The 72,089-nt window shown below is 42.8% G+C and overlaps 2 protein-coding genes across 3 annotated transcripts; one reads left to right on the forward strand and one right to left on the reverse strand.

The window, feature by feature from the left end:
- The first annotated feature begins 16,630 nt into the window (after nucleotides 1-16,630).
- PLAC8 (placenta associated 8) lies at nucleotides 16,631-33,429 on the forward strand. Its single transcript, XM_080924750.1, has 5 exons — nucleotides 16,631-16,681; nucleotides 26,119-26,260; nucleotides 28,605-28,729; nucleotides 29,669-29,784; nucleotides 33,179-33,429. Exons 2-4 carry the CDS (start codon nucleotides 26,152-26,154, stop codon nucleotides 29,771-29,773), a joined length of 339 nt encoding a protein of 112 aa, XP_080780876.1. The 5' UTR covers nucleotides 16,631-16,681; nucleotides 26,119-26,151; the 3' UTR covers nucleotides 29,774-29,784; nucleotides 33,179-33,429.
- Nucleotides 33,430-39,376: 5,947 nt separating this feature from the next.
- COPS4 (COP9 signalosome subunit 4) lies at nucleotides 39,377-71,918 on the reverse strand. 2 transcript variants are annotated; one of them, XM_080925060.1, is made up of 10 exons: nucleotides 71,807-71,918; nucleotides 58,458-58,537; nucleotides 57,839-57,990; nucleotides 56,283-56,386; nucleotides 53,438-53,591; nucleotides 53,181-53,331; nucleotides 49,214-49,384; nucleotides 45,862-45,977; nucleotides 41,946-42,030; nucleotides 39,377-39,855 (listed from the first exon to the last, which is right to left on the reverse strand). In XM_080925060.1, exons 1-10 carry the CDS (start codon nucleotides 71,878-71,880, stop codon nucleotides 39,722-39,724), a joined length of 1,221 nt encoding a protein of 406 aa, XP_080781186.1. In that variant the 5' UTR covers nucleotides 71,881-71,918; the 3' UTR covers nucleotides 39,377-39,721. The 2 variants fall into 2 exon arrangements, with proteins under 2 accessions (XP_080781186.1, XP_080781187.1); XM_080925061.1 differs by lacking the exon at nucleotides 41,946-42,030.
- Nucleotides 71,919-72,089: the final 171 nt, after the last annotated feature.

The raw sequence follows: 72,089 nt of genomic DNA on the forward strand, positions 1-72,089 counted from the left end.
TTCTCTTCTGCTTTCCTAGATGTGTGATTACCAAATTTAGGCCGTTGGTATATTTAGAAATGTGTGTTATAAAGGCCAATCTTGAATCCTCCAGCAAAAACAGAGTTTGATAAACAGTGCAAACAAAGCTGAATTTGGTAAACAATAAACAAGAGGCACATGTGTATTAGCCGCGTGTCTCTTTGCTACCACAGAACACCCAACCAAAACAGCTTCAGAAGGCTATTACAGCTCTCTTCAGCATGAAAGGGAAGGTGTGAGGGAGGGCTGGGGGCTGTCCACGTGGGTCCACAGGAATCAGAGGGGATGGAAACTTATGCTCAGCTGGCTTTCTCCTTCCTATTTAGTCACATGACCTGGATTGGCTTTGGAGGCATTGGCATGAAGTAGACAGGTAGATAAATGTGTATCTATGCCTACACACATGTTTATACATACCTAACCATGTATCCTATCTATACTAAAGGGGCCTAAAAGCTAATCCCACAGTAATAAGCACCCCTAGGAACCTTAGCTTGGATTCTAAATAACCTTCCAGTGAAAGAGCATGCTGGTACCCCAGAGAGGAGGTCATTCTGGAGTGAAATGGGAAAACACAAGATGAATCTGGGATATTTTGTGATGCCAGAAAACAATTTTTTTTTTTTTTTTTTTTTTTTTTTTTTTTTGGTGAGTGACTGGGGAGGAATTGTCAGCCTGAAAGATCTGGCCTCCCTAACACCAAAGCTGAACAAACTGGGACAAGAAAATAAACGATTGTACAAGATTATGATTTATAGAGTAAAATAATAGTCTCTATCAAGATAAATCATTTAATGATAGGTTATTGGGGAATGAGAGAACTTTAATTAATGAATGAGCAAAGAAGAAGAAGAAAAAGAAAAAGGAGGAGGAGGATACCACCACTGGAGGTGAGATCTACCAACAGCTAGTAAGGTAGTTGGTAAAGGGTGCCAAGGGGTCAAGTTCAACATTAGCATCAGTAGACACACTGACATCCCCTAACTTCGATATGATCACTGAGAGGTCAGAGGAAAACAAGTCAAAAGATATCCACGAAGTAACAGGCCAACCTTCTTCAAACAGCAAGAAGAAATTGAAAAACACACATCCCTCAGTCAGTGGAAAGAGTTGGGAGGGGCAGGGATGGCAGTACATTTGGGTGCAATCCAGGCTGGGCTACAGAAACACAGAAAAGACAAATTGGAGAGTCAACTAATGTTTGTAGTCTACTTTATGTTATTAACCAAGATCCATTTCTGAGGTTCTTAGAATTGAACTCAGGACCTCCGGAAGAGCAGTCAGTGCTCTTAACCACTGAGCTATCTCTCCAGCCCTTCTGAGATTCTTTTATTGAAAACTCAGGAAATTTGTCTAAGCGGGCGGGGGGGGGGGGAGGAGAAGTAAAGATAAACAAACAAACAAAAAAAAAAACCCCACAAAGAACATGTATTGATTGAATTCTGTTTTCACCCCATTTCCTGAGTCACAAAAACTTAAGTATCAAAACTTTACTCTGTATTGAGCTGTCACAATAGTAATTATTAATGGATAATTATTCAAACTGCCTGTCTTCACGGCCGCTAATAATCATTGAACGCAAACTATGTCTTTCTTTGTCCATCTGCTATGTGTGTTTCTAGTAGACCAGTGAGGGGAAAAAAAAAAAAAAAAGGAAGAAAGGTTGGGCAGGGAGCCATGAGACACCAACAGTTAAAACCTAGCTGTTGGGCCAGAGAGAGGGCTTAGTGGCTAACAATGCCAGATGAGATTCCCAGCACCCATGTGACAGCCACAAATGCTGCCTAGAATGTCACAACTGTCTATACCTCTACCTCCAAGAGATCCAATGTCCGTTCCCGTTGGGTACGAGGCACTCAAAGGGTACATGCAGGCAAAAACACCCATACACATAAAATAAAAATAAACACATTTTAAAACAACAACCTCAAAAAAAAAAAAAAAAAAAAAAAAAAAGTCAGCTGCTAACTATAGCCCTCCCAGATGCCCCGGCTGCTCCACCTTGAGGAGAGCACACGTGACTGAAGCTTAGCCAGCAGCCTCCCCCTCTGAAGCCTGAGCATAGGACCTAAATCAAGCCAATGCAAATGATTTCTGAAAATTATGGAGGTTGAGAGGAAAAATCCCTCTTCTGTTCTGTTCTGTTTTGCCTAGAGCGAGAGCCTGATATGGCTGGTGTCCTCTGCCCAGGAGTCTGGAATGAAGTCTTTCTTACAGTTGGTCTGCAGCACACAGGCAGGCATCGAGCAAGAGGAGAGGAGGTGAGGATGGTGAGATTCCACCCCTTACCCCAAGACCCTGGCTCTCCTCAGTTAACTCTCCTGGCGGTTGAGTTCCCAAAGCAACCTGCACATCTCCATAGCTGATTAAGCCGACACTTACTCATCCGGAAGACCTCCCCCCTTGTTTGAAGAAGCTTGAATTCAATGTAATTCCTGTCTTCTGACAGTTCAAAGGCATGAACATCCCTGCACTTACAGTGTGACTGAAGAACATTCCAGAAAGCTCAAAGCTTTAAAGTGGCTATCTAACAAAACCTTGTTTGCACTGAGCAAGAACTTTACCACCAGGTTACACCTCTGGCCCCTTAAATATTTCTTTCCTTATTTATTTTTTTTTAAGATTTAATTTTTTTATGTCTATGACTATTTTGCTCACACGTGTGTCTGTGTACCGTGTGTGTGCCTGGTGCCTTCAGTAGGATAAAGACTCCATCCAGAACTAGAAACTAACATCCTGAGTGAGGTAACGAGTCACAAAAGAACACACAAGGTATGCACTCACTGATAAGCAGATACTAGCCCCCCCAAAGCTCAGAATACCCAAAAACAACTCACAGAAGCTCAAAAAGAAAGAAGACCAGAATGTGGATGCCTCAGTCTTTCTTAGAAGGGAGACTAAAACACTCATGGGAGGAAATACAAGGTCAAATACAGGAGCAGGGATTGAAGGAAAGATCATTCAGAGACTGCCTCACCTGGGGATCTACCCCATATGTAGCCACCAAACCCAAGCATTATTGCTGATGCCAAGAAGTACTTACTGTCAGGAGCCAGATATGGATGCCTCTTCAGAGGCTCTGCCAAAGTCACACAGATACAATTGAGGATGCTTACAGCTAACCATTAGACTGTACACAGGGACCCCAATGAAAGAGCTAGAGAAAGGACTGAAGGAGCTGAAAGGGTTTGCAACCTCATGGGAAGAACATTATCAACCAACCAAACCCTCCACAACTCCCAGGGACTATAACACCAACCAAAGAGCACACATGGAGAGACCCATGGCTCCAGTTGTATATGTAGCATTGTCTGACATCAATAGGAAGAGATCCCTTTGGCCCAGTGAAGGCTCATTTTCCCAGTGTAGGGGAATGCTAAGGCGCTGAGGTGGGAGAGGGTGGCTGGGAGAGGGATCACCTTCATGGAGGCAAGGGGAGGGGGAGGGAGGATGGGAGTAGGGGGAAAGGGGATAACATTTGAAATGTAAATACAGAGAATATCCAATAAAATAATTAAAAAAAAAAAGAGTCCATCCAGGAAGTGGAGTTATAAATAGCCATGAACCACCATATGGATGCTGGGAATTGAACCTAGGCCTTTGCAAGAACAAGAGCTCTTAACTCCTGAGCCATCTCTCTGAACCCCTCACTTCCTGAATTATTCCTTAAGCTTAAACAGCTGTAGACATAATAGAGAAGTTGTAACAGTGGATAAAGTTTCTGGGTATCCTTCAACAAGTTTCCCCTGAGGTCAACCTGACATGTGACCATAGCAATGATTATAAACAGAAGTACGATGCATTAAAAGCTGGTGATGAATAAAATTATTACCTGTAGAACAACAAAAAAATGGGAGTTTGTGTTAAAGGAGGTATCCTGTGTCAATTGGAAAAAATAAACTTTTCCATAAGTGGTATTGTTGCAACTGGATGGCCTTAGGATGAAGATGAAGTGTCTCTCTTCTTCCCACTGCACAGAAGAATAAATTACAAATAAAATTTAAATACGAACCCACTGCAGTAAGGAGAGCTGGATGACAGGCTCAGATGGAGTCGCAAGAACACGAAGCAACAGAAATTTCCTGGGACTCAGATTTTTGATGAATAAGAGGGACTATTAATGTAATTGCTACCAAGTACTTGAATTTATGGATACATACTGGGGTACTTTGGATCTTAAGTGTCTCCCAAAGGCCCATCTGAGGCTGCCTTGGTTCTCAACTCAGTATCATTGAGATAGCAAACCCTTAGTGATGGAGGCTAGTGGGAAGTCCTGTGTGGAGAATATGCCCTGGAAGGGACTGAGCGACTCTAGTCTCTCTTTTTTTTCCCAAGCCTTGGGTTGAACCATGATGGTGTGCTGTTTCACACTGGGCTCTCGAGCATCAGGGTTAATCCCTCCTGGGCTGATATTTAGCTGCTGAGAGCTTTTGATGCCACTTTTAGGAATTTGGCATTTGTCTCTTGTTTTAGACAAGGAAGTAGACTCAGATAAGGAAGCAGGCTCAGATAAGGAAGTAGGCTCAGATAAGGAAGTAGGCTCAGATAAGAATATTAGAAACAGGGACGAACGGGCTTTGTTTACTAATTTGTTAAATTATTACCTTATGTGATCTCTTAGCTTTCTACTTGAATTATCTTATGTGATCTTCTACTACTTCTCTTGATTACCTGTCTTTGATGTAGGTTAATGGTAAGGTGATATATGATTGGACAGTGGAGAGGTAGGCAAAGAAAAGACAGGTAGGGGGAAAGAGGCGAGGAGAAGAGATTCCAGAGGCAACATGGAAGCTGACATGTATGTTTCTCTTGGTGCATCTCTAGCTTGATGAGGTTGTTATTAGTTCTAAGGGTTTTGATGGGTTTAATTTATCTTTTCTGGATGGGAAGTTTATATCTTTGTCTGCTGGTTGTAAGCTTATTATGAAGAGGGTTTGTGGATTGAGAATTGAACATATAAACCTGTTTGATAAGTTAATGAATGTGAGTCATGTTTGTACCAGGCAGTAGAGGAAAGGAAAAGGTCGGGGCGGTTGTATTCACCCGAGATAGAAACAGCAGGGTGATGGAGTTTTTAGAGGCAGCATAGAGTGACAAGTTAGAGATTCCCTGTAGTGCCAGATGGCCCCGCGGGAGCCAACAAAGCTCTGGATAAAAAGTTAAGCCACCATTTAAAATTTATCGCTACTTTGATCTAGGAACTGACCATGTGTTTTGGATGTACCCAGAATGATATAAAAGCAGGCTGGAGAGAAATAAAGCAGCCTCAGCCTTAGCTGGAATCTTGTCATAATTTTGTCTGTTTTTCTTTTTCAATCCTCATTCCCTCGCTTGAGACTCTGTTGATGGACTGAGCTGGCCTGCTCATTTAGCCAGAATAAACTTTATTCGTTTGTTTATTTTATTTATTTACTATTTCACTTCCTTTGTTTTTTTGGCAAGATTCCCTGTAGCCCAGCCTGCCCTCAAGCTTCCTGCAGCAGAAGATGGCCTAAACTCCTGGTCCTTCCTTCTGATTCAGAGAGAGAGCGGGCATTTCTGCCTGCACTGACCACAGCTTCTCTTTTATGTTGGCTGCCTTGGGTGCCATACAGGTGCCGGGATACCACAGAGTTTTAAATAGTTGAGCGAGGCATCACTTTGAAACAATTTTTGACATCATCTCTACACACTCAAGCTGGCCTTCCTCTTGCCCCAGCCTCCTGGATTCTGGCCTAATAGCTGTGCAGCAACATACCCAGCTGAATTTTACCTTTAAAATACTTACAGATTTACTTACTCTGACTGCTTGGAAAGCCCTGTGGCAGTGAATACTTTTGGTACCCAACAGTGGTTTCTAAATTATGCCAAAAATAACAGAAACCAGGAGTTCTTAAGGAAATGGCTAATTTCAGAAAATACTGAAATACGTAAAATGTCTGGGGGTGAGAGGGCTCAGCAGGTAAAGGTAGTTGCATGGGCACCGACCTTCACACATGCCATTGCATGCACATATGTGCATCACACACACACAAATGCACAAATGAACGAGTGTAAAAAATGTAGGAGCACAAGAAACACACACACAATTGTAACACCAACGAGGATAAGAAAGATGGGAAATCTTTCCTTCTAGTTTCTTGAGGACACCTTCTAAACAGACTTGAAACAAACAATAAACATCCCTTTGAGGTTAAGTGATCTCCCAAACCCACCCAAGTGATGTGATCTCGTCTAAGTGGGGATCTGCTTCCAGTTGGCGGTGAGAGCTCTGCAGGAACTGAACCGTAAACTTGAGGTAAGAACACGGTGGAAAGGCAGGGTTGGCCTCAGCAACAAAATGCCTGCATCTGTGTAGCAGGACCATGGAAAGCAGCTAGAGCGGCTTCTCCAGGAAATAACAATTTGATTTGCATTTTAAAATGATGGTCCAGGCTGCTGTGAAGAAAGAAGAGCTTAAAAACATGGAGGCAAATGAGGTGTTTGTAGCAGTTCCCAGAATGGCAGTGGAGGTGAAAGAAAGCTGGGTGGGGCAAACAGACACCTCTGAGACAAAGCCGGAATGCAACCCTTGCCCATGGCTGACCAGTAAGGGATGACCTAGGCTCCTGTCTAAAGCTATGAGTAGATTGGGTGGAGGGTTATTTGCCAACATGCAGAAAGCAAGGCGGTATCCTTACCAGAGGAAGCAAATCAAAGGTTGAAACAGGCACTCAGCCTGCTCAGTGAGCTGATTTAAATATTTACATATTGAAAGATATGCAAAGTAGCAAGGTTTCAACTATCTCAAGCCAAGGCTTTGAGGATCATCGCTGAAGTTGCCTTGGGTGCTACTAATGTTTCTCCACTGTCTCTATTCCCAGCTCAGCACCCGTACCAGTCAAATCCTGGTTTCTAAGGGTTAACCCTCAGGCAGGAAAATTCACCTCCCTACCCAACCATCTGTGACCAACAATGGCCATTCCCACTGCTGCCTCTCCAGTCTTCATTTTCCAGCAGTTGCTCCTGACCCCTTGCTGTTCTCAGGGGCTCCTGGTACCTCTTGAGAGGATGGACTGGGCACTTTGTGCCCCGCTCTGGGTAGCATGATACTGTACATGAGTTAACTCAACACAGCCTGGCCTCTCCCCTCATGGACTCGGTCATTCAGGGTCAGGACCAAATAGAGGCAAAGATACAGGCATAGCATGTACCAATTACAATGAAATCGATGGGCCAAAGAATAAGCATATTTTTATGGCCAACAATGCCTTCCTTTTTTTTTTTTTAAAGATTTGTCGTGTTTTATGTATATGAGTACACTGTAGCTATCTTCAGACACACCAGAAGAGGGCATCAGATTTCATTACAGATGGTTGTGAGCCACCATGTGGTTGCTGGGAATTGAACTCAGGACCTTTGGAAGGTCAGTCAGTTCCATTAACCACTGAGCCATCTCTCCAACCCCCACACTGCCTTCTTAAAAGACAGTACCAACTTATAATGCTTCCACAAATCAGTCTATAAAATTGAGTATATACTCTGTGTGTATGTGTGTGTGTGATTGTGTAATCATTTTTTCAGGTTATAGATAAAATTTAAGGCATTCTTTAATGATACTGTCTTACACATTTAGTAGTAAATAGCCAAGCACAGTCAGCATCAATGGACATGGGACCTATAGGACATGCCAAAAACCAAGTTAGGTCAGACAGACCTTTAATCCCAACATCCAGAGGCAAAGGCAGGTAGATCCCTGTGAGTTTGAGGCCAAGCTGGTCTACACAGTGAGGTCCAGGACAGGCAAGGTTCTAGTCTAGTCTCTCAAGGTTATGTAGGGAGACTTTGTTTCAAAAGCAACAAAAACAGCAACCAAAAACTACCAACTTGGGGCTTACCTTGTGAAATAAAAACTCAACCCCACCCACCCAACCTCTTCTCTTTCTCTCTTCTTCTTCTTCCTCTTCTTCCCCTTCCTCTTTCTCTTCCTCTTCTTCTTCCTCTTCTCTTTCTCTCTTCTTCTTCCTCTTCCTCCTCCTCCTCCTCCTCCTCCTCCTCCTCCTCCTCCTCCTCCTCTTCTTCTTCTTCTTCTTCTTCTTCTTCTTCTTCTTCTTCTTCTTCTTCTTCTCCTTCTTCTTCTTCTTCTTCTCCTTCTTCTTCTTCTCCTTCTCCACCTCCTTCTCCTCCTCCTCCTCCTCCTCCTCTTCTTCTCCTTCTTCTTCTCCTTCTCCACATCCTCCTCCTCCTCCTCCTCCTTCTTTTTCTTCCCAATACATATTCTCACAGTCTGGCCCCTGCTGGTCTCAAACCCATGATGTTCCTGGCTTAACCATTGCTGGGATCACTCAGTCAGGACCAAGATCGGCTGAGAAAACAAGGAATCCGGTGGCTGGCAGTGTGAGCTAATTGGTAATGATGCCCTTACCATTGGCAAACTGTGGGAAAAGGCAGTTTACACATCTTGTTTTCATCCCAGAGTAATCACTGAAAGCCATAAAGCCACAAGAGGAAGTTCCTTCAAATAAGGGAACAAACGTAAGTACTCAGAGAACAGCACAGGAACGGACAGGTGTGGCCAGAGCACCTCTGCTAACCAAGGTTCCCGTTGAACTTGCTGGTTTCCTAACAAAGGCAGTAGTGGATTCCATGGGGGGCTGGGGGGGGGGGGAAGAAGAATTAAGTAGTGACTACCTCATGGCTGTGATTAAATTCTGAGGCCAGTTTGAGCTTAATCATCTTGTCTGGGCCTGTGGAGTACAGCGCTCCAATATGAGGAGAAGGGCAGAAAACACATAACCTGTAGGTAGCAGGTCATTAGCATGTGAGAAACAGACACACATTCTGGATTTTTGTATTTTCTTTTCTGAAGACACATTCCATATTTTATTTACATTTTAAGACTAACTTTCATCTCAAAATCACATATCCATACACCTATTTCCTTTTTGTTGACTTCACTTAAAAGTTCTAAGCATGTTTTATTAAAGACTGTAAGCAAATTGTCATGTCTGTTACATGTAACAAACGGGAACAGCTTTTAACAGAAATTTAAAACCCTAAACATCTTTTTATTATAAATACAGGTATCAAAACAATCCTGAACCTATTTCTGATACTAATAGTAATCAGCACCCACATCGCTTCAAGAATTAACACAATTGGGCTGGAGAGATTGCTCAGTGGTTAAGAGCACTGACTGCTCTTCCAGAGGTCCTGAGTTCAGTTCCCAGCAGCCCCATGGTGACTCACAACCATCTGTAATGGGATCTGATACCATCTTCTGGAGTGTCTGAGTGTCTGAAGACAGCTGCAGTGTACTTAGATGTAATTAATAAATATTATATAAAAAAGAATTAACAGAATTGGTGACTCTTCTTTACATCTGCTACTTGAAACAACTCCAGCTACAGCTCAGTGTATGATGGAAAAGTAGGTCAGTTCTGCTCCTCCTTCCTGAGACTTTACTTCTCAGGAAAACAAAGGTTTCCATGGCCACCTGACACTCTTGCCATGCTTCTGTCTGAGAAACCTGAATTCCATTTTGAATACTTCAGGTTCATGTTTAAATGACAGAGCTTTAAGAAGAGAAAAAAAAACCGTGCTGCACTTTTCTTGTTACCTGAAAACATAATAGGTGTGCATATATTAAATATATTCTTACGACTGTCCAGGTCATGTTTACCGGCTGCAATTCTTTTACCTAATGTGTGGGTATTTTGCATGGTGATATTTAATCAAGATGTAAACATGAGTGGAAGGTTGCTGATTTAAGTCAAGTTTGAGATCTACTAAAATTAGTTCCTGTACGTCTGTTCTTCTGGTGGCTGTGGAAGCTTCCTATTTCCTTTGGACGTCATAGGACATCTTAGCTGTTGAAGGACAACTTTACTGCTATAGGAATTTTGCCAGTTTGCTAACACGAGTCTGCTCCATGCATCCACCCTTCCACTGGGATCGCTGATTTTATACATATTAATTTTTGTTACAAATGTAACTGATGGAGGGGCTCCTGGATATTTAGGTCCACAGTCTACATTCAGGCTATACAATACAATCAAATACAATCAAAGAAGCAAGTCTACTAGGGTGGGGTGGGGGGATGGCAAATTCCTTTAATGCAGCACCAGGAGGCAGAGGCAGGCAGATCTGTGAAGCAGAGGTCAGCCTGGTTTACAGAGCAAGTTCCTCGACTACACAGTAAGACCTGTAATAAATTGGAAGAAAATAAAACCTATCAAAAGGATGGAACACTTTTCTTTAAGCCTTCTCAAACTGAAAAGTATTTATATTTGTGTATGGTGTACTAGTGTGTGTACATGTGTGTGGTGTATGTGTGTGTGCACATGTGGGAGGGTGTCTGTGTACAACATGAAGGACAGATGTTAATGTCAGATGCCTTACCCAGCCACTCTGCCTTATTTTCTGACACAGGGTGTTTTACTGACTCTTAAGCTCATTGATTGGTTGGACTGGCTGGCCATCAAGTCCCTGGGAAACCCCTGGCTCTGTCTCGGCACTGAGACACAGGTATGCATCACCACACAAACTTTGTATGTGAATTCAGGAGATGTGAACTTAGGTCCTCATATCTGCACAGTAAGCATTACCCAACCCCAATCCAAGCCCTAAAGTCTTTTAAACAGGTAAGTCTTGGTTGTTTAGGACATACAAATTTTTTCTATAAGTATATACTGAAAGAAGTGTTTGTCTTTATTGAGGAATGTATTCTCTCTTTCTCCTCATCCCTCCCTTTCTCTCTCCCTCCCTCCCTCTCTCTGACTTTTACTCTCATATTACTAGTTAAGACTCCACAAACACACATTCACTCACAAGGAAGATGCAATAGGAGATGGTTTGGTCAAGAAGGCTACTGATGTCAGCTCCATGACTCTTAGGTATTACAATAGAAGTGGTCCAGGCAGAACCCCTGATGGAGTATAAGCCAGTACTAAAGGGGGGATCCAAAATGGGGGGCCCACAGATTTGCTGAAACATACTTATCATTTCCAGAACTCTTGTTTTGACCATCAGGAGCAACTGGTTAAATTTTAAGCAGAAGGGACAAAAGGCATCTGCTGCCAAATGTGATAGATAGCCTGCGTTAGATTCCTGATACCTCATGGTAGAAGGAAAGTCAGCTCACAAATTGTCCTCTGACTTCCAGATGTATGTATCCCCCATATACACACACATAAACACACACACACACACACACATATACACACAGACACACAGACATACATACATATACATACACATGCACACACATACATACACACACAGAAACACATGCACACGCACACACACACACACACACACACAAAACACGCACACACAAACAAGCAAATAAAAACATAATAAAATTCAAGCATAACTACTTACTTATAAGTGTGCACTTGAGGCCAGTGATCTAATGGTAATGTTATGGAGTGGGTAGGGAGTATTTCCCTCTAAAATGCTGCATGTTGAAGCCTTGACCCCACTGGTGGCAGTGGGCATCAGTGGAGAACGCACAGTGGGCTCACAGCTGAAGAGAGAGTTGAGAGGCATGGACCAGGTGGAGGAAATGTGTTACTAGTAGTGTGTCCTTAAAGGAATAATTTGTCCCTGCACCCGTTCTGCACCTATTTCTGCTCCCAGCCAACCATTTGTCTCCCCATACCTCCCCAGCCAAGAGGTTTCAGCTTTGTCTAAGGCAATAGGGCCAGTGACCTGAAGGCCTGAACCATGGGCGAGCCAAGCCTCTCCCAATTTATGATAATTTTTCTTAGGTCTTTAGTCACAATGATCAAATGAATGACCAGACAGACTACTCTAACATTTTTTTTCTCCTACTTTTGTTGACTGTGAACATAATACTATTAAGGAAAGAGACAACTTCACTCCTGTACAGTGACTGCCACCAACATCTCCTGGCCAAGCAGACCATATGAGCTAGAAGGTCATTCATACAGTGTGAGCTGAGGTGTGTACTATGTTGCAGAACTCCTGAGGCATCTACAGATCAGGCCTGAGGCTGTTCGAATAGAATTTTTGTTGTACTTCAGATACTTTTTCAAAGCAATGTTTTTCCCCCACACAAATGAAAATTAAAGGATCAAGCATACCTTTAAAAATTCTGAAATTATCACCATTGATGGTACACACATGAAGCATGCTTGCTTCATCCATAGAGAAGGGCATTTGCCTCTAACTCTGCTGACTTACAGTTAGATGGTGCATGTTAACTACCTCATCAAATATTCTGTGAACGAGCTTCAGATGTATAATGGTTTCCTCTTAGCAACGTGTTTGAAATTATCCAGCAGTTTCCTGTTTGCAAACTTTTAACAAGAATAAATAATTCAAGTTTCAGAAGGAATCATTCCCAAGTGAAATTGCTGGAACAACTGAATTTGAGAAGCTTCTGAAAACTTTTCACAAAAGTGCTTCCTCAGAAAGTGGCTCACACCTTTAATCCCACCCATCACTGGGGAGGGGGAGGCAGGTGAATCTCTGATTTTGAAGTCAGCCTGGTCTACAGAGCAAGTTTCAGGACAGCCAGGACTACACCTAGAAACCCTGTCTCAAAAAACAAAATAAAACAAAAAAGTGAAACTGCAGAAAGTGTAAACTGAGGCAGAGAGTAAACTGAGGCAGAGAGTGTAAGCTGAGACAGAGGTGAGCGATGGTTGAAAATGAGCAAGGATCAGGAAATCGGCAGTTTCCACTCTTTAAGTCTCAACTTTCTGTGTATGTGAAACATTCATTCACTCCAGCCTTTTTGGATCACTTTTTCTCATCTAAATTACCGGTCTCTGCTATGTGTTCCTAAGAAATTGCTTTTCCAGGCTGGAGAGATGGCTCAGCTGTTAAGAGCACTGGCTGCTCTTCCAGAGGTCCTTGAGTTCAATTCCCACCAACCACATGGCGGCTCACAACCATATGTAATGAGATCTGATACCCTCTTTTGGTGTGTCTGAAGACAGCTGCAGTGTGCTTATATATAATAAATAAATAAATCTTTAAAAAGAAATTGCTTTTTTATGTGGGTGGATCCATGGAATAGAAGTGATAAAGTAGACCCCCACTTTAGCTCCATGACTTGCCTACACAAAGACACATGCACACACAGAGACACATATAGGCACACAGACACATACATGCACACACACACACACACACACACACACACTCACGCACACAGAGACACATAGAGGAGGTGCACACACACACACACCTCAAGCACAACAAACAAACAGATAAATAAATAAATAATAAAAAAAATTTTAAAGTAAATTAGTCATTTCAAAATTACTTTCACAGTAGGGTTGTGCTGTGTATTAGTCAATTTCCCATCAATGCCCAGTTTTAAAAAAACAAAAACGTTCTTCAGGAACTTATGAAATGGAGGATTTTGCCTGCCAGAAAAACCACTTCCCTTTATACCTATGGTTATGTCAAAGCCCACGCTTGCCTCCACACTCCTTGGGTCGTGATTCACGTGTACCTGTTATGTATTTAAAGCCCATGCCGTGCCAGCATCCTGGTCCTTGTGATCTCCTCTACTCTGAACATCCAGGCTGCTTCTGTTCACGTTCACAGTCCTTCCCTGGCCATGGCCAGTCTGCTGCTGCTGCTGCTGCTTCTTCTTCTTTCTTCTTCTTCTTTCTTCTTCTTCTTCTTCTTCTTCTTCTTCTTCTTCTTCTTCTTCTTCTTCTTCTTCTTCTTCTTCTTCTTCTTCTTTTCTTCTTCATCTTCTTCTTCCTTCTTTTCTTCTTCATCTTCTTCTTCTTCTTCCTTCTTCTTCTTCCTTCTTCTTCTTCTTCTTCTTCTTCTTCTTCTTCTTCTTCTTCTTCTTCTTCTTCTTCTTCCTTCTTCTTCTTCTTCCTCCTCCTCCTCCTCCTCCTCCTCCTCCTCCTCCTCCTTCTTCTTCTTCTTCTTCTTCTCTCTCTCCCCCTCCTTCTCTCTCTCTCTCTCTCTCTCTCTCTCCGACCCCCCATCTCTAATTTTACATGGTTGGCATTTATCCTGCCTATATGTCTGTGTGAGGACGCTGAATCCCTTAAAATTGTATTTACGGGCAGGTGTGAGCTGCCATGTGGGTGCTGGGAATTGAACCTGGACCCTTCGGAAGAGCAGCCAGTGCTCTTAACTCAGAGCCACCTCTCCAGCCTGGTACTCTCTCTTACCTACAATAAAAACTTTCTCCCCGTGGATGGAGCAGCCATTTCCATTTCCTTTATTTTCTGGCCCTCACAGTGACAGCTTCCTGAGGAAACCAGAGAAGGAAGAAGGATTTCCTTCCCAGTTGTTTCTGAAGTCTGAGTCTGTGGTTGGCCGACTTTGTTGTCCTTGTCTTTGTGATGCAGAACATTTTGGTTGTGGAAGTCTAGTGGATAAAACTGATGACCTTTGATAACTCAGAAGCAAAAGAATGTGACGTCTTGGGGCTGAATAGCCTTCCAAGGAGAGCCTCTATGACATACTTTCTTTAAATAGGTCTCACCGCCTAGTTTCCACCACCTCTCAATAATCAAATTAGGAACCTGTCAATGGGTTAACTCATTAAGTCAGAGTCTCAGGAACCAATCACTCTCAGACATCCCAACTTTTCCTTGTGTTGATCAAGCCTTCAAACAGCACAGAAGCACCAATGTGTGGGGTAGACAGCCCTTCATAGCTAAATTACAGGAAGGATTTTCCTAATGCTGTTCTTTAGGTTGACTAGAATCTCCCCTGTTGGGAAAACCGAGCTCCTTCAAAGTTTGCTTTAGTTATGTGGCATTTAGCATGGATGTATGAATTCTGGTCTGGTCTTCTGGGGAGTTTTGTTGTATAGAAGACTAGTCTTCAAAAAAAAAAAAGCCTCCTATAAATTTTACTGCTTAATAAAACCTGCTGAGAAATGAAACGTTCCCTGGGCTGGAGAGATGGCTCAGCAGTTAAGAGCACTGACTGCTCTTCCAGAGGTCCTGAGTTCAACTCACAACCATCTGTAATGGGATCTGATGCCCTCTTCTGGTGTATATGAAGACAGTGACTGTGTACTCACAAATAAAATAAATAAATCTTAGAAGGAAGGAAGGAAGGAAGGAAGGAAGGAAGGAAGGAAATGGAATGTTCCCAACCTACCTGTTACTCACTCTAAGGTTGTCTGAAGCAGGACTCCTTGCTAGGGCATGGCTGTGCTAAATTGTGTAGGAAGAGTGTGTACCACCATGTAGCAGGGATTCGGTCCCATTTCAGCCAGTTCCTAGCTGCTACCAAGTAAGTCTGTGTCTCTATTTCTTTATCAGTCAAGTAGAAGCAATAATGATACCACCCTTCAGGGTCATAAGGCAAAAAATTAAAAAGCATCAAGAGCCATGCCTATAGGTCCAGTGCCAAAGGCACTTACAGCTAAAACCCAGCAATTGAGCTGGACAGATGGCCCGGCCAGTTAAGAGTCCTGGCTGCTCTGCCGGGAGGCCCAGTTTGATTCCCAGCACCCACGTGGTGGTCGATAGCCTTCTGTAACTCCAGTTCCTGGGCATCCAGCATCTTCTTCAGGCCTCTGTGGGCATCAGGCACACGTGCACATACACAGTGCACAGGTATGCACACGAGCAAAACACGCATACACCTAAAAATAAATTTAATATTTTTAAAGGGGCAGGAGGAAAAACACTGACAATCTGTTTGGTTCCTGGAATTAAATAAATAAAGACTGTTAGGGTGGTTCATAACTATAATCCCAGAACTCCTTCAAGGAATGGGGGGGCAGAGTCAGGAGAATTGCTTGGAAGCTCACCACAGCTATACAGCACAGTGGGAACAACAGACAGGAGAGAACAGACTTCCCAAAGCTGTCCTCTGACCTCCACACGCCTGTTTTGGTCAGGTACAGGCTTACACCACAGAGAGATGGGGCTGGGAGATGCTGATGACAATGACAAAAGTAAAAGAAGAAACATCATGCCTAACATAGCAAGCGTTCAGTCTGTTACAGAAACCAAAGCAATATGGGGAGACAGAGGTAGGCTAGTGATAGAGTTCTCACCTAAAATGCACGGGCCCTGCGTTCAGTTCCTAAGACCTCAGGGAGGAAAAGAGAGGGGGAGAAGAAAAGACAGAAGAGAGAAAGATCTGGTCAGAAGGCCGGCATGATGGTGCATAGCTTTAATCCCAGCCCCAGGAGGCAGAGGCAGACCGGTCTCTGTGAGTTTGAGACCATCCTAAAAACTGAGCTTCAGGACAGCCAGGACTACAGGGAGACTCCAGCCTCAAGACACAAACAGGACAGTCTGAGCAGGCCTGCAATTCCAGGTTACCTAATGCCTTTTTGATTATGTTAAAAGAGGAAAATAAGGTGTAAGAATCAGTGAGCTTTGCCAAGCTGGTAGACTAATCAACCACTACAGGAACCACACCTTTGTTACCAGGCAGGTAGACTAATCAATCAACCACTGCAGGAACCACGCCTTCTCCTCCCAGGCATTAGTATTTAGCCCACTGTAATTGTAAAGAAGGAAAGGCCCTATTTGGTAAGAGATAGCTTTTAGCACTTCTGCCTGGATTACCACAGCCAATCAGAGCACAGGACTTTGCTCTTTGGACTACAGCCCACCCCTACCCCACCCTCCACTGGGCTGATCACTTCTCTCCCTTCCTGGAGTCTCTCCATTTGTAGCCAGACTCAAACCCAGACCACAGGACCAGTCCTGCCCAAACCTTTTGAACTGTAAGTATTTGTTATTAAGAATTTCTTTAAACCTAGGGGAGACTTTCCTTTTGAAGTTGTTTCACTGCTTTATTTTATTCCTAACATAGTTTGAGATTCTGTTGAAAGATCGGTGTTTTCTTCCCCAATTACTTTAAATTTAGTAATTTTAGTGAAACTCAGCAGTTATGGTTTAGGTATACTGAGTGTCATACTTTGAAACATCTCAGCTGGGATCCTCTGGGACACAGCTTTCATTGGGGAGGGCATTTCCTCTCCCTCTCTCTCTCTGTCTCTCTCTCCCCCCAACTCTCTCTTACTAGAATAATCTAGTTTCTTTGTGCATAAAAAACATATACTTATTTGTTTAAGATACCCGGCAAAGCTTGTTGGGGATTTTTGTAGGTTTAGTTTGTAAAGTTTGAGAATCCTTAGGAGTTCTCATTATGAAAGCAAACATCTAACTTATAGGGATTTATCTCTGGTACTCGAAGATGCTCACAAAGAGCATGTGTTGCTTAGAACCTGGATTAATTATTATTCACAAGATTTATTGAGTGGTGTGTTCTGAGGCAGAAATACAGGTACAAGAATGAGTCTAAAACTAATAGATAAGATTAAGATGTTCAACGCGTGAGCCAAATCCTACAAGATTTCCCGGCAGGGACCAGTCCTTGCCAAGGAAACTCGGAAGGAAGGTTTATCATGTTGCTTTGCTAAGCCCATTAATTTGGAGTCCTGGTTCAGTCTCCTCACCTCCATTTCCCCCCCTTTTCTCCTGAGTGGTCACCACCACTGCTTTTATTACTGTCCTATCCTGTGTTCAAAGACGTCTTACGTGGCCGAGCTCTGAGTAGGGTTGCCCCCACAGATGGGACCACAGGTTTCTCCTTGGCCCATAACAATTCCATCACAAGACTTTTACACACGCAACTGGGTCAACACATGTTTTCTAGTGAACCTGGAGTTATTTGTCACAGACAGGAAATAAGCCAAGAGCCAAAGGTTGCAAGGTCTGTAAGTCCCTGGGTGGGACTCTCCACTATCAAGGGGTCCTGCGTCACCAGCAGATAAAGAACTTGATCTGAATTTGCACAGATAAGTGGGAGACACGGGCAGGGGCTATGCCAGCCTGGGGAAGGGAGCACTCTTTTATTAAGTAGCCATCAAAGCAGCCGAATTCCTTTGTCAAGACATAGGGGACTGCAGCCCAGAAAACGGATACCGCTTCCCAAAATGCTTTGAGACCCCTTCAGGGCTTCAGGACAGAAGGCGGGTTTGTGGACTGGGTGTGGGGAAAATGTCTTTTTTTTTTTTTTTTTTTTTTTTTTGGTTCTCACTATTAATTTGGCTCTAAATTGGCTTGTTGAGGATGGGTGGACAAACAGTTTGGGGCACAGGCTGTGACCCCAAGTTCAGTACCACCAGTCTTCACATATGGTACACTCTGAGGACCAAACAGAAGGTCATAGAACTCTCCTGCATTAGGCAGATGCCTTAGGCAGTTTTCGGTTTCTTTTTTTTTTTTTTTTAAACCTCTGATTTCCTGGTGACTTTTTATTTGCGATGACTAAGGCTAAACCTTTGGTGGAACTTCCAACAGACGAGGGATTGTGATCGGATCACGGGGCTGTCTTAAGAGTACACCGAGTGAGTTTCGCAGACTTTTATTAGTGTTTTGTGGTTAGTTCTTCTGTTGGTTGGTTTCGTGGACAGATCAGGGGCAGAGCAAGGGCCTTGGGCAGGCGCATGCTCAGCATGGACTCCCCTCCCCTGTGCCTGCCGCTCTTCACCGGTGGAGGAGGTGTTTCCTCTATGAGAAACCGCGTGCTAGACAGACCCTCTTCAGTGGAAGCTGGAGGTGCAAATGGCAGCCCCGGAGCGCTTGTTCCCTCTGGGACTGCACTTCTGGACAGAGCATCCTCCGCAGCTGCTGGCAACCTTCAAGGCCAGGAGTGTCTCTTGGTTTTCAAAACCTCCTGCCGCCCCCACCTACCCCCTACCCGCGCTTGGCTTCGGTTCCGGAAATACCGTGGTCCGCACGGCTGCCCACCGCACATTTTCCCACGTTCAAAAGAGGAAGTTAACTGAGCGTGTGGAGTGCAGTGTTAGAGCTCTTGTCTAGCAAACACAGCATGCCTTCGGTTCAAACCCCAGTACCACTGAGAGGGAGGGAGGGAGGGAGGGAGGGAGGAACCTCTTCTGAACGCAACATGCAACCTTTTAGTTTATTATTTCATTTGTAATTTGATCTTGTCTGTATTGGAAATAGAAAAAAAACTTACAATACCAAAGAGACTGGAAATGGTTTCAACCTGTGTAGGGCACATTAAACATTAAAACACTTCAAATTTCTCCTGGGTTAAACAAATGAAAACTATATGAGTTTTTGTTATGGTTATTAATTTTTTTTTCTCCCGCTTCCACCTTCACAGTGCTAGGATCACAGACACTATCACCTTGTCTAGTAGTATACAGCTTAGACTGACTGGTGACTGTTTAGGCCACAAGTAGAGAAAAGAAAATGTTTTTACCAATTATCTGTTCATGAGTAGGTGAACGTTCTGGGTACAAGTCTTTGCCACAGATATAGATTACTGTGTTCAGGTCTTATGTGGTTGTAACGTTTCATAAAGTCTGTGTAGCCCAGTGTAAATGCTCAGACCTCTGGAATCCAGAGCGAGGGCTCTCTCAGAACCCTTCAGATGCCCACTCTTTTTATATATATATATATATATATATATATATATATATATCTTTTGTGAGTACATGTTGTTATCTTCAGACTCACCAGTAGAGGGCATCATATGCCATTAAAGATGGTTGTGAGCCACCATGTGGTTGCTGGCCATCGAACTCGGGACCTGTGGAAGAGCAACCTCTTAACCACTTAACCACAAGAGGACCTATTAACCACTGAGCCATCTCTCCAGCCCCAGAAGCCCACTCTTATGTTTAAATCTCAGTGTAAAGTTAAGGGTTATAGTTTTCCTATGAAAAAGATGATAGAAAGGATGTTCCTTCAGGATGGCATTTATCAGACGCCATCAGTGTCCTGGTACTGACTAGAGCCGTAGAATAATACTAGAGATATGGATCGTGGCTTAATCTCCTTAAAGATGTGATTCTCCTGTTTGATTTTTTTTTTTTCCCTTGAAAGGTAAAACGCAGTCACCTTACGATTTCATTATAAAAGAAATGAAACTAATTTTTTTGTGTTGATGCTGTTGCTAAGGTGGGGCTCCAGCCCAGGGCCTCTCACATACTAAGCAAGTACTCTACCACAAGATCTGTCTCCCAGCCCTAACAATTTCAACACTATCATAAGAATAATAAATCAGAAAGATAAACATGAAAAAAAAAAGTATCAGCAGCTCACCCTGAGGTAACCACCCAGGATTATCCCCTATTGGATTCTTTCTGGCCTTTGACTATTCAAAGACTATGCAAAGTACATTTGGATACACATGCTTTTCTGTTTTCTCCTTTTTAAAATGCTTTGCTTTCCAAGGCACTGCGGAACATCATCTCTCAGAATGACCTCTGACCTTAGAGTTCTGGAATTGGGATGGAGGAAGCTCTGGGGGACTTCATGCTGAGTCCGGGAAGAAGCTTGACCCCACCCATTGCCCAGGGCTTAGGATCTGCTCCCAGCTGCTGACCCACAGTCTCACACTCAAGCACATCCCCCAGGGGGAGTGGTGCCTGCTACATTTTCCAGGTTTTGCGTCAGTAAATGCTGCTCTCAAAGACGCCTGCTCTTGTTAATTGTGAAAAGGGTCAGCAAGGAAAATGAGTTATTGCAATGTTTTACTTTATTTCCTGAAACGGATTCAATAAGTTTAGGGAACAGCTGTGTGACTTCCTGTAAGACACTAAAAAGTTGGAAGATGGATACTCGGTCTTTGGCAGGGCGGGTGGGGACAGATGTTGTGGTGCTCAGATTAGGTAGTCTAGCAATTCAGGAGACCCTGACTCAATCTCCAGCACTGGGTGAGGAGAGAGGACCCAAAATTCAAGACTGTTCTTTGCCACAGTTTGTGGGACGTTTACACTATATGAGAGCCTCCTTCAAAAAAAGAAAAGAAAAAAATTGCATAAAGGCTCCAGGGGCAAGGCTTTCGGAGGGGTTGCTGGGCCGAAGTATTGGCGCCACCCTTGGCAGTTATCAGTTAACGATTGACCGCTTTGCTGGTCAACCATCTGCTGTTATTCATAAGTCGTTGGATCTTCTGGGTTCCAAAAAGCCAAAGGAAATTTAGATTGTCGTGTCTTATGACATGGTGATAACTCTTTCCTGGAATAGCTAACTTTGCAGTTAATCATTAGATTACAGGAGGCATTGTTCAGGTTGCTGGGAGACAGACAGACTTTTTTTTTTTCCTGTGGTGTGGTCACTGGCTAGTTACCCAGGTTCCTGTGAGTAACCCTAATTGAACTAATTCTCTCTCTCTCTCTCTCTCTCTCTCTCTCACACACACACACACACACACATACAGAGAGAGAGACAGACAGACAGACAGACAGAGGCAGAGATAGAGAGAACTTTTAAAGAAAGATACTTCAAAGGCAAAAGTCCCAGGACAAGATGGTAGAACGTAGCCTTTCACAGTCGGAGCTGTTAACAGCAAAGCTAGTTCAGACCCACGAATACGCAGGCTAGCCCTGTGACCACCACAGTTACTGAATTTTTTACATGAGCTGAAAGGAAGAGGAGGAAAATTTAATTTTCCCCGTCAGTAGAGCTGCTGCTGCAGTAGATCCTCCTTAGCAAATGAGTATATGTCACCATAAAGTGGCCTTTGCCTTCCAGTAGCATCTCTACTTTCTGGTTCTTCTTCCAAACCGGGAAGCCTACACTCCCCATCCGCTCTCTTCCCAGCCGACTGGCCATAAGTCCCCACTGTGCGCAAGGAATAAATCTACTAATTTAACTACCAGTAGACTGTTGGGCTTTTGTATTCTAGTTACTTAGTTGTTCTTGCTTTGGGTTTACAGTCTCCCTACTGCACAGACTGGCTTCAAAGTTGCAAACCTCCTGACTCAGCTTGGATCATGTGTATACTACCTACTACTCCAGACTCAGTAGATTTTTTTGCTGTTGTTATAAGACAGAGTTTCCTATGGCCCAAGCTGTCCTCAGGTTCACTGCAGAGCTGATGGCTCTGAACTTCTGACCCTCGTGTCTCTACCTCCCGAGTGTTGGAGTTACTGGTGTGTGTCACCATGTCTAGTTTTACAATGCTGGCATGAACCAGCGCTTCTTGCATGCGAAGCAAGCTACCAAGTGGGCTACATTCCCAGGCGTCTGCAGACTCTGCCCTCTGGGTGGTGTGGATGCCGCTGAGTGGTCACATCCCTCCTAGACAAGGTGGGGAAGCATCAAGCCTGCCTGGCCAGATGCTTTAGCATTGCTTCCTCATGGTCCAGGTCCTACAGTGGCTGTGTGTGATCAAATGACAGAGGACATGAGAAACAAACTCCAAGACAGAAAGATGGGAAACTTTAGTTTCTTTGACTTAGAGGAAGTGAAACCACAGTCTTTATGGCTTGTTTTGGAGATGGAGCAAGTAAGCTAGGGACCACAGGTAAAAAAAAAAAAACAAAACAAAACAAAAATAACCTTTAATAATAACAGAGACCCCACCCATCGGTCTCGCCTACGGTGGTCGCTATGGCGTATGCCAAATGCTGGTCTTATATCCCCCTTATTCCTTCTACACTCACTGGAACAAGGAAAAGTGCCGCCCTTTCTCTGCCATTTAAAATTGTCATTTATTTACACTAGTGTCACAGATAAGGTACAGACATACAGACAGAGCTACAGATTGTTCCTTCTATGAGTTGCAATCTAATAATAACATTACATTTTGCTCAAACTGTCCTAGATTTGGCCCTCAAACTCCTTCAGAAGGGTTCCCCCAGGCCCCCACTCAGCAGTGTCTCATTTAATAAACTCTACTCTTGGAGCCGTGTGTCCCAGGTCTTAGGCCTCCCCCTCCCAGTCCTGAAGTCAGCGGGCTCTTTTTATTGAATAATGGCATTTAGTAATCAAGATTTGAGTACTGGGTGTACCCTCTTTGTGGACGTGATCAGACTTTATCTTCAGATATTTCTAGCATATCTACCTGTGTGCTCACTCATAAACTTGCTTGCCTCATGGCTTCCTGAGTCCTGGCACCTACCCAGATGTTTTTAGTTTTTCAGACAAGACAAAGTCTTCCTTAGTGATCTTCCTGTGTTGGCTCCCCAAGTGCCAGGGATTCTAGGTATGTGCTGCCTGGTTTGAAGTTTTGCTCATCCGCTGGTCCTCCAGTATGTTCAGAAGCCTCATAGGGACCTCACCATTTGCATTTTCCAAGTTAACTCTGTCACAACCATATTACTTAGCAGAGTGCTTTCGAAGCTATTCTCACCAGAGGCGCTCACCCCTGGTGAGTCTGCACAGCTGCGCTCCTGAGAGCTCTGACCAAGGTTTAGTGCTAAAGATCAACCCTGGAGCCTTGCTGGTACTGGCAATGGCTCAACACCAACACCCGAGTTCTCAGTTTTGCCCAGCACTTCCTTACCAATGGGGAAGTCTGAGCATCTTTTTATATAAGTTGTTTTTTCATTTCTATTGTAAACTGTCTGATTCGGTCTTTTCACTGTTTCCCTAACTTGTGGCTTGCTTTGTTTTCTTTTTTTTTTTTTTTTTTCTTCTCTTTTTTCATTTTTGGTTCGTTTGATTGTTCTTTAAAACTTATTTATTTATGTATGAGTGCTCTGTTTGCATGTATTCCTACAGGACTGAAGAGGGCACCAGATCTCTCTATAGATGGCTGTGAGCCACCATGTGGTTGCTGGGATTTGAACTCAGGACCTCTGGAAGAACAGTCAGTGCTCTTAACTGCTAAGCCATCTCTCCAGCTTGGATGTTTTTGTTTGTTTGTTTGTTTGTTTGTTTGTTGTTTTAAACACTCTCAATGTCAAAGGTTGCACCCTTGCTTCTTTTACTTGCTTTATTTACTAAATCTTTAAAAATTCCACAGCATCTGCATATTACACTCAGTAGCCGGAAGAGAACTATTTAGAAATATTTACTGCGTATGATGATGATAGTCAACAGGTATAAACATTGAAAAGAACTCTGTGAGCCCTTCCTCTTTGTCTTGACCTCTCTGCCCTACCTACACCCCCTACTTATAGACAGAGTCTCATTATATAGCATTGGCTGACCTGGAACTTACAGACATGACTGTCTCTTCTCTGTCAGGTGCTTGTGTTAAAGGTGAGCCCAAGCCTGCTTCTTTTTCAAACTAAAACCAATTTTATCTTCCTCTGTAATAACCAGACATTGTCTGTGTGCTGTTTGTTAGGATTCAGTGGGCTGGGTTGATTTATCATTAACTATATTGAAGTTCGTGTAGATTTAGTCATGTTTTAAGTATCCTTGAACACGGTCACATGGAGAAGTATCTGAGCATACCTGTCATTTAAGGTTGTTCTCTGGGTGATACACTGCTGTCTTTTGTCATTCAAGGAAACTACCAACCTAGCAGATTTTGCAAGTGATGAGATCAAAACAGAGACGTCTGGAGAAAACTCCTAACTGATATGAAAAGGCAGAGCCAAATCATCCATCTTTAAGAACATTCTATTTAGGAGATGGTCTCGGGCTGTCATGGAACTCACTAAGCAGACCAGGCTAGCCTTGAACTTACAGAGCTCCATTTGCCTGCCTTTGCCTCCCAAGTGCTGGAACTAAAGGTGTTTGCCACCACTCCCAGCCCTTTCGTGCCTTTAAAAGTATGTACCGAATCTCTAAATAAAAATGCCCCAGCACCATTAGTGCTTAATTCAGCACTGAAGTTAAAGCACCTACTGTGAGTCTAACACTGGACTTGATGCTAAATACAGTGGGAGAAGAGGAAGAGGAAGGAGGCTGAGGCGGGGTCTAGGCAGGTTAGTGTGCCTGATACCCAAGTTTGGGTGCCGTTTGATTCCCAGCACCCAAGTAAAAAATCAGGAGTATTTGTACACATGAATCTCCCAGCACTATAGGGGGAGACAGGAGGGATGACTGGGGCTTGCCAGTTAGACCCTGTGTCAAGGGACTGAGGAGGGGTGGAGCAGGGCACATGGCGCCCTCCCCTGGCCTCCAGAGGCACATACAGCTGCACACACATACACACACACACACACACACACACACACACACACACACACAAACAGTTTTTTTTATAAGAAAGGGGAGGTCCTGTTTTCCAAGAGACCCTCACAGACCAGTGAGTAGTTCTGAGTAAAGGCAGCAGCATATGACATCAGGGCTCCTAGGCAGAGAGCCCCACAAGGATTGGAATTTCACAATTGAGTCAGCCCCTCCCCCACCGTTCCTAGGGCAGAGTAAATAACCAATGCAGCTCTAATACCTCACACAGTGTGGATAAACTAGCCGACAGTATTGCCAACCGCAGAGATGTCCTTGTCAAACCTCTGTGTGTTTCGGCCACTCTCCTATGGATTTGTATTAATTTTTATAAAAAGCCGTCCGTTAAACCTGTCTGAAGACGATACTTGGTGCTCTCGATGCACGTGTGAGGTGGGCAAGCCAGGAACCACCTTGATTTCACAAATGTAAGTGATTGAGATCACATGACTGCTTAGATGGTCCATCTGGGATCATGTGGCTTTAGAGATGAGGGCTTTAGCAAAGATACTGTCATTCCAAAGAAGGAGAAATTAGGAATAGCCTAACAAAACATATGCCTCATGAAGGCTTTGCCCAACTATGTATGAATTGTAGCACACACCTGCAGTGCCAGCATGTGGAAGACTTGAAGCAGGGGAGGAATGGTGAGCTTGAAGCTAGCCTTGGCTACATGATGACATGCTGACTCAGGAAAACAAGTCAGCATCCTCAACAGCAAAAACACAACCACAGGAAAGCGGTTGGGATGATTGTAAAGGACTTGCTGGCCCTGCCACGAGTCATGGGCTAAGCTGCACAGGGAGAAGGTTCAGGCTCTGGTGAACGTGAAATGACACAGTGGCTTGGATTCAGCAGGGTAGTGTGGGAACCCCAAAGTGGCCAAGCAAGAGAGGAAGGAGAACGGATTTGCACTAAGCTTAAGCTGTTTTTCACTGTTCCCCAACCCTACTCCTGTCCCAGGCCAATGGTTCATTTCCCATCTTCTGGACAGCAGGGATCTGTATAAAGTAGCACGCTATCAGCTCCTTTTCACTTCTTTTACCCGTGAGAGACACCTGTTCACCTTACCAGTTCAGTGAATTCCTTTTCCCGGGGGCCTCAGTCCCCTCGGAGGCGGAGACTGAAATGCTCTTTAGAGATCAACAAGCTGATTCTCCAACCACCTCCCGTCCTAGTAGGAGGCGCACAGCAGGTAGGGCTAGCTAAGGGACAACACTGTCCTTCCCAGAGCAGCTTCAGGCTGAAAGGCCAACATTTTCTTTTTCAGACAGACCCTGTCTTTTGAGACCTTACACTGAAGATGGCTCAGGCACCAACAGTCATCGTGACTCAACCAGGATTTGTTCGTGCTCCCCAAAATTCCAACTGGCAGACCAGCCTGTGTGATTGCTTCAGTGACTGTGGTGTCTGTAAGTACGGGAAAGGTGTCCCTATAATTGATACACCCCCCCCCATCTCCCCATCAGTGTGGAAAGCTACTAAGCTGCTAACTCATTACAGGCTCCTAAGAATCCGGTAATGGTACAGTTAAACACCAGTGACAGTCTACTTATTCCTGATTCTTCTCTCCTGCCACTGCCCCCCCAAACCAAGTTACCCCTAAAACAAATCCTTAAGGTAGCATTGAAATCTTTAAATGATTCTAAAAAACTGAATGGGCCTGACCTTGTAATTATAAACAGATTATTTATGAAACATTTTTACTTAAATCTGAGGGGTTTTTTGGGTTGGTTTCTTTTTGTTGTTGTTGTTTTGTTTTTGTTTGTTTTTTGTTTTGCTTTGTTTTTTTGGTTTTTTGGGGTTTTTTTTTTTGTTTTTTTTTGTTTTTTTGTTTTTTTGAGATTAGCATTGGCTATCCTGAAACTCTCTCTGTAGACCAGGCTGGTCTCAAATTCAGAGATCCACCCGCTTAAAGGTGTGTATCACCACCATCGGGCTAAACCTGAGTTTTCAAAAATGTTTTTATTTGTATTTTGTGTGCACTGGTGTTCTGCCTGCATAGATGTCTGTATGAGGGTGTTGAGTTCCCTGAAACTGGGGTTACAGAGAGTGTGACCTCTATGTTGGTGCTGGAAGTTGAACCCAGGTCCTCTAGAAGAGCAGCCAGTGCTCTTAATCACTGAGCCATCTCTCCAGTTCCCACAACCTGATTTAAAAAAGAGCAACAGCAGTAAGATCTCTTCTTGTTTGCGCACGCATTAAATCTTGTTTTATGATCAGTCACATCACGTCCGGTCACAGGGCACTTGCAGAGAGCATCAGCGCCCCTTATCTATACAGTTAAGTTTCCCTGGATGCACTGAGATCTGAGTGAACACGGAAGAAAGTGAGGTGGGTGGCAAAGGGGACCAGCACTTGTCCTCAGCAATGCAGGAAGCGGAGGTTTGCTTTGAAGCCTACTCCTCAGCCTGGTCAGGAAGTTTGCAAGCTTTAATGTGCAGTGAGGTGGAACTTGGAACGGAAGGAACCATGCGTCCCATGACATGATTGTGACATCTGAAAATCAAAAAGGCAGTAAAGACTACAGTAGTCAAAGACCCTAAAGACCAACTTTTACTCCTCCAGCCCCAAGAGACTCCTCAATTATGTGAATGTATGGTTACTTGGATGTATGAGATTTAATGTAGGGCCGCTAAGATGGCTCAGTGGAGAAAGTGACTGAGGTTTAGCCTCTCAGCCTGGGTTCTATTCCCCAGGACCCACATGGTGGAAGGAGAGACCAACCCCTGGAAAATATCCTCTTACCTTCACATGTATGCACACACTAAATAAAATGTAATTTCTTAAAGTTCTGGTGGGGTGAGTTCTAATGCAGCCTTTGTTGTTTGGGGGCAAATTTCCCCCCTTCCTCCCTCCTTTCCTTCCTTTATTTATTTATTTTTCTTTTTTGTTTGTTTGTTTGGTTGTTTTAGGCAGGGTTTCTCTATGTAGCCCAGGCTGTCTTGGAACTCTTTCTGTAGACCAAGCTGACCTCAAACTGCTTCTGCCTCCCAGGTACTGGTACTAAAGGTGTGCACCACCAATCGGTTTATGGCAGACTTACTTTCTTTCTTTCTGTCTGTCTTTTTTTTAAAAAGATGTATTTATTTATTACATGTAAGTGCACTGTGGCTGTCTTCAGACCCACCAGAAGAGGGCACTGGATCTCATTACAGATGGTTGTGAGCCACAATGTGGTTGCTGGGAATTGAACTCAGGACCTTTAGGAAGAGCAAGTCAATCTCTTACAAAATACTTTGTAGTTTTTCCTGACCTTGATTGCATACATAAATACTAATTTGTGACCAACGTACACACACACTCACACACACACACCTACATACACACACACACACACACTCGCACACACACACACTAACACACACATACACTTATTCTACCCCTTAGCTTCATCCCCATCCTATCCCAGGGCCTAAGAGGCTTTATTCTTTAAGAACATTTCTAACCATGCTCCACCGTTCAGCGTAAGCATCCTAGGCTGATCTCCCGTCTTTCCCATCTCCTAATCTTTCCTGTTGTATCCCTGCTGGATTACGGCTGGGGACATTGTCAGTACCGAGGGTTTTACCTGGAACATGGGTAGGTTTCCGTAATTGAATGGTACTACTGAAAAAGAGCTGGGTCTTTAAATGATGGGCGGGTCATAATGAAGCCCCGCCCAAACAGAGGGGAAAGGCCTCACGATGTGGCTGCTCTTGGTGTAGTCGGTGGGGCCTGACTAAAGTAACGTGTACCCCGTTTTCATGTTTCCAGGCCTCTGTGGGACCTTCTGCTTCACTTGTCTTGGATGTCAAGTGGCAGCTGACATGAACGAATGCTGTTTGTGTGGAACAACGGTGGCAATGAGGACTCTCTACCGAACCCGCTATGGCATTCCTGTGAGTCTCTTTCCTTTGTTACCATTCTAGTGGGCGACTGTATTTACCATAGCTGTTGTGGAGTGGCTGCCATTTGACAGTATCCACGCTCTGAATTTGATTGGCCAGAATTCTGTAGCGGCTACAATAATAAATCCAGCTGATACAGCAGAAATATATCGTCCCTTTCTGTCCCTCAACATTCTATAAAGCAAGTCATTTCATATTTGCAATGTTTTTGCATTAGGCAACTAAACTCTCCACCAGTGCTTGGGTATTGTAGGGGAGGATTGCCATATTTTACCAACAAAGACTTCAAAATGTGTGAGAGATTTGACTCAGAGATGTTCCCTAGTAACAGAGAAGGGCGCATCCGATCCAAACTGACCATGCATGCACTTACCAGCAACACTGCATGAAATGGGGCAGCCTTTTAATCAGTAACAGGGGGAAACAGTCAATGAGGTATGTAGATGAGTGCGTGTGTGTACATATATTTCTATGTATCATATAATAATGTGTATGTATATACATACATACATACATACATTTGATTCCCTCTATGTGTGACTATAGAAAGAAAGACAGAAATAAAGAAAAAGAAAGTCTAAGGCTGGAGTTAGGAGCACTGACTGCTCTTCCAGAGGTCCTGAGTTCATTTCCCAGCAACCACATGGTGGCTCACAACCATCTGTAATGGGAACTGATGCCCTCTTCTGGTGTGTCTGAAGATAGTGACAATGTACTCACATAAAATAAATAAATCTTAAAAAAAGAAAAAAAAAAGAAGTATACACACACACACACACACATACACACACACACACACACGGAATGAAGAACTAAACCATTAAAAGCAATAAACACAATGCAAAGACTCGGTGCTTTTGCGTCTTTAAAATGCCCCAAATCCACCAGCAGTGCTGGCTGTCATGCGTGTGTCTTCTGTGTCCTCCGCAGGGATCTATCTGCGATGACTACATGGCCACCCTCTTCTGTCCTGTTTGCTCTGTGTGCCAAATCAAGAGAGACATTAACAGGAGGCGAGCCATGAACGCTTTCTGAGGAGCTGGACGGTGAGTCGGTGGGGCTTGGGCCACAGACTTAGGGGCTGGGGAAGTTATTCATTGTCTGGAATAACAATTCAGAAGAGACAGTTTCTTAAGTCTCCCGAGCCATCTCATTATAATAATAATATGATAAATAATTGGTTTTGCTTTTCATAGTTTGAGCTACATTTATTAGATAATGGTGAATTTTATAAACTTTTACCAGAAGTATGTTTGTCTATTAATGAAGCAAGTAACTTACCGCTTATAAGCTACAGAGTACAGAAGATAAAGAAGTTGAAATTGGGCTTGGCGGTGCATCCCGTAACCCCCAAAGTCAGGAGGCAGAAGGCCCTCAAACCCAGCGTTGTCTACAAAATAAGTTCCAGTCTATTCAGGGCTACATAAGAATATTTGTCTTAAAACTTAAATGAGTGGGGGGGGAGGTTGTGGGGGTGCAGGGGTGGGTGGGTCACTGTGTAAAGTACTTGCTATTTAAGCAGAAGGCCTGAGTTCATGCTTGTGTGAGAGTGTGCAGGTGTGCGAGTATGAGTTTATGAGTGTGTGAGAGTATGCGTGACTGTGTTTGTGCCCGTGTGCGTGCATGTGGGTGTGAGTTTGGGTGTGTGTGTATGTGTAAAAGCTGGACCCAGCAGCCTATAACCCCAACACACAGGCCGAAACAGTTGAATCTCTGGGGCCCACTGACTAGCAAGGCTAGACGAAAGGACAAACTTTGGTTAGTAAGATCATGTCTTTTAAAAAGAGTGGAGAAGTGACTGAGGAAAGATCTCCATGTTGACCTGTATAGGTGAGCTTTCCTGTGTGTGTATGTACACACACACATACACACACACAGGGGGTGGGGAGGGGAAAGAGTTAAAAAACTGAAAAGATAAACAAAAAAGAGGGCAAAAACTGACTTCCCATTAAGACAATGTGATGAAGAAGGTAAACAGTTTTAAGAAGAGAAATTTAAAATATATATAATGTTAAAAAGCAAGAATGACATGTTCTGTAATATTTGTAGTGTGTGTGTGTGTGTGTGTGTGTGTGTTACACATGCATGCAGGTACTTGCAGAGCCCAGAAGAGACCATTAAGATTTCCGGGATCTGGAGTTACAGGCACTTGTGACCCATCTGATGTGGGTCCTGGGGACAACTCTGCTCTCTGGATGCTCAGCAAATGCTCTTAACCCTGAGCCATCCCCCAAGCCCCTACCCCTCCCGTTTAAGATTTATTTCATGTGTGTGCGTGTCTACCACAGGTGTGCAAGGTGCCCTTTGGTTGTGATCCTCCACATGGCACTGGGAGCCAAACCCTGATTCTCTGAAAGAATAAATGCTATTAACTGCCGAGCTTTCTCTTCGGCGTCCCCTAGATAGTTCCTGAAAGATGCGTGCACCACCGCTCATTTGTTTAGCAAATACTGTATTATGTATCTAATGTTGTATTTTAAAAAAATCAGCTAGGTGTTGCTGTGAACAAAGATAAACTAGTTCTGGGTCCTTACAGTTTGGTGCTCAAAAGATACCCCTAAACAGAACTGTTTGTTCACGCTTTAGGCAGAGTGCCATAGAGATCAGAGGGATAGCAGATTCTCGAAAGCTTGGGTTCTAGAGACGTTTGTCTTTAGTTCACCAGAAGAGACTGAAGGGAAGCAAAGTAGGCTGGTTGGCCACAGCTGTGGGTGGAGTCAGGTGGCACAGCAGTCACTGCCAAGAGCTGCTCAGCTGGTACCTCCCCTAGGGCCCAGGGGAAAGAGGCGGGTTCCCAGAATCCCCCAGGAAAGGCCAGAAGAAAGCACCCACAAAACAGCAGAATCCTCTCACAAAGGGAAAGAGCAACCCACAGCAACCCTGACTGTGAAGTCGTGTTGAAAGAACTCCATATTGGCCCCTTCCTGGGCTTACACATAACAGAACCTACCAGAACGGAGGGATAGGGAAGGGTGCTTCTAGTTCCAGACCAGCCTCAGGGACTAACAGTGGGGTGAACGAATGTGATTCATGTGAATAAAAATAGGAGGCAGCTTCAAACCAACTTCAGTGAAGCTGTAGAGCCAAAAAAAAAAAATCCATCTTTATGGGCTTAGGACAATTTGACTGGAACACACAGTGTATATAGGGAAATACTAAGACAACAGATTTTTTTTTAAGACGTGAGTTTGTGCCTTGGTGCGCCATAGATGGATACTAACGCTGGTGGGCATGGGGAAATGAGAGATTTTGAGTGGAGCCACACTGGAGAAAAGTCTACAGGCCAGTGGGCAGGTAAAGAAGTGGGACCGCTGTTTGAATACACACATTGTCCACATAAGAACCGAAGCTCGCTCCGGCTGGAGAGATGGCTCAGTGGTTAAGAGCACCGACTGCCCTTCCAGAGGTCCTGAGTTCAATTCCCAGCAACCACATGGTGGCTCACAACCATCTGTAATGGGATCTAATGCCCTCTTCTGGTGTGTCTGGGGGCAGCTACAGTGTACTCACATATATAAAATAAATATTAGAAGAAGAAGAACAGCAGCTCTAATCCTAAAAGAAATAAGAGATAATTTATTCTGGGGCTATTGTGTGAACAAACCTTATAATCACATATACATACCAGTGGGTCAGGGCAACTGAACTTTGCTTTTTAATCTCAGAGGCGTTAGTTCACTGAATCTTCGAGCTGGTTTGAAGTAAAATGTCTTTGGTGGTTCTGACTTCTGGTGATCAACTTAGATACCCTACGCTGTTCACTGACAACAAAACTGAGCGCAGAATTGAAGGTGAAGCTGAGTTGATAGAGTGCTTGCCAAGGATGCACAAAGCCCTGAGTTCGATTCCTAGTACTTCATAAAACAGTTACACATCTGTAATCCCAGCACTCGGGAAGTGGAAAGGTAGAGGGGGTAGATCAGGGGTTCAAGGCCAGTCTTCAGCTACAGAGTGAGTTGGAAGCAAGCCCGGGTTGCATGAGACCCTGTTTCTATACAAAACAAATCCATCCATAGGGCTATGGAGGTCACAGGTTCAATTCCCACCATCCACTTGAGTAACTCCAGGGAATTCGATGTTCTCTTCTGGCATCCATGGGCACTAGGGACACATGTGCACAAACAGACATGCAGGGAAAACAGTCACTCACACGGAAGAACATACAAATAAACGAGAGAAGTCTGATTCAGGTGAGAGCTTGGTAAAGCTGAGAGGCTCTGAATCAAGTCCAATCTGACTAATAGCATGCCGCTGTTGGCTGTCAGCTGTGGTAAACCTCCCACGGGAACACCTGATGCTAACCAACTGGGAAACGGCTCAGGGTGTCCGGGAACTGTGTACGATCTGTGTGACTTCTCAGAGTCTCTAAAATGAATGTTTATTAATGATAAAAAAAAGTAGGTTGATAAATTCAGGAACTCTTTTGTGCTTCCCTCACAGGCAAGAGAAGGCAGCTGAACGCAGCACGCACCCCTTCAGCCTGAGTCCTCCCAAGTCTATGGAAACTGAGATAAGATGGATGCATCAATTACAGAAGGGTGGAAACTTTCTAATTGGGCTTTTTGATTTATTTGAAATAGATGTCACTCTTTGACTTGGTTTCTCCTTGCTCACACAGCATCAAATATTCCAGCTTATATTTTTTTTTTTTACATTTTAAATATAAGCCAAATAAAAGAGTTTGCTAAGAAGACTTTTGTTTTGAACTTGGTACTGGGGATTAAGTTTTGGGCCTCCCACATGCTGAGTAACTGCTACCACAAGCCACACCTTTAGCCCTCCCACCATGCTTCCTGCATCCTGGCCTTTGCCCAAACACTTATTATCTATTAGTTTTAATGAGTAGTCTCATTATTTCCCCGTGGTTCAGGGTCTTGATGGTAGGGCTTTCAGCAACAGCCGTTCAGCACGTTGGTCCAAGAAGCTTGAGGTGGCATGTGGAAGGTACAAGCTACAGCTCATGAGCTGTTTTGAGACAGTAGCCGTGTTCAGTCCTTCCCTGTTATTTCTCAACATGTGCACGGACCCAGCAGACTGAGCTGTGCAAGTCCCAGCCTGGCTTCCAGTTGAATGCTTGAGAGGTTTGTGGTAATTTTTGTCCTTTTAAAATATGAGGTAGTGATGGAGAAGAAACTCGAAGTAATAAAATTGACATTATAAAGGATTTGCCAATAGATTTTCTTTGAAGACATTAACTCACACGCAGTAGAATTTAGCTAATGGAGCAACACCACCAAAATACCTCAGAGAAAAACAGTAAGCCAACCAGGACTGCTGGAGATAAGCAAACTTTGAAATACAAGAACATAAGTGTCTGGGCTGGAGAGATGGCTCTGTGGTTAAGAACACTGACTGCTCTTCCAGAGGTCCTGAGTTCGATTCCCAGCAACCACATGGTGGCTCACAACTATCTTAATGGGATCTGATGCCCTCTTCTGGTGTGTCTGAAGAGGGTGAGTGTACTCACATACATAAAATAGATAAATAAATGTTTTTAAAAACTCAAAAACGTAAGCTTTGTTCACCAGGATTTATCAACCATTAGCCCCATCCCCAAAGACCCTGCTTCTAACAGGCAGCTCAAGGGGACAGCCACCATTAAGTTCTGGTCTACCACCCCTTGTGCTCCTATCAGGAAAACGGAATCCAGCCAGGTGGGCACGCTGACCTGGGTAACAACTGTTTGAAAAGGCAACACTGGCCTACTTCAGAGATAAACAATTTTGGTTATGTTAATCTCCCATCCTTCCAAGTGCCCCAATTTGTATTCTGCTCCTGTTTAAGTTAATCAAAACACAGTCTAAGGCTGGGATGCAAAAGAGATTTAAGGATGAAAATGTATTAAATTGCATAAGCCTAAGGTGCATAAAAGAAAAATGTCCTGCTCAAGGCCAGCCCTGTGTGTTAGCCAAAGTCTGCCTCAAGCTTTAGTAAGGGGCTTGCCCCTTACTTTCCTGACAGGTAGGGGTGACTGCTCCCTAGAAAGGCACTTGATTTCTGTAACAGTAGTAATAACGTTTTCATTGCCAAAGTCAGTGACTTGGTTTTGGTTAAGTATCGATGGATAAATATGTAAGACAACTTAAAAACACTTTTCATCCTCTCCGTCCTGAGTTGTACGTGTGAATTTCCAATAGTCTTTCGATGCTTTTGAGTCCTCTTCATTTGTAAGGGTCAGGGAGGAATGTAAAGCCTCCTACTTAAGAGATGTATTGTTAAACTTCAGTGAGATAAAATCAAGGCACCTGCACGTCATAGAGCAATCTTGAATACACTGGCTCTGCCTTTCCAGCTCCTGAAGCAGGGTGCTCTGTGGAGCTCTGCTCACCTCCTTTACACCAACTGCTATCCATTCTCAGCTTTCACTGCCTTCTAGATCCCACAGAGAGCCTCAACACCCAGGGTTCCTAAAACATGCATACACACATGCATCATACACACAGGCATACACACATGCATGCATCATAAATGCACACACATGTATATATGCATACATGTGCATGCATATGTGCACACACATGCATATATACATACATATACATGCATGCAAACGTGCATACATACATACATACATGCAGGCAAAACATTCATACAAACACACAAAAGTAAGTCTTCTTTTAAAAGATAAAAGAAGCTGGGCAGTGGTGGCACACACACACTTTTAGTCCCAGCAGCGGCAGAGAGGCAGGTGGATCTCTAAATTCTAGGCCAGCCTGGTGTACAAATCAAGTTCCAGGCCAGCCTGATCCTGTTTCAGGACATCGAAGGCTACAGAGAAAAACTCTGAAGAATTTCTTTTGGTATTTCTGGTATGACAGAGTTCCCTGGTCCCCCAAGAAAATCTGTTTTCATTGAGACAGGTATAATTTGGTTGTGTAAAAGTCTATGCTGGGTATTTCTTTCAATACCATAACTATTTCTTATCTGTTCTTGCATGGTTTCTGAAGAGAAAGCTGATGTGATTTTGATACATCTACAGGGAAGGCATTCACTTTTGCTTGTTTTGGGTTTCTCTTTTTCAATCTTCCCTATCTAAATATATCCAATATATCTAATATATCAATTTACCCAATGCTTTAAAAAATTAATAGTTTCCCAACTAGGAGTTCTTATTTTGTTTGAGACAGGGTCTTTTTATGTAGTCCTGACTGACCCCAAGCTCAGAGACCAAATTTCCTCTGCATCCCAAGTGCTGGAATTAAAGGTCTCTCCAAGTCCTACTTGATGTTTTTGTTTTATTTTTTGAGGCAAGGCCTTGCTGTGTGCCATGGGTGGGCCTCAGACTTGAGAGCCTCTTGTGCCATCCTCCCAAGTGCTGAGATTACAGGTGTGTGCTTCCACACCTGACTGCCACTTGTGTTTCTGAATCCTGCAGTGTGGTGTGTCTTTGGAACACTGTTGGGCATTACTTCAGGTATTCTCGTTCTTTCTTCTGGTATTGTCACTAGGTGTGAACTTTCATAATTTCCCCACAGCTCTTAAACAGCCTCTGGGTCCACTTTGCCACCTGCCATTTAAGTTTGGGAGGTTTTACTTAGTGCAGTATCTACAGCTTTGGGATATTTCTTCTCTTAGCGTCTCCAGTCTAATGACCAGCTCAACAGTGGGGGTTTGTTGTTGTTGTTTTATTATTTTTTATTTAGTTTGTGATGATTTGAATATACTTGGCCCATGGGAAGCAGCACTATTGGGAGGTGTGGCCTTGTTGGAATAGGTACATCACTGTGGGAGTGGGCTATGAAGCCCACCCAGCGCAGGAGGCACCCTCTTCCTGGCTGCCTTGGGATCAAGGTGTAGAACTCTCAGCTCTCCCAGCCCTGTGTCTGCCTGGACGCTGCCATGCTCCTGCCTTGGTGATAATGGACTGAACTTCTGAACCTGTAAGCCAGCCCCAATTAAATGTTGTCCTTTGTAAGAGTTGCCTTGGTCATGGTGTCTCTTCACAGCAATGGAAACCCTAAGACTGATTTCTTTACTTATTTGTTTTGGTGTCTCCATATAGGGTTTCTCTGTTTAACAGCTCCAGGTGTCCTGGAACTTACTCTGTAGACCAGGCTGACCTTGAACTCACAGAGATTCTGCCTCTGCCTCCCAAGTGCACCACACACACCTGGTTCACAGTGGGTGCTCTCTGGTGCTCATATCTTGCATTTCAATCAGCTTCAACCTTCTATTTATCTACCTAGCCTTTTTCTATTAGAGCTCAGGTGGCCTGTTAGTCATGGCTGTTTTCAGTTTCTGCTCTGGTAATTACCCCTCATTGTCTCCTCTTGTTCTGATGCCCGACAGTTTTGATTGGAAGTCAGCATGACGTAGCAGGCTATTGTTCCTTAGGTTTTGGGTAGGTTTCATGCTGACCTGAGTAGGAAATAGGCCAGTTGTTCCCTGTAGTTGTAACAAGAAAAGGCTGCAGTTCCCTCCTAGTTAGTTGTCCTGAGGGAGGAGTCCCTCAGTCTCTTCTTTGGGTCTGTCTTGCACTATCAGTCCCAATCCAACAGATCCCTGATGTGATGGTAATATTTGAGAAGCACTCTGTATGATGATGCTTGTGTGTGTGTGTGTGTGTGTGTGTGTGTTTTCAAGATTTATTTATTATACGTATGAGTCCAGTGTAGCTATCTTCAGACACACCAGAGGAGGGCATCAGAGCCCATTACAGATGGTTGCTGGGATTTGAACTCAGGACCTCTGGAAACGCAGCCAGTGCTCAAACCACTGAACCATCCCTCTAGCCCTGGAAGACAAGGTTTTTTGAGTTGTTCTTTGGCTTCCACCTGTTTTGCAGCAGGGTCTCCCTTGGGTTTGCCACAATGTACACTCAAGGCTGGCTCGCTTGAGATTCAGGCCAGTCCTCCTTGTTTCTCACCACACATCTCATCACAGTGGTGTTTGGGCTAGAGGCACACACCAACTTTCCCGTGGGTTTCAGGGGTTGAACTCAGGCAAGCAGGCTTCCATGGCAACAGCTTTTACCAGCTGAGCCATGTTGCTGGCCCTACGTGTCTGCTTCTTATTTAGCCCAGCTCCCTGGACTTTGAACTTCAGAAGTGTGTCTATTGTTCCTAGGATTGCAGAAAACTGGGTTAAAGAAGGCTAGAATTGTACACCCGTTCTCTAGGTCAGACAAAGCCCAGGCAAAGTCATTCCCCTTAAAAGTCAAGATTGTCTTATGGAAAATAATTTGCATATTATTTCAAAATAAGCTACGTCCTCTGGCATATTTCCAAAAACAAGGGTATACTTTTTTTGCAGGATATTTAATCACAGTGTGAACCCTCAGACTGTTGTTTACTAAAAAAACCTGTTTCTATTTGTGCTGTGGCTCAGCCCTCAGCCTTTAATCTCTCTGGCTGGAACACAGACATGCCCTTAGTACACACCTTTAATTCCAAACAAAGGTAAGGTTAGTTTGTAGAAGTTTGTAAGTGTTGTCTAATTGAGTGGCAGACAAAGTGACAAATCAGAGAAACATTTGATGGAACAGGATCTGCCCAACTTTCTTGGTCTGCAGGAAGGTCCATTCTGTTGTAGTTGTTAAGCAGGTACTGGGTCCAGCAGCATCAGCTCCTCATGGCTGATGAACTACAACCCTGCATCCTGCTCACTGGACCAGGTTTGGGGGTGGTTCATCTTGTGACTTTACACAAGAAAGAAGGGAAGGTACTTGAGAGGCAGTGCAGAGTAGGTAGCAGTTTTACCAGAGACAGGTTTTAGAGAGAGAACAAGCTAGAGGCAGGTAAGACAGGACAATCCTGAGAGTAAGAGTGAGCCAGAGAACTAGAACAGATTGCCAGAGTTAGTATGAGGCCAAGTGGAGCAAAAAAGTCAGAGGCAGAGAGAAGCCTGATTGATCAGTCAGCATGGAGAGGAGTTTGAGCCAGAACAGCTCAGCTGAACCAGCCAGCCACAGTTCAAAAAGAGCTAGAAAGGGTGAGCTTACTCAACAGCAGTCTCAGAGGCTGAAGACATTCTAGGACTAGATTAGACTGTACAGAGGATAGAAGCTTCCAGGACTTGGCCTAGGTTAGCAGACGGTTACATCAGGAGAATAAAATAGACTTTTACGGTACTTCAAAAGTTACTCCCCTTCCTCTGGCTGCTGAAACATGAATCCCAGTCCTGACACTGAACTGGTCAGCAGGAAGGTCAGCTCTCTCTGCTGCAGTTGCTAAGCAGTTACTGGCACAATCACCTCCTCCTGGCTGATAAACTACCACCCTGCATCCTGCCCACTGGACCAGGTTTGGGGGTGGTTCATCATGTGACTTCATCTTTCTGAGGGGTCTTAAGACAAGACACTGACTTTCAACCTGCCTAATGTTTTAAGTGTGTGGGTTACTTTAAAGCTCTTTAATTTCTGGGGCTAAAAAGAAGTCATCTACACCCTCTTTAAAGTCTTTTCTGCATATTCTCTACTAATCACATTTGAAATTACCATCTGTGAGGCTTTCCTTGTTGGTTTCCTGCTAGTTGATGAGCTCCTCTTGGTGTGCAACCCAAGCATTCACCTTAGCTTTGAAACTTGGAGGCAGGCACTAGAACTCATTCTTGTATTTGTAGCATAAGATATAGAAATTAACTTTTCTAAATTCAAAGAAAAGGAATAAACACTTCACTAATTAAAAACAAAGCACTACCTTTGTTTGGCTCATCGCTCCATTTATTAGAGTAACCACATTTGGAGAGGCACAAAGCACTTAAGTTTTACATGACTACAAAGTGATCACAAATCCCAAACTTCAGATCGTTCACTTCCACTTAAAGAACAAGTTTTCAAAACATCTGTGTTAGTTCGATACACAGACCCAGATTACGTGGAGCTACTACGTTTAAATGCTGCACTTCTTGCTCTAGCATCTTCTTCAAGTGGGATCCGGCAGAAAAGGACTGAAATGTCTACGGTCATGATGCAAATGCTTTGAGGGGCAGTGAGTCAATCCGCACGAAGTGGCAAAGATGCAGTGTGCACAGAGCTCCGAGGACTCACTGGGCCATCTGCGCTTCCATGGCTTGCGCTGTCCACTCGGGGGCTGTCTGACTAATCTTCTCCAGAAGGTTATTTACTTGGAAACAAAGTGATTGGATCTGCTTGTCCCATGTTGGCAGGGCTTCCCGTGCTAAGGAATAAACAAAATAGAAAAAATAGAAATTACTTGTAAACCAAAGCTAAAAGATAAATTACAACAGTGTCACTTTTTCAGACGTTTATTCTGGAGCTCTTGGACAAAAATGCTAATTAAGCAAGAATTCCCATCAGGCCCAGCATGGTGGCACATGTTTTTCATCTCTGCATTCAGAAGACAGAAGTAGGCAGGATCTCTGAGTTTGTGGCTAGTCTGGTCTACAAAGTGAGTTCCAGGCCATCCAGGAGAGCTACACAATGACACTGTCTCAAAAAAAGAGCACAAATCATTAGCACCAAACACAATACTGAACATAATAGAAATGTTATTATTCTTACCCTTGGAAACTAAATCAACTACCGAAGACCTATCAAGACTAGATGACCACACAGCAGCCTCATTCAAGGGCCTGGTCCTCAAGTGTTTGCTGGGCGGCACTGCCATCTACTGGGAGAGCACTGGATTTACACGAGAATGTGTCTACCTCACCAAACAAAATTAACATTTACAACAGAAAAAGAAAATGGAAAATCTACTTGAAACACTATCTTGAGTCTACTTGTTGTTTTTTGAGGCCAAGGTTTCTCATACAGAGAAACCTGTCCTGTAACTGGCTGTGTAGAACAGGCCTCAAACTCGCTGAGATCTGTCTGCTTCTGCCTCCGGAGGGCTAGAATTAAAGGTGTGTACTACCACTGCCTCGCTTCATTTATTTTAAGACAAAACAAAAAACATATTATTTTATATGTTTGACTGTTTTGTGTATGTGTTACATGTATATGTACCATGTGTGTTTAGGACCAATGGAAAGAAGTCAGCAGAATTGTAAAAAGCTAAAACAAGTAGTATTAACATCAGGCTTCTAACAGAGTTCCTTTTGGCGAGTGTGTGAAAAGCAGGAATAGGAAATGGATGGTAGGAAGGGGTGAAAGGGTGGACAGAAGATAAAACATTGCCACCTATACCTCACATTTAGGGTTTGGAAATATGATGAAGACAATTTAAAAATAATCTTTGAAATGGGAAACGGTTTTCTCTTTTAAAAAAAAAAGAGAAGTTTAAACAAACAAACATAAACAACAAAACAAAACCCCCTCAGATCTGAAGGAAATACTGCAATGTAGGACGAGAATGGTCTAGAGACACGAAGCAGGATCCAGGGAGTGATGAGGGCCTGTGACCGTGGTTCATGGTGCTGTGCGTCTGATTCTGACTGTCCTCAGTGAAAGCAGGAAAGGTGAGCAGGGTGGTGATGCAGAGCTGCAATATAAGGTCAGTGGGTTCTAATAGTGTCCCACAGAGAAGCTGAGAAGGAACTGGTCTTCACAAGGCAGAGCACAGCAACTGTTCAGCCAACACCAAAAGGTCAGCCCTGAAAACACAGACAAGTAACATCACACAGATCGGGGAGGTGGTATTTAGGAATATATGTGTATGTGAATATCCATATATGCACATTACAACAGTCAATGAAAAAGGAGGCTGTGAACTTGTTCTAGGGAATCAGCGAGAACGGAACTGAGCAAGAGATCACTGGGTGCGCCTAACAGAAGAAGAGAGAAAGGACTTTGCTGACTGGAAGGACGTAGCAGAGAACACACGGTGGCTCTTGTGATCAGATAGGAGATGTACGGAAGGCAGGGGTACTGGATATGGACCAGTGAGCACACACACCCCAGGTCTGAACAACTCCTTCCCAGTGAGCCCTCTCTGCCCCAGCAGGAATCGGGAAGGGTTGCAGGTCTCAGGAGGGGAGGTCTCTCACCTGCACACCTACATTAGCTCCGTGAGTTTCTGAATAAGAAATGCAACTGTCACTCCATGGGAGCCACACATGGCTGAAGTTCAACAAAGGTCAGATGACCAAATGAGTAAACTGACACAATTGCAGTCACATTTTCTTTAGCTTAGAAATGTTGAAAAAAACTCATAAATATAGCCTTTTGGGGTTATTTTAAATGATTTCCTTTGGACATATGCACATGAGTAATATAATTCCGGGCCAAAAGAAATAATTCAACATATTTTAATCATATAACAGCTCATTGCCATTTCATTTGACGGGAATGCATAAAAGCTCTTACTTTCAAAATGAACTATTCCATCGATCTGGTCAATAAATCCATTCATGCGTCCTTCTGTTATCATCTGAGATGCTATCTTCTCTGCCTATTAAAAACAAAACCAAAACAATCTCAGGATCTGAAAGACCGCATTTAACAGCTGTTCAGGTATACCCAAGTGAAAGCCTTTGGCTTAGCCCCTGTCCTTACTGTGCTTGCCTGTCACTTGTTGAGCAACATGTATTTCCTTCTCTCAAGTGCCAAGAATAAAGACATGTCAGACGGCTACACGGAATCTAGTCTTTTTCTTAATAACCAATTTTTCCTCTGCTTAAAATTTGATTTGATTTTATGAAGAGTCTCATGTGTCCCTTGACTCATAAAGAGTCAAGTTCCCTACATAGCTGAGGATGATCCTAAACTTCTGATCCTCCTGCCTCTGCTACCCAAGTGCCAGAGTTACAGGAGTGTGGTATTAGCACAGTTTATCCCTGGAGGTTTACTCCAGAGCAGACACTCGGCAGCTAAGCTATAGAACCAGCCTCAAAAGTTCACTAGGATCCAACTCTTTAAAAGGAAAAAAAAACTGAGACGGAAGTCACACAGTCCTGCAATGTGCTGCAGTGAGCCTAGTGTTTATGAGGACTAGGGTTCAATTCCCACACAGCAGCTCACCACTGTCCATAACTCTAGTCCCAGGGATCTAACACCCTCTTCTGGCTTCTACAGGCACCAGGCACACATGTGACGCAGACATGTAGGCAGGCAAAGCAGCCCACACGGGGCTAGAACTGGCTCATGGTCAAGTGTGTATGCTTCTCCTGCAGATCCGAGTTCAGTTCCCAGCATCCACACTTGGTAGGTCACAACTGACTGTAATTCTAGTCCTAGGAAACCTGCAGTCCTCTTCTGGCTTCCTTGGGCACACATAAACACGCACAGATATACACTTTCATGGACATACACACATACATTAAAATTAAATAAAGCTTAAAAAATCCATACACATAAAGAAATAATCAAAAATCTTAAAATAATAAGAAATTGCCTTGATATTCAGGAGAAAAACAAAAAATTGTTTCTCTTTTTGCTTTTTCTTTTCTTTTCTTTTTTTTTTTTTTTTTTTTTGCTCTTTCTTTTGATGGAGGCCAGGAGAGAGCACTCCTTGAATTGGAGCTCTGCTGCTCATGAGTCACTGACTGGGTGCTGGAAACCAAACCCAGGCCCTCTGTGAAAAAGCCAATACTCTTAACTGCTGAGCTGTCTCTCCAGTTCTTGACTTGCCCATCGTTTATCCTGACATCTCCACAGTCAATGCTACATCATCCTACTGACTGATCACACCACTCCTACTGACTGATCACACCACTCCTACTGACTGATCACACCACTCCTACTGACTGAACACATCACTCCTACTGACTGATCACATCACTCCTACTGACTGGTCACACCACTCCTACTGACTGATCACACCACTCCTACTGACTGATCACACCACTCCTACTGACTGATCACACCACTCCTACTGACTGGTCACACCACTCCTACTGACTGGTCACACCACTCCTACTGACTGATCACATCACTCCTACTGACTGGTCACACCACTCCTACTGACTGGTCACACCACTCCTACTGACTGATCACACCACTCCTACTGACTGATCACACCACTCCTACTGACTGATCACACCACTCCTACTGACTGAACACATCACTCCTACTGACTGATCACATCACTCCTACTGACTGATCACACCACTCCTACTGACTGGTCACACCACTCCTACTGACTGATCACACCACTCCTACTGACTGATCACATCACTCCTACTGCTGATCACACCACTCCTACTGACTGATTACATCACTCCTACTGCTGATCACACCACTCCTACTGACTGGTCACACCACTCCTATTGACTGATCACACCACTCCTATTGACTGATCACACCACTCCTACTGACTGATCACACCACTCCTACTGACTGATCACACCACTCCTACTGACTGATCACACCACTCCTACTGACTGATCACATCACTCCTACTGACTGAACACATCACTCCTACTGCTGATCACACCACTCCTACTGACTGATCACACCACTCCTACTGACTGATCACATCACTCCTACTGACTGATCACATCACTCCTACTGACTGATTACATCACTCCTACTGACTGATCACACCACTCCTACTGACTGATTACATCACTCCTACTGACTGATCACACCACTCCTACTGACTGGTCACACCACTCCTACTGACTGATTACATCACTCCTACTGACTGATCACACCACTCCTATTGACTGATCACACCACTCCTACTGACTGATCACACCACTCCTACTGACTGATCACATCACTCCTACTGACTGATCTTGAACACATCACTCCTACTGACTGATTACATCACTCCTACTGACTGATCACACCACTCCTACTGACTGATTACATCACTCCTACTGACTGATTACATCACTCCTACTGACTGATCACACCACTCCTACTGACAGATTACATCACTCCTACTGACTGATTACATCACTCCTACTGACTGATCACACCACTCCTACTGACTGATTACATCACTCCTACTGACTGATCACATCACTCCTACTGCTGATCACACCACTCCTACTGACTGAACACATCACTCCTACTGACTGATTACATCACTCCTACTGACTATAATCAATAACTGACAGCGTCTTCACTCCACAAGCAGTGAAGCACCATTCCTAAGAAGAAAGCTTCTTTTGGTTCATTTCTCTTACCCTGTAGCCACCTTCCTTCCCCAGTGTCTAAAGTACTGAGATTATAGGTGTGAGCTACCATGCTTTGCTAAAAAACATCTTTAAATGGCAACTATTGTCTCAATTCCAAGGTCAATCCATTCTCTTCACTAAATGTGTATGTGCAACAAAACTTAGAAAATCCTAAATTAAGCCTGGCATACACACACCTGTAATCTCAGTAACTGGGAGGTAGAGGCAGGAGGATCCAGAGTTTAAGGTCATCCTTGGCTTCAGCCTCCTACTGAGTGTGAGACCAGTCTAGGCTGCATGAGATCCTGTCTCAAAAGAAGAACAAGGAAAACCCTAAATTAAAACTTTATAATCAGATAAACTACATGACTTTAATTAAGGTGAAAGATTGACTGCTTATTCTCAGTATTGTTAAAAATTGAGATGATGTTTCAGAAGTGGTAAAAGTGTAACTACAATTGGTATTGGGGTGGAATTTGTGTATGACCAACCAAATCCAAAAACAAAGGAAGACTCCCTAGCAGGCCAACAAGTCCTTAAACTAAAGCACACTCGGAAAGCATAGCAGGGCATCTTGGGGTCAGAAAGATGAGCATTAAACATGTGAGTCAGTCTAGAGCAGAGGAACAAGGACAGCTTGAAGAACCATTTAGCATCCAGAAACTTTGTATTGTTTGTAAGACACTACACAAAGATATATATCCTTGTGAAAAGGGTAGACTGGGGCTTCTGTAAATCCATTCTAAGTAACTATCATGAAACACAATTTACAAAGCTAAAACCACTAAGTTTCATGACAACGGTATTTAGCCAATCTCCTCCCAGTCTCCTCCCACTTCCCTGGGACTTTAAACATGTACCTTTTGTTGTGCTGATGAACTTTATAAAGTATATATCTTTTCGTTACTTCAATGATTTGGGGTTTCAATTTCCCTGTTATAAAGTGCTGAATTAAGAAAAATACCTTAGGGCTGGAGAGATGGCTCAGCAGTTAAGAGCACTGGCTGCTCTTCGAAAGGTCCTGTGTTCAATTCCCAGCAACCACACGGTGGCTCACAACCATCTGTAATGGGATCTTATGCCCTCTTTTGGTGTGTCTGAAGACAGCGACAGTGTACTCTTAAGTAAAGTAAATAAATATTAAAAAAAAAAAATACCTTAGCTGCAGGGATCTCTAAAAGAGCTCCAAGTTCTTCAAAGGTGATGTTGTTATATAATTTGCTTGCTGACAACAAATTATGCTCAATAACAGCTCTGTCCAAGATGCTGGAACCTTAAATAAGCATAAATAAATCATTAAATGTTTGAAACTAGTTTTATACTTTAGAAAAAAAATACCTTTATTTTTATTTCTAGCCATGTAATAATCAGCTTTATACCTCTAATCAACACTTTACTAAAATTTACATTTGATATTATTATTGTTGTTGTTGTTTCCAGACAGGGTTTCTCTGTATTGTCCTGGCTGTCCTGGAACTCACTGGAAGATCTTGCCTCTGCCTTCCCAGTGTTAAGAATAAAGGCAAGCACTAATGTATGGGGTATACTTACAATTATAGTTTATATACCATTAAATAAAATATAGAATTTAGAAAATTAGTGTGATAGCTAATCTCCAATAGTCAATCACCATGGAAACATACCCGTGGGAGTGTTCCCAGATAGATTTAGTTTAAGAGCTACCCTGAACGGGCATACCATGCCTTAGGCTGTGGTCCTCAATTGAAAAGGAGAAAGTCAGGGAGTACCTACACTGGTCTGTGTCCTGGCCCCTCACACACCTGCCCTCATGCCCTTCACACTATGGTGGTCTGCATTTTCACACTGTGAGCCACGGTCCATCCTGTCTCAGCTGCTCCTGTGAGGAACTGTGTTAGGGAGGTGACACACATGAGTAGCTGGTGAGCAATTGCTAAGGGACCGATGGATTGAGCCCCCTGCACGGGGGCTCTGCTCCTAGCTGACAAATTCATTAACTTTTCTTTCTCTGCTTCAAACAGAAACTTACTAGCAAGAGCAGTACAGCAATCATGCAACATGCTCTGGAAGCCTCATCTTAATCTTTTAAGATTCATTTTTTTTTGAGAATGTGTATTCCTGGGGTGAGGTGGGATGGGATAGGGGTACATGCAGAGCATCATGTTCTCTCACACGCTCTCCACAGTGTAAGATGTGGGAGCTGACAAATCACCGCACACCGCAGGGTGTTGGGAAGAACACACACTCTTACTAATGAGACATCTTTCCAGCCCCTTGGCTCATTATTTGGTTATCCATAAGCACCTTACTGTGAGGTAAACATCAGGTATATCCCAGATGCAGGGCCAACTTCTTTCTTTCAGGAGTTCAGAAACAGAATCCTCCTGTAAACTAGGGAATCTAACCCCTAACAAAGTCTTCAACCCTGCCCTGGATTGCTGGCCTCACCCAGTTTTCTGTAATGACTGTTGTGCATTAAACTACAGACCAGTTGCTGTAATGGGGGTATTTAAAGACCCCCAAGGAAGTATTCTACAAAATTCTTTCAATTCTTTCTTATAACTGCTCACCAATCCGGCACAATTAAAAAAAAAAAAAAAAAAAGAAGAAGAAGATAAAAAATGATTTAGCCAAGCATGGGGATGTAGGTTGGTCCAGTAATAGAATGTTTGACATTAAAGGCCACAAAACCCATTTCAAGCACAAAAGAAAAGAAAGGAGGAAGGGTCAGATGGTGGGAAAGGGAAAGACTGTACACATGCACATGTTAACACACATGTAAAAACTTTTAACACAAAATTTTAACCTCACAGCAGCAATACTAATAATCCCAAAGTGGAAACAATCTTCCTGTCCACCAACTTAGCTCCACATACTAGAATTTTATTTGGCAAAGAGGAATAAAATACCAATAACATGGAGAGCCATGACACTAGTGAAAGCAGCCAATCATGACAGGCCATAACAACATCATTATGATTCCAGTTAACGTGAAATGTTCAGAACATGCAAATCTAAGAGCTAGAACTGTATCAGCAGCGATGCTACAAGACTGGAGACAGAATGAACACCAGTGAACATACTTCACATTTAAAAATACAGCAGGCACTATGTCTTAAAATTGCTAACTCAGGAAGCTGGAGAGACGGCTCAGTGGTTAAGAGCACTGACTGCTCTTCCAGAGGTCCTGAGTTCAAATCCCAGCAACCACATGGTGGTTCACGACCATCTGTAGTGGGATCTGATGCCTTCTTCTGGTGCATCTGAAGACAGCTACAGTGTACTCATGGACATAAATAAATACAAATCTTTAAAAAAATTCAAAAGCTATAACAAACCAAACAGGAGGATTAGTGTCAACTGAAGCCCATGCATACTACTCATAGTTGTGTTACAAATTTAATCTTTCTAGAGGTTAAGCAAAATAAAAGAATCAATTTATCAATTCAGAATGTGTTTAACTATGACAAAACTAATTGCTCAGAAGAACCAGAAATAATCCTACAACAATAAAAAAAATTTTCATGAAGTGCTTAAGAAAATTCTATGAAGAAGAAAATCGTGGCCTAGAGACACAACTCAGCACATTACGATCACTGGCTGCTCTTGTAGAGGACCTGAGTTTGGTTCCCAGCAGCCCCACTGGGTGACTCAGACTCAGCACAGCTCATCGCTGGCTGACTTCTTCAGGCCTCCCAAGACACACTTCCATGTACCCGGCATATATTCATACTGACACACACCTAGACACATAAATAAAAATAAAACTCTTAAAATTAAGAGGGAGTAAAATGTCACCTCTCAGGTAGCCTAACTGAAATGAGTCCTCACAAACAGTGAGCGCAGGCAGCAGGCCTAGCTGACACGTTTGCTGCCACACCGCTCTGCACATGGTTCATTGTGTGCACACTCTGTAATTAGTATCATGGCCATGTTAACACCGTACTTTAAAACATCTTAGACAAACATGCATAAAATAATCACTACTATGAATAAGAAAATATTAAAAAGTCTTTTTCCCTGGCAAAGACATTTTGATTTAAGCAAACACATCATTTAACCAGGAAAGATGAAAGGAAACATATTATTTGCAGCATTTTACCCAAGAAACCTTGGGCAAGCCACTGAGCTACACTTTACTCTTCATCAAGAATGGATAATGATGCTCTATTACAGCCTGTTACTTAGTGTTGCTTACCAACAGCTTAGGCTCTCTAAAACCCAGGTGCCATACATATACTCTGCCATTGTTTTAGTTTTCACAAGTTTCAAACAAACAAACAAACAAACAAACAAACAATATTTTGGAAAAAAAAAAAGAAAAAACCACTTTATTACATAAAATGCTTTCCAATATGGATTATTTCAGATTATACTACAAACCTATGTCGGTGTTTAATATTCATTATCGGTCTATAGTCCTCTTTTTATTAATCAGAAAGTACTGCTTGGAAATACTAATGTAACATACTTTCTACTAATCTATACCTAAACATTCCCTGCCACATACATGTAAGACATGATCATTACCATCAGCCGTCGTTGCTTTCTGGTGAGGCATCAGCATTGCAGCAAATTCTTGAAGCTGGTTCCCTCTGATGATTCTGTCTAGGTACATTTTCTCTAGGATCCCATATGCAGCAAGTTGCTGGCACCTTTCATCCTTAAAAAGAGTAGCCAGCATCCGAGAGCGCTGCTGTCCTAGGGAAACAGAAGGTAAAATGTCCTAAGTGTTTCTTCAGTGACAAAAAGAATCACATTCTATGATCCTATTTTTGCCTAATAAAATACAGACAATCCCCATTAACATATACGTAGTATGTTCTAGAAAGGCATTGTACCACAGTTAATATTGAGCTGCTGCTTCTATTGGAGATACAGAATTAGGTTCTTCTAAGCCCCTAGTCAATTTTTTGTCAATCTTAACCAATCTGCAACTTTGTTTCATGTGTTTCTGTTTAGACCCTTATATAACACATATGGTTAATTCATTAGCTTTGAACTCATAGCTAACACTGCAATTCTGCCAAAATAAAGCTTACAGGATATATTGTGTCACACAAACATCTCCACAGCAGACTGTCTATACTTATGAACACTAGAGGAAATAGTGGTGCGTGCCTGTAATTTGAGTCCAGTGAGTCACAGGACAGCCAAGACTACCCAGAAAGACTTTGTCCAGCCCTAGTTCCCACCAACACCTATACCTAAACACACACACAGAGAGTAGTAGAGAACATCCGGCAGTCCAACAGGGAACCATTTTAACAGCAAACTCACCAATAAAGGGCATAAAACTATGAAGAGGGAGCCCGAGTAGCCCACAAAAGAACGCTTGCACACAGGTTAAAAGCTGGGCTATAAGAGGCAGAGCACTATGAGACCACTCTCACCTGGAGACAGGAGTTGGGTAACTCATTTTGCTACTTAGTCTGCACATATCTGGAAATGATGAAAACACTGAAAGTTTGCATTAGTTCAAAATAAATTTTAATCACTAGATATGTTCACTAGCAAAAAAACAGGTGAGAATAACTGAATATTCACATAATGGACCAGGGTAGAGATCAAAATGGTCCAGGAGGTGATTTATATTTTCTTCTTGTATATTTATATTAGTACATTATTTAGTTAATAAAAAATATATATGCCCAGCATGGAATACACTTCTATAATTACAGAACCAGGAAGGCTGAAGAATGAGGTTTACCAGTTTGAAGCCAGCCTGAACTACACAGCAAGTTGTAGGTGAGCGAAGCTGAACAGAAAGACTGTGTCTCAGAAACAGAAAACAAAAATGATATTGTCTCGATGCATACATTTTGAAGCCTTTAAACAACTGGTGACTAATACCAAGTGAGTGGAAACAGTGCTGTCAATAGCCACTTTCTTCTGTCACAAGGACACCTACACCTAGTAGCTGTGGTAACATCCAGTGTCTAAATCTTGGTATTATCCTGGCTAGTTTTATGCCAACTGATATAGCTATAGTCATTTAGGAAGAGGGAACCTCAACTGAGAAAACGTCTGCACTAGACTGACATGAGAACAAGGCCGTGGGGGACATTTTTCTTGACAGTAACTACTATAGGAGAGCCGAACTCACTGTAGTTGGGGCTGCCCCTGGGCTGGTGGTTCTGGATGGTGTGAGAAAGCAAGCTGAGTAAGCCTTGGGAAGAAAATCAGTAAGAAGCATTCCTCCATAGCCTCTGCTTTAGTTCCTGCTCTCTAGGTTCCCTAGGATATATAAGCAAAATACACCCTTTTCTTCTCAAGTTGCTTTTGGTCATGGTGTTTGATCGCACAATAGAAATACTAACTAAGGGCTGGAGAGATGGGCCCGTGATTAGGAGGCGTACCCTGATCACACTCTCAGCACCTACACAGCAGCTAACAAAAGCCTATTTACTCCAGCTCCAGGTGATCAGATGCTCTCTCCTGGCCTCTGTAGGCACCGAGCACACATGTGGTACACAGGCATACATGTAGCAAAAACATTCATATCCACTAAACAAATAAACAAACACATAAAAAATTTAGAGAAAATCCTAAGACAGTATTCTAGTAAAAGGAAAAAGAGTATTTATAAAATATTTTTTAAAAAGATGTATTTATTTTATGTAAATGAGTATACTGTATATTCAGACACACCAGAAGAGGGTGCTGGATTTCATTACAGATGGTTCTGAGCCACCATGTGGTTGCTGGGATTTGAACTCAGGACCTCTGGAAGAGCAATTAATGCTCTTAACTGCTGAGCCATCTCTCCAGCCCTATAATATAGATCTTAAAACATAACTTTTAGCATATTTGTTTTCCAGTGCTGCAAACCTAACGTACTCCTAATGTAAAAAGGCTATCTTTTTATGTTAGAATGTAGAGAAATAGTCAACACTAACGGGACCACATCCAAGTCATACTGCGAAGGTGTGAGCATCAAAAGCACAGTTCGGGAGGCAGAGGCTGGCAGAAGGATCTCCGGGCTGGAGGTCACCATGATCTACATCGAGAACATCTTTGGAGTGGTGTTACATTACAGTATAATGTAATTTCTATCCAAATATTAAAAAATATGTGTCCCTGGACCGAGGAGTTTAACCTATCCATAAACTCATCTCTGTATATAATCCCTGTGCACGTAGTTGTGTCCAACCTTTTGACACTGAAATAATCTTATTAACTACAAAGTTCACACTGAAGAACCATGTAATTGAGTTACAAAAAACCCAAACCAACCAACCACCAACCAAACAAACAAAAAACCCTCTTATTTCAGGAGTGTTTGTAGTTTCATGTGGCACATCAGTTATAGCTATCCTTGGAAGCATACAGTTTATTGGCCACAGGATGGGTATGCCTGGATGATAAAGTAAAACAACAGGAAATCAAAGAAAATCTGTATGACATACTAAGATGTAACCATACCTGATACTTAGTTACAAGAAAATCTAAGTGGCAGTTTAAGCCTTAATCCCAGCACGCTAAAGGCAGAGGCAGACAGATCTCTGTAAACTGGAGGTCAGCTCCATCCATACATGGAGTTCTAGGACAGCCAGGACTAAATAAAAAGACTCTGTCCAAAACGAAGGGGAGGGGGTGTTACGTGTGAGCACTAAACATGTTATGAACTCTCTGCTGATAACAGATCCTGGAGGACTTCGGAATGATTTAGAAAAGCCATGGTTCAGGATTAACAGTCCTTCACAACAGTCTTTTCTATATAAAAGTCATGTGCTTTCTATGCTATAATATAGTGAAAAACTTTATATGCATTGAGGAAAAGAACAAATGCTAGTCTGTTATTCTAAAATGAAGCTTAAAGATTTTGTTTTTTTAAGGCTTATTTATTTTATGAATGTGAACACTTTGTCTTCAGACACACCAGAAGAGGTCATCGGATCCCATTACAGATGGTTGAGCCACCATGTGGTTGCTGGGAATTGAACTCAGGACCTCTGGAAGAGCAGTCAGTGCTCTAACCACTGAGCCATCTCTCCAGCCCCTCCCTTTAGATCTTTCTGTGCACATGAGGGAAACACCCCTGCTGTCATACACTTGTGAAGGTGAGACAGAACCTTCAGGAATCATTTGTCTCCTCCACCACATGGGTCCTGGGAGTCAAACTGGGCTCCTCAGGGTTGGCAACAGGCATATCTACAGGATGAGTCATTCTACTGACCCAATGAGTAAATCTACTGATTTAAAATGTATCTCCTCCTCTGTAGTTCTCATTTAAGAATCAGTTTCTCTTTCTGTGAAAATCTAACAATAAACTTATCTCTAACTATTCTCAATGTGTGAGTAACAAACTGATACATTCACTTACATTTTTAAAATAAATCCTTTTATTCCTGGTTTTGTTTCATGTTTAAACTTACTTTAATTGTACTAAGACACCCCGTAGAAGAATGGTTCCTTGCAAGGTATTCCAGTTGTTGCCACCTAATGTTATTAGCAGAGACAATTTGTGTCACTGAAGCCTAAATCCCAGGCTTACCTGCCGATGCTAAGATGGTGCAGTGTAGTGCATGCTTTAAGGCCTCTAGTCTTTCACTTTCGTGGACTATTGTCTTGTAAGAGAGCTCATTGTACCTTTGGGCAGCTTCAATGAATTTCCTTCTGTAATCAAGGACACGTGCATAGCAAACCTATGGAGGGAAAATGCTCCAATTAGGGAAAACTGGAGGGTCAACGAAATGAGGTAAACATTCATCACGTGTTGAAACATCTTGGTATATACAGCTCATTTGTTACCTTATAGTGTATCTGTAACTGTTCGTTTGTGGATTCATTCTGAAGTAAGGATGCTCGGTTTATGTAAGCCTCAGCCTGGACAGGATCATCATCCTCCAGGTACAGCCTTGCGATCTTCAGGTAAGTCTCCAGCTTATAGTCTACATTGTACTGTCTAGGACAAATAAGCAAACAACAAATGAAATAGACAAGTGGCACGTGTGAGGCTTATCGGACACTATGGTGGACCTGCATCAGGCTCAGCCTGCCTGGAGAACAGTTTGGCGATTAACTCTCCAACTATGCTCTGAATTCCTTAGATGTGTGTTTGTAATCCATGAAATCTGACATCTAGATATCAGATCCTACTAGACACAATAAGGAATGTGCCCATGTACCTATTACAAGGAGATCACCTTATAAAATGATTACTTACGTTAGAAAATGAAAACCACTGTCCTGTGTCTATAGGAGTGAATCTCTCTGCTGTGTAAGAAGGTAGAAGGCATTCTGCATGATCCTTGCGAGCCACTCACAGACAACATGTGTTTTCTTTCAAGTGAAAAAGTGTTTGACGGCATTTTTACACAAACTATAATCTCAATTAGAGAGAGTAGGGTTGGAATGAGTTACAGGCAGTTTTCAGTCTCTCCCTCTTCCACTGGTGACATCTTACTCCAGAAGGAACTGGAGGCTTCAAAATAATTCAAAACTCAGAATTCAAGATTAATCCTCAAAGAAAAGTAATCTTTTCTGTGTGACAGCCAAAACAGTAAAGCCTTGTGGCAAGGAAAAACAGACAAATAACAAAAAACAACAAACAAAACAAATTAAAAACCTAGCTCCCACTGTGAAGTTAGGTCTTTGTTTTGGTTTTTGTAGGGGAGAGACAGGTCATGGAAAACATTTCTATGAATTCAAATTGTTTGCTTAGCTCATTTATTATATATTCCACAGTGTGTTTCCCATTCACAACTCAAATTCATAGGAATTGTTCTCTCATGCTAAGCTTCTTTAATTTTTCGATTTTTTAAAATCAGGAAATCCTTTCATTACATTAAAAATGAAAATGACTGACTGACTTTCTGAGGAGCCCCTTCATCCAGTCACTCCTGTGTCCTCTCTCAGTCTGACTGCCCGGCCCTGTCAGTGCTGCGCAGGCTCTGCTGCCTTCTCTGAGAAGCCATCACGGAGAACGTGCACCAACTCCTCCGTCACTGATGCAGCCTGTCCTGTGCTCTACTTGTCCCTCGGGGAACATGTGCATTTCTGACTGTTGAAGGCCCAGCAGTGCTGCTGTCCTGAGAAAGAACCAGGATGCTAACCTTACACACAGGACAGCCCTAGACAAAGGACTATGCCAGTCTAAAATGCTCTCCACCCTACTGGATTCCCATGTGCTCATACACTACTGTGAGAATCCATTACCAATTCCTCAACATCAGTGTTTTGCCTTGTTTTCTGACACAGGTCTCACTATGTCACTCTGGCTATTCTGGAGCTCACTTTGTAGATTAGGCTGACCTAGAACTCAAGAGTTCTGCCTGTCTCTGCCTTCTGAGTGCTGGGACTAAAGGCAACCACCACTATACCCAGCATCAATTATCAAAACTTTTGCTTTCCAATGGATTAGAAAATAAAACTATCTAACTTTCATTGTGGTTTCTATCCTACACTCATTATTGTCTCTGTATGGTTCCCTTTTTGTTTTGTTTTTTGAAACCTCCAAAGAGCTGTCTCCGTTCTCTCTTTCCAGTCAGGCTTAAGCTCTCCCCAGCTGCACCACAACAGCTCTCATCCAATCACCCTGCTTCCACGCCTGACGGGCGCTCACCAGCCAAGGCTCTTTCCCTCATATGGGTTCTAGGGAGGAGCACACCCTATTTTGGTGATCTTACCTCCCACTTGCTACAACTGCCTTTACCACTTACCTCTTAACATTGAAATACCCCAGGCCTCAGCACCCACTCCTCTTCTCCCCTGGAAAGCGGTCAATCCGGTCTAGTAGGCAAGGACTCCCAAATGTCTACTTGTAGCCCAGACTGCTCTACTTCCTCCAAATGAAACCACTCTGCTCACTACCAGGTATCTTCATTTGCTTATCACAACCCAAACATACGCTTCACCTTCCCTCAAAATCTACTCCCCACAGGGCCTGGCAAACCCATATTTCCAACTGTTTTGGCCAAAAACTCAGGACGTAGCCATTTCTGTAGTGCACAGGGGAGATTTGCAGACTGAGTGAGGAGTTCCTCCAGCTGTGGTTAATTGACATCCCTACTGTTACCAGCACCTCAGCCAGCACTCAGTGCTCAGAGGTTCTTCAAGACACATTATCACCATCACTTCTCTGTCCAAAATTATCCAATGGCTCACTCTCATTTCACTTTGTCCTGGAGGCAGGGTCCAAACTTTGTAACACTCTCCGTGTAGACCAGGCTGGCCTCAAACTCAGAGATCTGCCTGCCTCTGCCTCCTGAGTGGTGGGATTAAAGACAATGTACCACCTTGCCTAGCCCTCTCATTTTTCTTTGAATCGAAGGCCTTACAATGGCTTTAAGAACCCAGGGGACCTGATCCCTAGGACTGAGTTCCTGTCTTTTCTGGTGTTCACTCTACCTATATTGGTATTCTTATTCTTCCTTAGAAAACACTACAAATACATTGGCAGCTTAAGACCTTTGTCTTAAGAACACCCCTTCTAAAGCACTGTCTGCCCTCAGACAACAGTCAGTCTTTGAGAAGCACTTACTACACTATGACTATTGTCTAATGCACTATGACTATTCGGATCTCCTCTGTTAGGATTTAAGAAAACATGTTAAGACACTCATCCAAATCCATTCAAGTCCACTATTTACTATACTTTTGTCCTGTTTCCAGAGGAATCCCCACCAACACTTGGGCTGCATTTCTCCAGTCTTCCTCCTTCTCGTAAATAGATGCAAGATGCTGTCTTATGGAAGCAACCTAGAATGACAGATAGAGACGACACTCAGACAGTGCTCTTACCCAATATACTAACCTACTTTTTACTTCTATCAAGTTTGTATTCACAGAATATGAACATAGAAAAACGCAACATTTCTTTTTTTTTATTGGATATTTTATGTTTTTACATTTCAAATGTTATCCCTTTCCTGGTTCTCCCCTCTCCCATGCCCTCTTCCCCTGCCTTTAGGAGGTTGCTTCTTCTCCCACCCACCCACTCCCACCTCAACACCCTGGGTTTCTCCTCCTATTGATGCCAGACTATGCCATCCTCTGCTACAAATGCTGCTGAAGCCACGGTCCTGCATGTGTACTCTTTGGAAACAACACATTTCTAAATTGCATATTTTGGCATCATTTTTTTCAGTATTAAACTTTGCTTTTGTGTTGCTACATACTTGATGCTGGAGTTTTCCTAAGTTTTCAATTTTAACAATGTTACTAGCGCTACTGAGACTGCTCAAGGTACAATGTTATAAAAGCCTACAACCTGAATATGCTCCACAGAATTCATATACAGATGGAAGAATAGAACTAATTCCAGAGCTATCCTGACCTCCATCTGCACATAAGTACATGTCTGTATACATGAGTAAAACAGACTACAAAATCTTTACTAACACTGCAGCTGGAGCTGCTATGTCCTAATTCTTCCTTGATTTTACATCGTAAATGCTGTTTGATTCAGTTTTATAAAAAATATGAAACTGAGCAATTATCTCCTTTAAGGAATTAATAACTTAAGATTATAAAAATAATGTGTTATCTTAAGCTCAAAATCTACTGTTTTGACATAACAGGACAGGTGACCATAAGAACTCACAGAGAATTGAGGCAGCTTGCACAGGCCTGCACAGGTTCAAGACAGACAGGGCCCCAGCAAGGAAGCATGGGGCCCCACACCTAACCAAGAAGCTATTTACAACTGATACCCTTGTGGCAAAGGGAAAAACCAGTCTTTCTAGGCCTTTGAGCCACACTCAAGGGCGGCAGGCCCCACATCCAACTCAATGACATTTCTGTGGAGTTACTGTTTTATTCTGCTTTGTTTAGACACTTTTTGTCTTATCAGTGTTTTGCTTTTTTTTTTTTTTCCCTGTGGTTTTGTAGGGATTTTGTATTTATTTTTGCTTCTGTTTTTTATTTGTTGCTTTTTAGTTACTCAAGACAGAGCTCTTCTTCTGTGAAGACCTGGCTGTCCTGGAACTTTCTCTATAGACCAAGCTGCCTCAAACTCAGAGATCCACTTGCCTCTGCTTCCCAGTGTTTGAGTGGATGGGAACGTCTGAGAAGAAGTGGTAGAGGGCAAAACATAAAAAAAATTATGAACTTTTTTCAAAAAAAAAAATTACTAGGAATTAGGAGCTTCCAGTTCCTGAATTATTAAAACAGAACAAAACAACAATAAAATCTATGGCTCTAGACTTTTACCTGCTCCTCAAAGGAAATGACCCGAGGCTGGATCTTCTCCAAAGTGAAATGGTAGACCTCCTTGGCTGTGCTGTCTGGTAGGTTAGGGAGGTGTGTGCAGAAATCTGTTAGCAGTTGCCGTGAGATCACAAGACTGACGTTCTCATTCACCACTGGTTAGAAAGTAAACAAGAAACATCAATAATCTGTAAGTTTCCATTAAGCAATCACATTTTACTTAAAATTACCATTTAATAAGTTCAATTTATTCTTCTCATATGCTATATAATTAGTTTCTTTATGCTGGATTTTACTGATTTCATATTTACAACAGCAAAGCAGAAAAATATAGTAACTTTTCTAAGAAAATATTGGGGAAAGTTCCTTGAAATTTTTATACTTTCCCTTTTGTTTTTTATCTTTGCGCAAAGGGAAAGCACAGAGCATCTATATAAAAGCTTAATTGAGATTTCAATTTTGAAGACAATTCAGTTGAAAAATAACCCAACTGCATGTGGTTAAGTGTCTGGAATAAGTTCATCTCAAAGCACATTTAACAGTGATTGCTGTAGAAAAGCCGACAGTCTTTAAAGAACTACGCAGTCATACAAGGCAAGCGTGGCCCTTCCATTCTACTCACTCGCTTCCACAAAAGCTCTCAATGCTTCTAGTTGTTCTGTCCCAGATAACTGAATGGCTTTTTCCAGAATCTGACGATATCTAAAACAGTATCAAATGAGAATAATGAATGTTTAGCTCTAATTGTCAACTTGAAACAATCTACAATCACTGAGGAAGAGAAGATCAATGAAGAACTATCTTAATTTGATTGGCCTTTGGACGCAGTCCTAGAACTCTTGATTATATTAACCAAAGGGTGAAGACCTACTACTGTTGGTGGCACTAGTCCCTAGGAAAGGAATGCTGAACTAGAAGAACTGAGAAAGCAAGCTGAGCATAATCATGCATGCATTTATTCTCTCTCCACTCTTGACTACGATAAGAGCAGCTGCTTCAAGCTCCTGCTGTCTTGACTTCCCAGCAATGATAGACAGTAACCTGGAACTGTGAACTCAAAGAACTGTTTTTCCCTAAGTGGCCTGTTAGGGTATTTTCTAGCAGCAAGAGAAATGAACCTAAGATGTTTATTGTCTAATGCAAACTCCAAAGTTTATTTATTCATCTCAATTGTCTATTTGTTTCTATTTTGGTTTTTTGGGTTTTTTTTTTTTTTTTTTTTTTTTGAGTCAGAGTTTCACTATGATGTAAGCCCAGGTTGGCCCTGAAACTCTCTGTGTAGCCCAGCTAACTTGAAACCTGATCCTCCTGTCTCTGCCTCTCAAACACTAGGATTCTGGGTATGCCACCATACCCTGGCCTATTTATTCATTTTTACCACTAAATTTGACATGTATTCTGTCTTTTCAATTTACCCTAATTTCTTCCATTAATCTCTAGTTGACAGTTTTCTTTACAGCACACTGACAAAATAATATATTTTCAAAAGTTTCCAGCCCATCACAAAAAAAAAAATACTAACTGGTGAAATAGCTCAACAGATAAAGTCACTTTCTGTCCATTTGACTTCTGAGTTCCATTGCTAGAACCTATACAGTAGAAGGTAAGAAGTGATTTTTCCATAAGTTGTTCTCAGACCACACGCACGCACATACGCACACATGAATGCACATGCGCACACAAATAAATGCAATCTTAACAATTTTTTAAAAAAATACTAAATCTGCAATTGTCTGTTCATTGTTTGTTTGTTTGTTTTTGAGACAGGGTTTCTCTGTATATCAGCCCTGGCTGCCCTGGAACTCATTCTGTAGACCAGGATGGCCAAGAACTCATAGATTGTGCTTGTCCCTGCCTCCCAGGTGTTGGGATTAAAGGACTGTACCACCATACTTGACCTAAACCTGTAATTCTAAGATGCAACTAGTTTTTAATAGAGTACCTATTTAAAACCTATCAGAAGAGAAGTAAATTCATAACTCTATGTTACTAAATTTTAAGGTGCCACCTTCTTGAAAACTTCCATTTTGAATCATAACTAAAATTCCAATTTTCTTTTAAATTTCTTTTTAAAATTAAGCTACCTTTTTTTAAATAGTATGTTATACAGACACACAAGTACACTATTTGAGGTAATCAGCTTTTCTTCTTGCCAACTTCATGATTATCAACATTAACATAACACTGCCTAGAGACCAGAATCACTACTAGAGACCGAATGTCTCCATATGTACCAACCAATTCCACCAAGACAATGCAGGCAAAACACTAATGTTCATAAAGTTTTTTTTTTGAAGGTGGTAATAAAAGTTTTAAAAACAACAAAATGTTTGAAGATGTCAATGGGATATAGTTACAGGGCTGAGACGAAAACTTAAGTAGGTTTTTACCTGACAGTTTACATCAAGTGAGATCATTTGAACCACCCCTAATCTTCAAGCTGTGTTTTCAAATAAACTCTTGTGCCCCACCTCCATCACAGAAAAGCTAAATGTCACCAGTAACAGCACAGAGTCCAGTCCCATGCACTAAATGCACTAACAGAATGTCTTTCTGCTGTCAGACATCTGCACTCAGTTCTAGCAACTGGTCTACTCTCCATCACCACAGCAAACTGGCACTATAAAAAGAGTAGAAGAAATGCTAAAAATAAACAGTGACCATTACCAGGCAACACTAAGTTCCTTCCTAAAACACAAGTTCAAAGAGGACAGGAACATTTTTTTTGCTTTGTTCACTGAAATATATGATGTCTTAAACAGTATATTGCACAAAAGAGCACTGATTTAACTCTGGCAGCATCTTATTTCAGTATAAGCGGGCTAAATTTCATTACTTTTTATCTTTTGTTCTTATGTTAATTTTTAAGATTTATTAATTTTATTTATGGGTGTGTTAGGGTGAACATCTGCCACATGAATTTGGGGACCCATGGAGGCCCAGAAATCAGATTCCCTGGAGCTGGAGTTAGAAGTGGTTGTGAGCCACCCAATGTGAGTGTCTGGAATCCCAACACCAGTCCTCTGGAAAAGTAAATAATCAGAACTCTAACCACTGATCCATCCCTCCAGCCCTCTCTTCTGTCTTTTAAAAGGATTTATCATTGAGCATGAAGACATGGCTCAGCAGCAGTGACTGCTCTTCTACAGCATCAAAGTTTAATTCCCAAAATCCACATTGTGGCTCACAAACATCTACTCTGGTCCCAGGGATCTAACACCCGTTTCCTGGCCTCCGTGAACACTAGGCACATGAACGATGCAGACATACATGCAAACAAAATGCCCATACAATCAGAACAACTTCTAAAAATCATTATTGGGGGTGGGGGTCAAAATGCCATGCTTTGCATGTAGAAGTCAGAGGACCACTTTGCTGAGCTGGTTTTCTCCTTTACCTATATATGGGATCCAGGGATCAAACCCAGGTCCAAGTGCCCTAGTATGCATCTTTACCCACAATCCATCTGGACAACACCACTCTTTAATTTATCTTATGCATTATTTCTTAAAAAGTATTAAAAACTTTTTAAACTTTTTTGTTTTCTGAGATAGGCTCTCTCTTTGTAGTCCAGGTTGGCCAGGAACTCAGTTTCCCCAGAGTCTGAACTATAGACATGAGCCATCACACCTGGCTAATTAAATGCATTTGCAAACCTAGTATTTCAACTATTCAGAAAGTGGTCCAGAATGAAGCCTTGAAGTAAAACCTGCACAAACAGGACCTGAGCTCATTCAGATCAGTGACATGTTTTAGAAGTCTCTTTCCCAGCTCACCTGCAAACCCTCAGCCCTGGTTATGGAGAGCTCTGTAAAACCACAGTAGAGGCAGGTGTGTGGACAAGACACAGCAAATTCCAAAGGACACAGTTCAGAAAGAAACAACTTTTCAAAACCAAGGTGTTACTTTTCCTATTACTAAATTTGAGACTTTAAGGGACAGCACTGTTGTAGAAACTCATTCCTATAAAGTATCCCAGGCTGGAGAGATGGCTCGAAGGTTGGGAGCACTGGCTGCTCTTCCAAAGGTTCTGAGTTCAAATCCCAGCAACTACATGGTGGCTCACAACCATCTGTAATGGGATCCGATGCCCTCTTCTGGTGTGTCTGAAGACAGCTACAGTGTAGTCATATACATAAAATAAATAAATCTTAAAAAAAATTATCCCATTCTAGCTTCCTCACAGCACACACACACATACACACAAAGAGAGAGAGAGAGAGAGAGAGAGAGAGAGAGAGAGAGAGAGAGAGAGAGAGAGAGAGAGAGCCCTACAGAAAGGAACGTTTCTCTTACGCCCATATTCACCTACTTATTGATCTGGGCACATTTCAGATAGGTTATACTTAATGATATGTCATTTATTATTTTGATTGATCTTTCAAATTTGATTAAAATCTATTAAAACAAAGTTATAGCTAAGTCTTACATTTATATACTCCTAAAGCATTTTATACAAACTAATATTCAAACTACTAATATATAACCTAAGGTAAGTACTTGACAAAGTTGCTACCTAACCTAGAGTTAGATTTGTTTGGTGCTGTGGGTGGTGGTACATGTCTCCAGCACTCAGGAGGCAGAGGCACACAAATCTCATGAGTTTCAGGTTAGCCAGGGCTACAGAGAGAAACCCAGACTCAAAAAATAGAAATTAAAAAAAATTTTGAGGGGCTAGCTCACAGTTAAGGGCACTGACTGCACTTCCAGAGGTCCTGAGTTCAAATCCCAGCAACCACATGGTGGCTCACAGCCATCTGTAATGGGATCCTATACCCACTTCTGGTGTGTGTGAAGAAAATGACAATGTATGCATATACATAAAATAAGTAAATCTTTAAAAAAATTTTTTGAAATGTACTTTTACTTTGTGTATGGGTGTTTTGCCTATATAGATATCTGGTGTATGACGTGCACATAGACCTGAGGCCAGAAGAAGGCATCAGGTGGCTCAGTGCTTAAGAGCACCTGCTCTTTCAGATCCACTTTCAGAGGACCCAGGTTCAGTTCCCAGCACCCACATGGCAGCTCACAACCATCTGCATATCACTCTAGTGCCAGCAGCTCTGAGGCCCTCTCTGGCCTCTGAGGGCACAGGAATATACACGTGTATACATAGAAGCAGTCACCCACCCCTGGCCCATGCCAAAGAACACAGGCAAAAACCTTTGCTGTGGTTTGCCCACTAGAATTAGGTGGGCGACTTCTGAAGATTACACATGCTCTAGTTTTAAGACAGAAAAATCAAGTTGGCTCGAAACTTCCTTCCTGCTGGTTAACCCTCATGGTTCCAGAAGGTACCGTGAAGGAAGACCCTTCAACAACCATCTTCCTTAGCTGTAGACCTTGCATTTAACACTATGGACTGGCCATTGGTGTAATAATAACAAGAGGACAAAAGATAATCAAGCACTTTCTGACTGGATTTTTCTTCTGCTCCACAGGAGGGGATTCATGTCTGATACTGAAAATGGAGTCAGAACCCCATGGCTGGGGAAGTTACAGGCCTTATAGGGAAGCTGCTTGAGGAATTTGCTAAATGGGCAGATAACAAATGGCTTTCCAAATAATTATGTTTATGTTTATATATAGCGCCACCATTAGCTCTGGTTGGAGAAACTTCTTTTTACAGTGGACAATGGTAATTTTAAATACTAACAACAGGACATCCAGGTGGTGGTGGTGCACACCTTTGACCCCAGCACTTGGGAGGCAAAGGTAGGGGGATCTCTTGAGTTCAAGGCCAGGCTGGTCTATAGAGTGAATTCTAGGACAGCCATGGCTACATGGAGGAGCACTGTTACGAAAAAGAAAAACAAACAAAAAACTTTAGCAACGGGTTGGAATACATGATTGTTGAATACTCATCAATGAATGGCTTTCTCTATCACTGTATTTAAGGCTCAGGAAACATCTCAGAAAGGGGGTGGGGAAGACTGTAAGAACGCTAGTCAGCTCTGTGTCTCTGTGGAAAAACACCTGCCATGAAAGCCCAATGTCCTGATTCTACCCTGCAACCATGATGGAAGGAGAAAACGGACGCCTCCTGCGGTCTGCCCACTGACCTCACATGTACACAGTTATAACAATAAGTAAATAAAAAGACAGGCAGGGAAAGAGTAAGCACGTAAGTGAACCACAGCCTCTTACTGGAGGCAGTTTCTAGCCCTCGAAGGCAGTGGAGAAGTGCAGTAGTGAAGACACTTCCACAACGGACAAGAGGAAGTTCTTTGGAGTTCTCATAAATCTGCTGGAAACACTGAAAGGTTTCTTGGTTTCTGGGAGACTAACAGAGCAAAAGGGATGTGATTCCTGCATACCAAGCCAGGAAATACAAGCACCTTTGAAATAAGGTCAAAATGCAATACCACAGATTATCCAGAAAAGAAAACCTGAAGCCTTTTTTGTCTTAGACTGTTAGCAGGGGCTGACAAAGGAAATGAAAATTTTCTGAAACACAACATCTTGGGCTTCAAATTGTCTTTAAAACTTTCTTTAAGAATAATGTGCTAAAAAACAAGGACTGGTAAGCTACATAATATTAGCTAGCATCAAAAAAAGCAACGACTGATTGCAACAACTAGGAACTGATGCTGAAGCCAGAAAGCCAGGAATCCAACTATGCCTGGGGAGATGAGCAAAGCTTTGAAGTTCAACAAGAAATGAACAACTGTGACGTGCCGTTTGGAACATCAGCACCAGAAATTACACAACTGAAAAAAATATTATAACCAACTTAAATCGTCCACAGCAGATGAGGCAGCTGAAGGACAGCTAACCTAGACAGCAGACAGCGGGCCTGAAGAACTATCTAGAATGAAGCACAGAGATGGAAAGACACTTGAGAGAGGAGATGAAGAAGTTCCAGTGTGTTGTTCTGAACAAGGTTTCACTAGAATCTAGAGACAGAACACACATACAGAAGAGGCATTACTTAGACCAGGAGTGGTAGCTCATGCCAGTAATCACAATATCTAGATGGCTGAGACAAGATTATAGTGAGCCAGTCTGAGCTACAGAATGAGACACTGCCCGCCCCCCAAAAAATCAGAGGTAGACAGGTAAGTAGACAATACAACAATCACTTCTCAGAACTGTTCAGAGAATCATATCTACTGGGAAGCCCAGTGAAGCTCAGCCAAGTAACTTGAGCTATTTTCAACAAGTGGCACATTTCTTTCACTCCCTGTATCTCTGTCACTCTGCAACTTGACTTTGTAACTCTTCACATAAGAGTTTATGTCCTCCCTCCATTCTCAATTTATCGACCAATTGAATGTAGCAGAAACTGGACTTTAAGGAGCCGGGACTTTAAGGAGGCCTTGAATGTGTCATTATCTCTGGAACCCTGTTGTCACATTAGCCAAGCACCTCACAGAACACTGTGTATAGTAAGCTGGTCTGCAGTTTACTATAGATGCATGTGGGAGACCAAGTAGAAGCAAGACCATTTGGGGTAGATGATTATTTACCTCAGCCCAAGACAAACTGTCAACCTCCAAACTGTAAACTAAATACATTACTATGTTTTAAGTCACTAGGTGACTTTTTCAGTGGCTTATTTCACAATAAAAGCTATTATTTACATAGATGCATCATAGTGAAGTGGCCAAAGTTAAAACAGGTATGTGTAACATAATTTTTAGGAGAAATAATATCTAATAATCTCTTGTTCTTTAAACATTCTAGTCCAATTTAGTGGCAATGGGAAATACTGGGAGAAGATAATCCACAAGTTTTAGTCGAAAACAAAACGTTCATTATGTCAGGAAACTAAGGCAAGAAGTGTGCCATGAATTTGAAGTGACTATGAACTATATATAAGAAGTTTCAGAACAGTCTAGGATATGAATGACATACTACAAATAAAAAACACAGCCAAGTTTGGTCAAAATAATATATGGCCAAAATTGTGACTATATTTACTTAGGAGCTCACAGACATGGGCTGTAGCCTGGCTTGATTGCCAGGTTTCTGTGTGTGTATGTGTGTATCTGTGTGTGTTTGTGTCTGTGTGTGTATTCCTCTCCTTGTGGTCTCTCCCACACTCAGTTCTTCCTCACTTTTCCTAAATAAAGCTGTTTGCTTTGAAAAATCTAAAAAGTAATCTCTGTTTTTTCTCTCCACATATGGGACCAATAACATTAGCTACTTGCCATACAGTGTTTGGCACACAAATGTTATTTATTTTGGACATGGGAATCACTAAAACTGCCCTGAAGGATGAGCAGAGAACCAAAGAATCTGAGTCAAAAGGGGCCTTTGCAGTTACCCAGTCTCTCTGCCACTGCAGACATGAGTGTGTATGCTCATTGACACTTCTATTCCTGTTAGTATAAAATTCTAATCCAAAGCCTACCTCACTACAGCAGAGTACAATCTTAGTTTTTTCCTTCTGCAAAAGAAAATAGTCTTCTTGGTAAGCAAAGGTCTTCTATAACTAAGAGATCTACTATTATTAAGAGGTCTTCTATTACTAACAACTTACCATAAAATGTTAGCAGGTCCCGACAGGACACATTAGTAAGCCCAGTTTTGGGGAGCCTGAGGCAGAAGAATTTGGAAGGAGTTTTAGGCCATCCTGGGCTACAGTGTTAGAGGGTAGCCTGGGATACAAGAAACCCTGTCTTAAAACAATAAACAAAAAAACAAACAAATAAATGTTTAAACTGAAAAGGCCTCTCAGCCTGGATACCTTCCATACTTTAGAACTGGGAGAAATAAGTTTTAAAGGTTGTATTTCCATAGGATTGATTCTACAAAGACCTATAACTCATGCTCTCATACCTGCACTCAAAGAAATAACATTTTTTAAAAATTAAATCTGGGCAAGGAAGTGAAGAAATGAACAGACAAAACAATGTAATCTATGTCCAAGGCTCCAGCTGGACCCAGGAAACTAACTAGCCAACTACAGTATGAGAATGCTCTGAGTGTGCACATATGAAACAGGTTTCCGATGTTCAGGAACCAAGCAGTTTAGCCAACTAAGTCAACACACTGTATGGAACAGTGTCAGTAATAGAAATCTTGTACTCCGTAATTCCTTAAAGAGGAAGCCTTTGCTTCTCAGTTCCCAATATAAAAACCTTAAACAAACAGATGACTTAGACATAAAGTATGTGGCTTGCAGAACTGTGTTGTTATGAGAGTAAACATTCTTACCCAGATAGTACTGGGGAAATACCTAAAGGGAAGACCAAGAACATTCTCAGAAAAGAAGCACTGAAGGCTGAAGATGGCACAGTTAAAGAATGTTAGCTGCTTTTCCAGAGGACCTGAGTTCAATTCCCAGCACCCACGTCAGGTGGCTCACCTGTAACTCCAGGTCCAGGGGACTACTACTCTTTGAATATCCATGGGCACCTGCACACACAGAGCACTCATACACATAAATAAAAATAAGCTAGGCTATCTGCTCCTCCCTGTTCCAGAGACAGCTGCATCTTCTTGTGCAGTGCTAGCCTCATCCCATAGACAAAATGGTGAAGGTCGGTGTGAACAGATTTGGCCATATTGGGTGCCTGGTTACCAGGGCTGCCTTCTGCTCTGCATCTTGCAAAGTGGAGATTGTTGCCATCAACGACCCCTTTGTTGACCTCAACTACATGATCTACGTGTTCCAGTATGACTCTACCCATGGCAAATTCAGTGGCACAGTCAAGGCTGAGAATAGGAATCTTGTCATCAATGGGAAGCCCATCACCATCTTCCAGGAGATCCTGTTAATATCAAATGGGGTGATGCTGGTGCTGAGTATGTCATAGAGTCTACTGGTGTCTTCACCACCATGGAGAAGGCCGGGGCCCACCTGCGATTAGGCTCTAGATGCAATCCAGAGTTATATGGATCAGATTTTATAGAGGGAGACCGCCTGAAAAACCAGGTTCAAAAGAATCAAAGAAAAAGATATTTTGATACTAAAATGTTGTTTTGAGATTTATATGTTGCAGAATGTGCAGCTTTGGTAAAGCTCATCATCAGAATGCTGAACCGACCTGCTTGGATTCCTGATCTGAGGGACTTTCAGCCAGATCCAGCCAGGACAGGCATCAGAGGCTACAGCAATCATTGGTATGGCCTTCCTTCTTGAGGCCTGGCTGGCTTCCTCATCCTTTCCCCAGAGCACCCCAAGGAGATCTCAATGCCCATATTACAGCTTAACAGACAACAGTCCAGATTACCTTATATAGATAAATGGTTTTCTTTTCTTTTTCTTTTTTTTAGATTTATTTATTTATTTTATGCACACCGTTGCTATCTTCAGACACCAGAAGAGGGCATCGGATCCCATTACAGATGGTTGTGAGCTGTTAGTTGATCCTGGGCCAGAAGGCTGAAGACTTGCTCTCACATGTTGCTAACAGGGGACTGTGCTGGTGGAGATTTCCCTCTACAACCTGTCTCAGTTCTGGAAGCCGTGTTAGGCTTCCTATGCTTATAGATATTTAGTCATTCTCAGATTTCTGATGGAGTTGAAGACTAATTTAGTCTCATAGCCTACCCAAGCTAGTTAACTTTGAGAAACCATAGTTGTCTAGATGATTTTCTAATGGTAACAGTTATGCACTGCTTACATTTGAGAGAAAGTTTTTTTTTTTTTTAATGTAAACAGAAAGAGTGATGTGCAGGTTGATGTCAAGACGATACATGATTGGACAGTAGAGAGTGGGGTAGGGACAAAGTTTTGTAAGGTGGGGGGGGGGGAGATCAACATGGAAGACAAAGATGACCCATCTCCATCCACAGCTGAGTAGCCATAGGTAGTTAAACATACTTTCTAAGGGAAAATTTCTATAGGTCAATTTATTTTATCTAAATGGGCAGTTTATATCTTTGTCAACTGGTTGTAAGCTTATTATGTAGATGGACTATGTGTATTGAGAATTTAACATATAAATCTGATAAATTATTGATTGTTGAGTCTTGATTTTACCAGGCTGTGGAGGACAGTGTATGAAAGCAATGACTGACAGGCAGCTAGAGCCTGCAGATCCGGCACAGGCCCACGGAATGAGATGTGTGTGCCAGGCTTGGTAACTAACCACCTAGGGGACCTCGTGGAGTGGGCTGCTAAAAGAATGACAGCTGGGAGAGGGTGGCTTGCAGACCATGTGGCAGAATAACAGCCAGGTCTAGTACTCCAGCATTCTTTAATATTTACTGCAACAAGGTGGGGCCAAAAGGGTCATCATCTCCACCCCTTCAGCTGATGCCCACATGTTTGTGATGGATGTGAACGAGAAATATGACAACTCAAGATTGTCAGCAACTGCTTAGCCACCTTGCCAAGGTCATTCCTGACAACTTTGGCATCGTGGAAGGGCTCATGACCACAGTTCATGCCATTGATGACTGTGGATGGCCCCTCTGGAAAGCTATAGCGTGATGGCCGTGGGGCATCCCAGAACATCATCCCTGCATCCACTGGTGCTGCCAAGGCTGTAGGCATCCCAGAGCTGAACGGGAAGTTCACTGGCATGGGCCTTCCGTGTTCCTACCCCCAATGTATCTGTTGTGGATCTGACATGCCGCCTGGAGACGCCTGCCAAGTATGATGACATCAAGAAGGTGGTGAAGCAGGCAGCTGAGGGTTCAATAAAAAGCATCCTAGGCTACACTGAGGACCAGGTTGTCTCCTGTGACCTCAATGGCAACTCCCACTCTTCCACCCTTGATGCTGGGGCTAGCGTTGCTCTCAATGACAACTTCTCATTTCCTGCTTTGACAATGAATATAGATACAGCAACAGGGTGGTGGACCTCATGGCCTACATGGCCTCTAAGGAGTAAGAAACCACCCACCCCAGCAAGGACACTAAGAGCAAGAGAGAGGCCCTCAGTTACATGGAGTCCCTGTCTCAACTCAGCCCCTGACACTGAGCATCTCCCTCATGATTTCCATTCCAAACCCCAATAATAACAGGAGGGGCCAAGGGAGCCCTCCCTACTCTCTTGAATACCATCAATAAAGTTCCACGGCACCCAAAATAATAATAATGATGATGATGATAATAAGCTAAATCTTAAACAAGAAAGCACTATTTCAGGGAGTGGCAGCTAACTATCAAAGAACTATCTTTTATCAAGTTAATGACTTCATTAACTCTTAACAAAGCCCATGTGGTAGACAGTCCTATGCAATAGCACTTTGCTTCTAAAGAGTTAGTGGTATATTCCATTTCCTTCCCTAGAATCTGGACTGGTCTGGTATTTGCTTTCTTCGGTATCACAGCATTGATCTGAGACTAGTCAGACTAGCTTTATGTCTGACAGCTTCCATCCTCACCCGGTTAAAAACACTCGGATAAGTAAAGTGCCAGAAGAAAGCCAAAGCTGAACTATAGACTGAGAAGAAAAGAACCAGCCAACTGCCAGGTATCTATCTACAGGTGGCCTGCCCTAACCAAGTGCTAGCCAAATTAATCTGCATAACTGAACCAGGCAAGATCAAGAAAACAGGACAGGCAACACAAAGACTCCTGAGGGGGAAGGGAAGAGTACTTTTATACTGCTAAATTATGTGTTTATTTAGCTGCATTAGACAAAAGGAACACCCTTTTGGAGACGCGCTACTGTTTATCTCCAATTAAGAGATAAAGCAGTCAATATTGACTAAAGATCCAGAATTCCTTCAAGTTCTAACAGCTGCATCTTAGCTGATAACTAAGGAACTTACATTTTCTGTAATAAAAAGAAAATCAAAGGAAATATAAGGGAATACATAAGCTAGTTTTACTTCTATCCAAATCTATAAAAGTATTAATACATGTAAAAAAGACTAAACAATGAAGACATAAATCAACTATTTCCAACTCCTGGAATAAGTTGTATGTACTTACCAACTGCTTAATAATAAATTTATGGCATTTCTCCATACACCAGGGACTGTGCTCAGTTATTTAAGTGTAATTAGTACATAGACACATGCTCATTTTGAAATCAGATAAGACTAAGTCTCACAATTATCATACCATTTTTAAAGTAGAAAAATGAATAACAGTGTAGTTATACACTAGGGTATACAACTAAATTTCCCACTAATAAAGTAGATTGCATTCTCTACACAGAAAAGCCAGCACAATGGCCACACAACACATACAACATTTCAATGTGCAGGTTTGAGCAAGAGTACTTCACTAATTAGATCAACGTGCTCTCAGCTGTGAGGTGTAAATGTTAGGATCAATTGAAGGCATACTTTCATTAGAAAGCAGAACTGAAATCTATACAAAGATTAAAGCGGGTTCAACAATTGCTTGACTGGACTGACACATGTCTCAATTTTTGCCCTGGAGTGGATCTAAGCACCCTAAGGATTCAACAAAATTCCTAAGCAGACCCTGGAAATACCACTGCTCTAGACATCGAGACCGAGGACATTCTGCCTGTATTCTCATCTACAGAGTTGGTGACAGACTGAGAGTATCCAGAACATAAGGACCCACACACGCTATGAACTGAGAAGTTCTGAACTACATGACAGCGTCCATACCTTCTCAGCCCGTCAATCCTGGAAAGCCATCTCTTCAAAAAAAAAAAAAAAAAAAAAAATCTGCATCAAAGTACAGAATATAAATTTACCTCCAACAAAGCGAGGGTAGGGGCGGCATCAAACAACAGAAGTCAAACTCGGTGTGTTGGGCTCGCCGAAGAGACACTAAGGAAGGCGCCCACCGCCGGGGGAGCCGTCATCTTTCTTACCACGCTTCCAGAAGCCAAAGGAACCCGCAGAGGGCGTTATCAAGGACTTAAGAAGCTGGTAGTCACCCCGGGTCGTAGGACGGTCAGGACCCCAGCACACGGTCCCTACAGTTTTCTGCTGCTCCCAGCATTTACCGCCACAGCCGACTTCAGGCCCGCCCCCCTGAGTCAGGCCTAGCTTGAGCCTCACACCCGAGAGCGCCCGTCGCCTCTAGGAAGGTAAATTTGTGGCTTCCTTCCTACCTCTGCACTCCTAGGAAATACTCACTTGCCCGCCAGATCTTTATGAGAGCCGCTTGAATTCATGAGCTGGGCCAAATCCTGTCGCACGGCAGCCGCCATCTTTCTTCCAGCTCAGCCACGGCTGCGGGACCTCTCACTGCCAAAAAGAAAACGAGTGTGGTCCTCCAGAAGGCTGACAGAGGGGACGCTAGCTACCATAGAGTAGCGTCTTCGTGGGCCAGAGCGCCGAATATGGGAGCCGGAATTAGCTCCACCCTCGAGGTTGAGTGACACAAGACTCCTCTCCTCCGGTTTAAGGACCGCCCAGG

This window comes from Micromys minutus (genome assembly GCF_963924665.1).
Source record: "Micromys minutus genome assembly, chromosome: 11".
Classification (NCBI taxonomy): Eukaryota; Metazoa; Chordata; class Mammalia; order Rodentia; family Muridae; genus Micromys; species Micromys minutus.

Coding starts and splice junctions, on each gene's coding strand:
- PLAC8 (XM_080924750.1), top strand. CDS start 26,152: ATGGCTCAGGCACCAACAGTCATCGTGACTCAACCAGGATTTGTTCGT. Junction 26,261..28,604: donor CTTCAGTGACTGTGGTGTCT/GTAAGTACGGGA, acceptor TCATGTTTCCAG/GCCTCTGTGGGACCTTCTGC. Junction 28,730..29,668: donor GAACCCGCTATGGCATTCCT/GTGAGTCTCTTT, acceptor TGTCCTCCGCAG/GGATCTATCTGCGATGACTA.
- COPS4 (XM_080925060.1), bottom strand. CDS start 71,880: ATGGCGGCTGCCGTGCGACAGGATTTGGCCCAGCTCATGAATTCAAGC. Junction 45,978..49,213: donor GAAAGCAACGACGGCTGATG/GTAATGATCATG, acceptor TGCTTATTTAAG/GTTCCAGCATCTTGGACAGA. Junction 39,856..41,945: donor TGGAATAGTTCATTTTGAAA/GTAAGAGCTTTT, acceptor TTTATTCCTTAG/CACGGGAAGCCCTGCCAACA.